The 72,089-nt window shown below is 33.0% G+C and overlaps 2 protein-coding genes across 5 annotated transcripts; one reads left to right on the top strand and one right to left on the bottom strand.

Annotated features, from left to right (window-relative positions):
• The first annotated feature begins 6,510 nt into the window (after nt 1-6,510).
• Nucleotides 6,511-23,873, top strand: LOC129230605 (60S ribosomal protein L22-like). Its single transcript, XM_054865018.1, has 4 exons — nt 6,511-6,625; nt 11,049-11,177; nt 17,555-17,676; nt 23,690-23,873. The coding sequence occupies exons 1-4, from the start codon at nt 6,617-6,619 to the stop codon at nt 23,835-23,837; spliced, it is 408 nt and encodes a 135-aa protein (XP_054720993.1). The 5' UTR covers nt 6,511-6,616; the 3' UTR covers nt 23,838-23,873.
• Nucleotides 23,874-32,470: 8,597 nt separating this feature from the next.
• Nucleotides 32,471-70,726, bottom strand: LOC129230603 (spermidine synthase-like). Of its 4 annotated transcripts, none has more exons than XM_054865015.1 (11): nt 70,498-70,724; nt 68,680-68,710; nt 57,690-57,735; nt 51,389-51,521; nt 50,011-50,131; nt 48,140-48,232; nt 46,118-46,271; nt 44,656-44,739; nt 40,247-40,392; nt 38,675-38,797; nt 32,472-33,546 (listed from the first exon to the last, which is right to left on the bottom strand). In XM_054865015.1, the coding sequence occupies exons 4-11, from the start codon at nt 51,517-51,519 to the stop codon at nt 33,514-33,516; spliced, it is 885 nt and encodes a 294-aa protein (XP_054720990.1). In that variant the 5' UTR covers nt 51,520-51,521; nt 57,690-57,735; nt 68,680-68,710; nt 70,498-70,724; the 3' UTR covers nt 32,472-33,513. The 4 variants fall into 4 exon arrangements, with proteins under 4 accessions (XP_054720989.1, XP_054720990.1, XP_054720991.1 ...); XM_054865016.1 differs by lacking the exon at nt 70,498-70,724 and adding an exon at nt 70,228-70,246; XM_054865014.1 differs by lacking the exon at nt 57,690-57,735 and having other exon boundaries at nt 32,471-33,546; nt 70,498-70,726.
• Between the last annotated feature and the right edge of the window lie 1,363 nt (nt 70,727-72,089).

The following is a 72,089-nucleotide window of genomic DNA, read 5'->3' as shown; positions in this document are numbered from 1 at the left end:
AAATTAGAAATAAATTAAGTAAGGAAAATTATTGACTTAAAAATATGAAGCAATAGTTTTCGCCGACAAAACGGGCGAGAAAAACAACTTGCATATTATATTACATCGAAACATATCCACTATTCTATCAAATTTCGTTTGTCTTTGTCATTGCAAAAAGAAAAAAAAAAGCGCATTCGAGAATTAAATTGAATAACAAAAAGAAAAAAATACACATTTTCAACAACAATTAATTAATGAAAATTAAATGCAAAGCGACGAGGAGGGGAAAAAGAGAGTCAGAAAATGCGTTCCCAAAAGACCTTGAACAAGCTATCCACTATAATGGACTTAATTCAAAAAATAATGAAGTGAGAAAAGATGGCAAATAACCCAAGTTGTTAGTTACTTTTTTTTTTTCTCATACGGACTTGAGATTAATTATGAAACTATTTTGTCCTTTCTTTATCTTATTTCAAAAACGTTTTACCAAAAACATTAATTATTCCCTTTATATAGCTATTGATTTATTGTTGTTACGTTTTCAGACAAATGTTGTCAATTTAGAAAGGTAAAGAACATTTCCCAATTCAATCAAATACCCCGCTTAATCGAATAAAATTTCTTAGAACCGACGATATTCGACAGCGGGGCCGACAGTACTGAATAATTGAGATATTAGAGAGTACAATTTATTTATTTTTTTTTTTTCAAATTTTAACTACAAAAATTCAAATCATGATTGAAAATTGGTTGGAAGACACATATAGAAATATAAAAATTATTAAAGTTCAAAAAAGGAGGGAGGGGCAAGCTTAGGTTCAAACAAAAAAGTGGGTAACGCTGTTCATCCTCGACTACACAGTCTATTTTTAATTTAAAGCAAATTTGTGGAATATACTGGATATAAGAGAGTAGCGATTGCTAGTACTTCCTTCAATTCTATATTATTAGTTTTAGAAAACGACGGTCACGGAGGGGGCGGTCGCCCCCCCCCCCCCGCCCCAGTAAATCCGCCACTAGTCAAGAAGGCGATTTTTCTGACATAGGTAACAAGAAAAATCCAAAAACACGTAAATTTTAGCTTTTTTCAAACTGCCAATCATTATTTGAATTTTAGTATTCAAAATTACAAGTGAAAGAATATATTGAACCCTCTATCCCTGAATCCCAACTATCCAATATTTAGGAGTAAATTTCATCCCGTTAAAGCTGTTTGTTGCCGATAAAAAAAACGCGTATTCAATATATTTAAGTGTTTTACGGAAGGATGTGCTAAGTTTTATTCCAATCGGTAATTCACACTTTTGAAGGATTACTTTTGAATATAAAGTAAAGTAATTTTCAATCGATATTTTAAAATTGTGTACTGACTAAATAAAACTAACCAAACATATCGAAAAACATTCGAACTCTCATGAGCTGCAATCTTCAAAGACATTTCAGTTGTTAAAAGACAACACATGTTTCGTTTTCCTTTCTCCTTTCTGAAGGTTAGTGTTTGCTTTTTTTTTCCGATCCCTCCCCATGCTTGAGGAGGAAGCAATATTCCCACCAAAAACAAAATTACACATGCAAAAACATGACGACCATCCCACTGTTTGAATTATTACAAAAGCAAAGCAAAGAACGAAAATTGAAAGTTATTTTAAAAGCCTTACTTGAATTAATTACAAATATTTTATTTGTTAACAAACGCAAGATGGCAACAGTTAAAAATTTTAAATCATCCCGATTTTCTGGTTATTTTCCAAAAGTTAGAATCAAGCGACAGTCTATTACAATTTATCTTTCTTATTATTGCATTTATAAAGCTATTTTTATTCACACAAAAAAGCCCCCCCCCCCCATGGAGCAATTGGCGCCAAAATTGAACCAACGCCTGTTTACATATGGATTGACATTTATTCCAAATTTCATCCAGAAAGTAGCATTACTTCTTGAGATACGGCACTCACAATCAGAAAAAAGAACGTTCGGTTGCACCACCCCCTTTTCAGCTATTGACACCAAAATAGAATCATCACTTATACCCTCTAAGGGCTACTTGTCGATAAATTTTTCTTTGATTCCATTCATTATTTTTTGAGATACAGCAGTCACAATTGACGACAAAAAAACGTTCTATAGCTCAACTCCCGTTTGAGTTATTAACACCAAAATTGAATCAGCACCTGTTCCTGTTAATGGCGACATATGGACCAAATTTTGTTTGATTCCGCCAGTTACTTCCTGAGGAATAGCAAGCACGCGTAACTCAAAAAACGTCCCATTGCCCCACCCCCCTTCGAGGAATTCGCGCCAAAAACCAATGGGCACAAGTTCACATAGGGGTACATATATATACCAAATTTCGTTCGATTTCATGCGGTAGTTTTTGCTGTAGAGCGGCCACAAAAAACTGGTCACACACTGACGTGACACACACACGGACACACATACACACACACAGACAGACAGACATTTTCCAAAAATAGTCGAAATGGATTAAGCACACCTCAAAACGTTCGAATCCGTCAAAATTCGAAATTCGAAAATTTGCACGAATCCAATACTTTCTTCTATATATTAGATATAGAAGAAAGTAAAAAACATCCTATTGCATTAAATTTGGCTTTCGACAATCAATCATCGCTTTCTATGGTCGAAGATTACGAGGACATACATAGTTTAATACACTATAATTCATAACTTAAGTAGCATTTTTGAGTTTCAGATATTTTTAACCAAATTCTATACCAGCTACAGCCTGATTACCGCAGGGGCATGCGGGGCACAGGTCCCTCCTCTTAGATTTCAGGGGGCCCAAAATCCCCTTAATTTATCATGCTAAATAAAAATAAATAATGATTTCACTCAGAATCTAGAGTTCAATTTTTCACTGATATTTTTGCAAATGCCAAGACAAAGAAAAAATATCTTATAAAAATTTCTCTTAAAAATTTGATCTCTTTGCAAATCCCAAAACCATTCCCAGCTTGATCTGTATTTACTATTAAAAGTTAAATAATAGATAACTTTGACTTATTTACGGTAAACTGTAACAGGCAAAGTTTAACCACATCTTGTCTAATTATCGTGTACTATATCTCTTCTACTTTTTAAATGTTGTGATATGAGGTATCACCAAATTTATCATGGTAGTGTTAATACGCAAGTATCGAAATATTTAGTAGCTTCAGAATAAGCGGAAATTGGGAGAGGGGGCACGAAATGACTTTCATGCCCAGTGTCTTCAAAAATCTTAGTCGGGATCTAGGGGGCCCTGAAATAGAAATGTGCCACATGTCTAATATCAGAATGATCGGGCTCTGATACCAGCGGTCCTCAACCTTTTTATACCAAAGGGCATATGCTAACATGCCGGTTGCACGCAGGGCCTGATTACTGAATAGACTGACTAACTATAGAGCCCTCACTTTTTAGGGGCCTCCAAATGCCTTCAACTGTTTCAGCCAACGACAAAAATTGTGAGGTTTAGACTTAAATACAAAAGGGCCTCGAAAGAGCGTTTGACCTAGGTTCCAGATAACTTAATCGGGCACTGCGCACCCAGGACTGCTCACCCCCTCTAAGAGTAAGGGCATACATTTCCTAAATATCACAAAGGACCCCCCTCCCCAAAGCAAGAGCCCCTTCCCAAATTAGAAAAATATCCATCAGAGCACACCCCCCCCCCTAAAAATTTTAATGGTGCAGTCTGCGCCGTGACCCCCCTTTTCTAGGTGGGCATCCCTGGGCCGCACGGCGGGGACCATATTATTCTTTTTTTTTAAATGTTATTAAGAAGTTGGACACAGCTAATAGTACATACGCAGTGTATAAAAAGATAAATTTTAAGGTAAATTTTCTCAAATGCCTTTCGAAAAAAATCTTATATGTAAAATAAGTTTATACTATAAATAATGAAAGAGAACTATACGAAGTCGTTGCAGGAAAATGAATTGCAGTTCAAAGTCAGTATAAGTTTCGGAACTTCATTTTATTGGTCATTATGGGCGCAGCTAGAAAGGGTAAGGGCAAGGTAGGGCAGCTGTCCCCCCCCCCCTCCCATCCAAAATAAAAATTGTTTAAGGCTACAATAGAGTCTTAAAATGAGAAAAATCGACCAAAATTTGGATTTTTCATTTTTTTCCTTACATTAATCTTTGAACTGTGACACTAGCGCAGCCAGAAATACCTTCTGGAGGTTTTTTTTTTTTTTTTTGATCAAAATACTTTCTGGAGGTTTTTTTTTTAAATGACTATCTGAAAAGGCATAGGCAAGTGCTTGTATTTTATGGCTCTCATAAAAAAACGCATGACCTTGAGAGAATTCATTTCTGTGTGGAAAGAAAATAGGAGTCGTGGAGAATGGGGACTCCTGGCAGAGACTGCGCCATTGATATAAAAAGGGGGGAGGGGATTTTAGGAGATTTTAAAATCGCATTTGGGGGGGAGTCCCGTTAACGGGGCGTGCTTTTTGCATTTGAAGGTGTGTGCCTTCATCCTAAGGGGGGGGGGGATATTTCTCGTTTGGGTTCAAACAGGGGTACAAGGGTAGTCTTTTTCACAAAAATTGATAGGGGGTAATTTTAGAGATTTTTTTTTAAATTTAATTTTGAGGAGTTTTGTCATTGGCGGGCGCTCCTTAGCGTTCGAAGGGGCGATACGTTGCCCATCCACGCAAAAACGATGACGCACCCTTACCATTGCACGGAGCTCCCTCCACCCCCTAAAAGGGGACTGCATGAAACGAGATCGAAAACCTCCTTCAATTGCTCCCCCCCCCCCTGAAATTTTCAATGTTCTCGGTGCTACACCTACCCGCTCTCCTCATTGACACCCAGACATAACTATCTGAAAAATCATAAGCAAGAGCTTGTATTTTATGGCTCTGATAAAAAGATGCATGACCTTGAGAGAATTTATTTCAGTGTGGAACAAAGCAGACAGCGAAACTCAAAGCGGGACGGGGGGAACCCGGGTTAAGACAGTTAATGAGATTAAATCATGTGCCATGAGATCAAATAAAATTCTTAAACTACTTCCTAAAAATTTCAGCACTATCCCTGCACCAGGATCCCCCTCCCCCCCGCCTGTTTCTTTTCACATTGAAATTAATTCTCTAAAGGTCAAACATATTTTTACCACAGTCTTACAATTATGCTTCTTTGGATTGCTATACACGTCAGGAGTGACCACAAGGGGGGGGGGGGTCATAACGTAGCCTGTACCATCAACAATTTCTGGGGGGGGGGGGTAAAAAAGGTTTTTGATCTAATTTTGTTGAATCTCACAATTGTAAGAAAATGCCATCTAAATGGGGGTGGGGGTGGGAAATCAAAAGTTTTAAAAGTGTTTTTTTTTTGTTTTAATTTATTTATTTTTGATTTAAATTATTTTTTAAAAACTGTTTATACTTTTTTTATTTAGTTAGTTTGTGTGTCTGTGTATGTCATTTGCGTAGCACAGAACTTTTCTAATAAAATAATAATAATTAAAAATAAGTAATCATAAAATATTTTTTTAAAACAAATTTATTTAAGAATAGAGCAAAAATACGAAAGGAAAAAGGGGCGAGAATATTTTTTTGGGGGGAGGGGGTGATTTTTGTTAGTAAGCTTGGAGGGGGGGCACCCCTGGATTTCATATGTTTAAAGAAAACTGCTTTCAGAAAGTTAGGTTTTAGCATCTAATGAAACAAAAAAAAAAAAAAACCTTTAAAAGTATAAAAATACATTTGGCAAAAACAAAATGTTATCTGGTAAATGCACCGAGAAGAGTAAAAGAAGTTTTTAACGAAAATTTACGAAAAACAAGGACATTCTTTGTGTTTGAAATTATTACTTTAATTCTCTGACCGGAACTTATCTCATTTTCGAGGCTTGTTTTCCTCGCGCTATTGTGACTCAAAGGATAATATTTTTCATTTCCAGGTGTTAAGGGAGATTAACCTGGGTTGCCTTGGATGCTTGAAAGTTAAAAATTTGAAAAAGTATGCATATTATAGCAAGGTATCTAATAAGTTTGACAGTCCAAAACACATTGTGTTTACCTGTCAGAGAGCTTTGTTGGCCTCGCTATGAGCGCCATCTAGGGGCGAAATTCTCTGCCCCGTCCCTCGCTTTCGAAGGAAAAATAACAAAAAAACACATGAATAACAAGCTCTTGAAGCAACAGCACAGATTCTCGTAGGCTACGCTTGCGTTCGACGAACCTCACCAGTCTTCCGGTGAGTAACCGGTAGCTAACCGCAACGATCTTGAGAGCTAGTTGCTTCGGATGTCGTTTTATGTAGAGTCCCTGTGAGCCTAACCGGTTGGTTGGTCTACCGATTGATCTACCGGTAGACGGCAACTCTAGCTGGTTGATTGGAACCACGTGTTACTTTTGACCAAGTATATGTATTTTTCATCTACGTGTTATTCGTTTGCGTCATGTCTGCGCAAGTAATCGGTGATCAACCGAAAGTTCGTGAACAACAGGTTAGTAACCACTGACGACATTGCTGTCACGTGATCAACCAACTGGTCGCTACCGGTCGTGCTCTTCGAACATAAGCATTATTTTGCTTTCATTTGCTCTATGTATTGGCAACGCTTCTTCCCCCTGTAAAACTGATTTGCGTGGAAACGTGGTAACGCAAAGGGTTTCAATGGCTGTCGTAAGTTTAATTATTATTTATTGATTTATTCTTTTAAAATATAACAATATTGAAATTTTGTCCCTGCATTCTGCTTTTGCAAATATTTGAGTCTATGTTTGTTAAATAGTTGTCATCATATGCATTCACATCCACGTGCTGGATCATTTGAAACGCCATTTTTAAGCGTTTTACTCATGAAAATCTATGTACACTTTTTTTTTTAAATTCATCTCAATCGGATTTATCTTTTAATTCTGAATCAGCCGCTATAAATTTCAAGAAATTTACCCCGAGCTGTCTGTAATATAAATGCAATGCTTTAAGCGGTTTCTATTGCATCGTATGATAATTAAATTCGAAAATCATGTTACATATTATTGTTCCTGTTCTTCCCAGGTTGAATGCTCTTGATTAACTTTTATTTCATTTAGTACGATAATTTTACTTACGAAAACATTAAATCCGTGTAAGTACATCGTAGTTGAGCGATTTATAGCTACTAGTGTCGGCAAAAGGCATATGCGACCTCACAGGGGCCCAACAGAACAGTCTAAAAATGCATAGTTCACAGAGCATTGTACGGAAAACTTCCTGTGGAACTAAAAATCACGCATTTAGTACTTTTGCCTAGAACTTAAATATCAACCTAACTTGTCATTTAGAAATAGGTACATCAAGGGTGCACTGAAAATAATAAAGAAAAAATATGAATGGAAGAATTCGTGATTTTTTTTTTTTTTAATCTATGGACTTTTAGCCTATTCAGTTTTTAATTTGAAATTTATACATGGCCATTATTGAATCTTGGAACAACAAAATAGAATATAGTTTAACTACTGTTTAATACTGTTTAACTACTATCAACGGACCACAAAAATATCATCCTGAAGTAGAATGCGTCCTTAGAGTGGTTCTAAAACTAGTGAAGTGTCCAGGACCATGAGTAGACATCTTCAAATAAAGTCTTCAAACAGAACCAACTCTTTGCCATGGCTAGATAATACAGAAGCATGCTGTGCGCAGATAAGTGCATTGTTAATCAATATCAGTATTAAACATAGGTTTCTTTCAAAATTTGCTGGTGAATGAATGCAAAATTTTCCTGAAAGACTAAAAAGCAAAATTATATTACTGTCCTTCTGTATAGTATGCGCTTGCAAGTAATTTTCAGTTGAGTGCACTATTTTTTTTTTTATATTGCAATAATGTATGCCAAGGCCTGGTTCTTAGTTTCCGATTAGACTGACATGGCCTCTCATCAGGCCTGCTTCAACAATAAATTTTTCCTCCCATGTCTGAATCCTATTTTTATGAACAAAATAAGAATTTATTCTAGAACATATCTAGGGATGCATTTATAAGCAAGTTAGCCAATTACCAACTAATCTATAAATTCATTGGCCGATTAACTGCTCGTTGATAAAATTTCTCCATCATACAATTTCAACTTTTTAGACAGGAGTGCTTCCCTAAGGGCAAGGGTGTACCCCCCCCCCCTCAATATTGCAGAGATCTCCTCCCTCGCAAAAAAAAAAAATACCCCTCAAAACAACCCTCCTGAAAATTTCAATGGTGCAGTCTGCACCATGACCCCCCTCCTCCCCTAGGTAAGCACCCCTGTTTTAGAACTAGTTAATAAGAGATAGTTAGAATCTCAAATTTTGTGAAAATAGTACCAAAAACTTTTTGCTTAGCAGGAAAGCTTGCGTGGAACAGAAAAATGTCCTTCTTCATACTTTTCTGTAACACTTAAACTTACTGTAAGCTGGACAGGATAGTTCAGTTTAATACTCTTCTATTAGCAGCTTCCATATTTGGTGAATATTGAGACAATAGTCCGATGAAAATCTAAAATGTTCAAATTTATTAAAAATAATTTCCAGAAATTGTTGCTAACTAAGTTTATTTTACTCATTACTCTGCTTTTCATCTTAAAGTAATGTGCAACACAGACGTAGATAAAATGTTAAACTGTATGTGGACTCAAATAACTGCTTAAAAAAAATCTGCTGAAAAACATGGTACTCCTGCCGTGTCTTACATTGCCGCCAACAGAAAAAAGGTAATGTTGAAAGTGAGTCAAGTTCTACTATGTAAGCAGAATGTTTTTTCAATTATATTTACTTTTTATAATATTATTCATGCAAGGCCACCTCAAAATTGAAGATCAGCATTTGTTCATTAAAAAAAATATATTATCCACATTTGTTTAAAAAATGTCTGTTTTCAGGGCCCAATATAGGCTGATTTTGCTACCGTTTTTCGGTACCTTCACAAAAATCTTGTTTTGAAATAGGTACTTTCACAAAAATCAAGTAATAAAATCAGGTAGCTTCACAAAAACATTGAAAATTTCACAAAAATTTGCCTTTTTTAAATATCAAATTTGTTTCTCTGTTTAAAACAAAATTTACTTATAACATAAAATTCTAAGCAAGTTTATATGAACAATCGCTTAAATAGCAACCTTTTTGTGGTATTTTAACTAATTTTTAGCTGTTTCTCACCAAAGTGTATTTATGCAATATTATCGTAATCTTTTTTCATGTTTTGGGGAACCGTTTTTCTCATAATTTCCAATATTGTACACAGTACATAGCCCATTAAGCTGAAATTACGTATTTTTGGTACTTCTTAGGAGGTTTTTAGCTTGCACCTCCCCAAAAAACAAAACCTGTTAAAAAATAATACTAGATGACATTTACACTTTTCAAACTAAAATTTCACTTGTTCTACTTCTCCTTTACAAAAATTAGGATGTCTCTAAAAGTTCACAAAAACAATGCTGATAAAAAAAACTTTCACAAAAATAGAATGATGCAATACTTTCACAAAGATAGGTAGCGAGAAAAATATCCTGGTTTTCTGCAATCTTAGAAAATTTTCTGCTTATGTTGGTCTCTATTATCTTGGTCTGGTGCTTTAGTATTAAAATCTAGCTACTACAATTATTGTCGCTACTTGTAGCAACAGGACCACTGCCATAAGTTATCTTAAAAATCTGTTAATCATTTAATGGGAAACTTTCTTACTTTTATAGGTACCGTTTTTCATACCTGCAGATAGTGTTAAGTTGTGTGTTCAGATACTTGTATTTTTATCTTTCTGTGTCATGCAAATGCTGTATCATTAACAGATCAAAATAAATGACTGTTTAGTGTGCTTGCATTTTTGCTATCGTTGTTTAAAAATAATTGGAGAACATAATTTTTTTTTAATGCAACAAATTTGATCTGGAGATCTGAATAAATGGTGTTCTAATGTAAACAGGGGTCTGGCCAGAGGAAATTTGGGTCCGTTGACAGACCCTTCACAAAAATACGATCACTCAAAACGGACCCTTTACAAAATTGCGACCAACCATAACGGACCCTTCACAAAAATTCTAATCAACAAAAACCGATCTTTCACAAATCATTTATTGTAAAAGCAAATCTAAAATCATAACAATGGCTAATTTTTCAAAAGATATGTCTGCATATTTCTGTGATGCTTACTGTTTTTGTTATCACAGCAGAATCAAAATAGCCAGCAAGGATGTTATAGATTTTTCTGAAAATGTTATTTGACCCACAGCTTGATATTGCTGCCTCAGCACCTTTCTCCTGCTGCTCTCAATTTAAACAATAACATATATCATCCAATTGAACTTGGTACTGCTAACCAATAGAATAGCTATAGGTTGGGGAAGAAATACACAAGTGATCACTTCAGATACCGTTTACCAACTATAAAATTAACATTAACGCTAAATAAACGTCTAGTAAACCTTTCACAGGGACTTGGAAAACATTTTACCAGTTTGGCAATTTTTGTGCCTTTATGGTATGACGTTTTAACGTTATCCATGAGCCTCCCCCCTCCCCCAATGCATTTATTAATGTTTATAAATTTAAAATTTTCGTTTTTACAAAATAATTTTCGTTTACAAAAAAAAGACCTTTCACAGAAAATTTTTTGATTTTTCACAAAAACTTTTCGTTTTTCAGAAAATTATTCTGTTTTCACAAAAATATTTGATTTTTCACAAAAAACAGACCCTGTAAAAAACCCTGGACAAACCCCTGGTAAAGCTAAACATAAGTTTTGTTTGTATATTTGAAATCCATAAAATTTGGTTTGTATGATCCAGCTAACTAATAATAGCATAAATTAGCATAAGGTATAATGCCAGCAATTTCATCACTGAATATTTGATTCCAAAAAAGCCCTTAAGTCTTTCAAAATCAATTGAGATTAAAGGGAAAGGGATAAAGGTCTGATCAACCATGTTAAATGTAAATGTCAAGATGGACATGCAAATCATTGTAAAAAAAAAAAAAATCATAAGTATCTTTTATTACTATTATTAAAAACTAACATTGCAATTTTAAGTTACTGTAAAAATTATATGTTAATTACACAACCAATTGTCTCACCAATTGTCTTCACTTTCTTCAAGATTGCTAAAAAGAAGACTCCTAAACCCGCCCTTAAGGGCAAGGGTAAAAAAAAGAAGATGCAACCCAAGAAATTTTGCATTGACACCAGTCATCCAGTAGAAGATGGCATTATGAATGCTGCAGATTTTGTGAGTATAATTGTTCTATTTTTAGATTGAAACTATCCTTCTAAAAAATGTTTGCATATTAACAGGCATTCATGTCAATAGCACTTTGGAATTGTCTAAAACAAAATTTTGCTTCATGGAAAATTTCATTAATTAATTTTTTTTTTTTTTTGGTATGCATTAATTTAAACATATTCAACTACAGTCAGCGCTCATTATAACGACCACTCATTATAAAGACCAATCCATTATAACGACCAGTGGTAATAGTCTCAACTTTGTTCCAATGAACTGTATGTTAATTTGCTTCCGGTATAACGACCGCTCTGCATCATCTAATCCAATACAGCGACCGAATTCAGCGAACACTACTCTTGGTATTTTTTCCAATGATACTAATATGTAACTTGAAATTACCTTCATTACGAAGAAGGTGAAGGTTACAAAATGGGTATCCTTACAGCTTTGCATCTTTCTAAATCAGCATGGAATTCAGAAAAGACCATCAAGAACTGACTCTACCATGTTGATTTTAAAAAGCAAAGGGAAACTGCTTAAATGATTTGTCAGGCAATTCAAGATGAAAATTTCAACGAAGAAGATGAAATGCTGTAAAAAATTTCTTAAAATAAAAGAAATTGGTAGAAGTGTTGAACTTTGACTGTTATGCTAAAATCAATTATGATTTAGAATGTGCCAAACACATTTCTGTCAGAAAATAAAGTAACTCTCGATATTGTGCACAAAAACAAATTAATGTATCATGATCAGATGAAGAAATTGAGACCAAAGTTCCCAGTATGAAAAATGTTTAAAATGCTCGAGAGACTTTTTAGTGTTTCTTTGAAAAGCAAGAAAAAATCTATAACTGAAATGGAAAATTATGTTTTGCAAAAATCACATGTGCTAAAAGGAAAGCAGCTCTTTCTGATTTTATCTTCAGAAAATAAATGATTTGTAAGTAGTGTAATACAATTTTTCCTATATTTTCTACTTATAAATATTTTGTCATAATATTTTGCACCCATAATTAAAAATAAAAATCCCATGATAAAAAATAATTTGGGCATTTTACTGGAATCTTTAAAAAAGTGCTAATTGTATTGGAACAACGGAAAATGCATGTGTATATTTTAAAAAAATTCTATCTCTTATAATGACCACTCATTATAAAGACCTTTTTCTCTGGCACGGAGATGGTCGTTATATCGAGCGTCGACTGTATTGGCAAAATTTGCAAATCCTGCGTTTTCCACTTTTTGAGTACTTGGATCTTTCACTTTATTTATTTAGTTTTTATTTCTTAAATTATTGTCTCTAATCTTAGATATTAAAACTCAGGAGTATATCTATCTTAGTATGTATGTCACTCTTACTTCTTCAGAGTGCCTGAAAATTGAAGTTTGAACCGGGTATCAATAGATTCATCATTTTTCAGACTTTTTGTCCTAAAAGATGATTATTTGATACATCCAGAAAACAAAGGCTGCTATTTTAAATTTTTGCCAAAATTTTAAAATTTTCTCAGATTAACCAGCAATAAAAGTTTAGGTCAGCAGTTCTCAACCTTTTTAGTTCAGCGGCCCACCAAGTTTGAAGAAAATACCATTGAGGCCCAATAACTACTATATATTACTTGCACAGTCTAAATTTACTTTTTCGGGGAGGGGGCATTTGCTCATAACTGTCCTTAAGTGTAAATAATATACCGTATTTGGACTGAAAGTGTGTTAAAAACGAGTTCTGGAGATGTCATTTTCCTCCTCTCCTTATGCTACACCACTGATACAAATAACTACTATACAAGAACAATTTTTAAAATAATTTTTAAGGAAGAAAGTAACTTTTTATTGCATTCATTTAGCTGGTACAGCTCTAAGGAAAATCAAAAACAAGTCATCAAAGTTTAAGCTCCATGGGATTTTTGATGCTGTTACGAAAGACTTGATATCTGCATTGAAACTGGATAGTCTTAAATAGCTCGCTACATTCAATGCATTTCTACATTATTTTTTGAAAACTGCAATAAAAAGTCTCATTCAAATAGTAGGTTGTCGAAAAGCAGCTCTAGTCTCTCAATTACACTGATTTGTAATGCCAGTTCAGCAAAGGAGGAGCACTTTAAACTTGAAGCTAATGCTAGTTCGTTTGGCTATTTTCTTTAAAGGAGTTTCTGATTCATTAGATTTCATCTTCAATGATAGGAGAAGTTCCTAAGAAACATGAAAATTCATCAGTTCCTTATTGTCGATAAGCCAGCTGGAGTTTTTGAGTGACGGTACATCTAATAAGTGAATTTTTGCAAAAAACGGAAATTAAGGCCCCAACAGTCCTGGTTCATATTCTTGACCAGTGTCTAAGGCCCAGTAACATATTGTTCGCGGCCCATGGGTTGGGAACCGCTGGTTTACGTCATTAGCCACAGCATAAAATAGTGAAGTTGGGACCAGTTTAGACAGGTCCAAGGTTTCAACAACTTCCGATTAGTTCTGATGCTCCTTTTCGCTGTCCCCCCCCCCCCCCCCAAGCGTATTTTTGTTGAATTGTTGGGCATTCTTACTCTCAAAGTGAGCCTAAAACTAGGACAATGATATTATTAATACTTTTACTGCAGAAAAGATGAAAAAAAAAGGTAGAAAAGCATGACATTGTAATCAAACACCATACAACGGTCAACTTTTTTAATCACAATAGGTTCATATTCTTAGGAAATGTGTTTTAAGGGGGGGGGGGGATTATATTGATTACAGATTTAAAAAAAAATTTGACTTTGTTAATATTAGGGTTCCAAAATATCCGATATTGTTATATTTTTTTTTATGTATCCGATATTTTCAACCGTCACAAATGAGTCTTCAAAAGAGTAAATGTGTCCTCAAATCACTCTTTCTTTTCTTATATTGTCATTACAATATGTGGACTTAAAATTTAGGTTTCTTTCATTTCAATTTAGCAATTTGAACAGAGTTAATTTAGCGTTAGCTGTGCATAACTTTTTGGTGTTTTGTAATAATAGATAAACAATATTACTATGATTAATATAATTTTTGCATTGAAAATACTATAATTGAAAAAATATCATATTTCTTGGAATTTTGTCCCTGCATGAGCTTCCTGGGGAAGTGGGGAATCTGTTTTGCATTAAATTTGTTTGCTTGTTTTAAATTCAAATACATTCAAAATTATTAATTGTCATTAATAACAGTTAAATAAAATTTTCATCTCTAAAATCTATTTTGCTTATTTTTAAGAAGAATTCAATATCAATTTGTCAAATAAACTTAGCCACCTCCCCCCCCCTCCCCAAATATGGCAATGCCACTAATTAGACCCCCTCTGAAATAAAATCCTTTCTTTGTTTAATTTGTATTTTATGGTAGCATTTAACAAGAATTGCTACCCATTATCAGACAGGGTACGCCTCCTGAAAATCCTGAAAAACTCTTGAAATTTAATTTTTTTTTTCTAAGGGCCCTTAAAACTCCTGAATTTTTGTTTTAACCTCCTGATTTTCCCCCTCTCCTGCAAATAATTTTTACTAGTATAAGTGCTTCATTAACCTCAAAATGGAGCTTTAACAATCGCTAATTTTAATTTCATGTCGTCTCCATTTAGGCGACCATATTGAATCGCTGGCAGTCAATCAAAATTCTCGTATTATACAGAGCACCCAGTGCTTTTCACAAAGAAATGGGGTGTGTAATAACCGACTGACCAGTTACTCTGTCCGAACATACCCATTACGTTTACTGGTCGTAACTGCCAATAGAGAACGAATGAAGAGCATATGCTAGCTTTTGTGTTAACAGCTATTAAGCATATTTTCTTTATTGCTAATTAATAGTGCTATTGCTATTTCGTAGTACATTTAGTATTGATAATATGCCGGGCGGTAAATGCGTGTTTAATGGAGGAAGTTTAATAGTGGTGTTAAAAGGAAGTGTCTGCAAATTGACATTTGTGAACTGAATAAGTCTTCAGATGAATACTTAGAAAAAGCAGAAAAGGACAGTGACCTTTCCTGTATCTGTAAAAGTAATGCTTTAAGGCGCAAAGCCAATGAAAAGTTTGAACTGAAAAAGGTTGAAATAGACCTTGATAAATTAAGTGCCAAAACAAAAACTCTGTAAGAAGAGTTAATACTGAATCTAGTGTTAATATTTTTGGTTTCAAATGTTTGAATTCAATTTTTAATTCTTATTTTACTGGGGTCTGGCCAGAGGATATTTGGGTCCCTTAACGGACCCTTCACAAAAATCGGATCAACCAAAACGGACCTTTCACAAAATCCAGATCAAACAAAACTGACCCTTCACAAAATTCTGATAAACAAGACCGGATCTTTCACAAATTGTAAAAATAACGCATATTTCTGTGTATAAACTGATAATTTTTGGAACCTTTTTTTAAGTCAAATTAGAGGGATCAGCTTATACAAAATCAGCTAATTTTGAAAAAAAAAAAAAAAAATCAGGCACTCTTGGGATGTTCCTGCAAGCAATAAATAATTGCTACTGCCAAATAAATATAATGGTTGTTTGTTTTATCACAGCTAATTAGCAGAGGTGTTCTTGTAAACTTTTCTGAAAAGGCATTGGTAAGCACTTTTCTCCCATTCATGATTTAATAAACAATAATAATATATATCTGCAAAATGAACTTAGAACTGCAAAGGGATAGTAAGGGTGGGGAAAAAATATGATCGCTTCAGATAGGGTTACCAACTTTAAAATTATCACCACTTATGTCTGGCGTTGAACCTTTATAATGACTTGATTAGAAAATATTCTCAAAATATTCTCATCATTTTACCAGCTTGTCAATATTTGCGTTTTTACCGTGAGGTTTTTATGGTGAGGTGTGATGTTTAATTGTTATTTTGGGAGAAAATTGTATGGGTTTTGATTTTTCAATGCTAACAAGGATGATTAACTTTAAATAAACTCTTTTAATTACCGTTTTTTTTTCTTTAGATGTCTACATTTTGAAAAATGCAATCTTTTAACATCCGATATGAGAATCATATTTTGTGCTTTTTTCAAGCTAACTTCGCTTTATTAGGAGATGCAAATAAATGAAAAGTCTTTTTTTTTTCTGTTAGAACTCTCATTTCAAGTTTTTAAAGCAAAATTCCATTTTCTGTTATGAGTCAAAAATTAAAATGCTGAATAGATGGTTTATTTTATTTTATTTATTTATTTTTATTTTTTTTGCGTCATAGATATTAATGAAATGTTTATCATAGAATCCTAAAATGCAATTTTAAAATAATTTTAGCAAAAATATTTCTTTTACAAGCCGTTTTTATACTTTTGATGCCTTCACTTTGAGAATTGCGATCTCTTTGCGTCCGCTATGGGAATCCGATTTTTCGAATTTTTGATGATTATTACGCTTTAATAAGAGGTAAACAATTAAAATATCTTTTTATTTTTGTTAAAATCACGAAATTTATAAGTTTTAAACGAAATTTTGTGCTTTTTAAGAGTGTCTTGGGTCAAAAAGTTAAATGCTGAAACCCCTATTCTGAATTTTATTTTATTAATTTTTTTGTTACAGTTATTTTAAATACTGTACAGAAATATTTCTAGTATGATTTAACATAATGTAGAATGGTAGATAATACGGACATAAATAGATACTTGAGAGAGCGATGCCCCCCCCCCCCCCTGCCAAATATTCAGACCACTCCAGAATGATTTTCTCGACATAGAAGAGGAAAACACTCAACTTAAAGTTTAATTGATGCAGTTTGTGCTATCTCTAAATTCTAAAATTTCGTTTTAACAAAAAAAAATTGCGAAATTATTTGATTTTTCACAAAATTAATTCGTTTTTCACAAAATTATTTGATTTTTCACAAAAAACTGACCCTGTGAAAAATCCTGGACAAACCCCTGTTTTATTTATTTTTGATTGAATAGCGTGAAAAAAATTGCTAATCAATCAAAAACATAATACATTTTTATTTATTTATTTTTTTAATTTTGACAGCAAAGTAGATTAAGTGTACTGAAACTAATTTTCTTGTAAAAACCGCTCTTGTTATTACTCCTGAAATTCATTTTTGTCTGGAAGAGTACAAACCTTGATCAGATGATGCAAAACAAATCATTTTTAAACAGAATGAAATTTCTTGTAATTTTATTTTCAAGAAAAATTGTGATAGCTTCCAGCATTACAAATAAGTTTAAAAAAATCCTACTAGTCCTTAGAGTTTTAACCTGAATACTTGAGTTTAAGGTTAAGGTGCATTTGATTAGGTTAATACGCAAAATTATTGTAATGACATGTATGGATGAATGAAAATAGTGATAAATTTTAATATTACGATTACAAATTTTTATATACTAAAATGTTGCAGTAACATGTACATATGTAATCTTATTTATTTACAGGAAAAGTTTTTGCATGAACGTATCAAAGTGAATGGTAAAACAGGAAATTTGGGAAATACCGTAACAATTGAAAGGAGCAAGACCAAAATTTCAGTGACAGCCGATTGTCGGTTTTCCAAAAGGTAATTCATGTTTTTTTTTTTTTTTCAATGTAAGACTCTTGGTGCATAAATGTAGTTTGTACACTTTTAAATTAGCTTGAAAGCTGCTTGGACAGGGTGGCGACAGATCAGGGAACTTTATTAATCAGGGAATTTTGAAAAAAAAAAACGAATTCAAGGAAAATTGATTTTATGAAGAAAAAAAATTTTTTTTTTTTTGCTTTACAAAATTAAGTACTCTAATTCCCTACGCATTTTCCACCAATTATCTGTTTAAAAAAATGTAAAATTATGAGGTGCGATTATATACTGCCGCATATTTGTGCATCTTTCTTCCTCAACGTCAAAGTATTGAATCTTACTTATTAACCACAGGACGAACTTCCTAAGATCGCTTATGTGTCTGTTAGGTTATTTATTTTACCCTACTTGAAATTTCCTTTTACACTTTCAATGCTACGTAAAATAAACAACCATACAGACAAAGAGGAAGCCTTCATTAATGTCTTAGCTCCTTTGCCTTTATTCCATTGTCTCGAAGTAATTAAGTACTGTAATCACAATTTCAAGAAGAAATCTTTGGTTTTTGAATTAATACTATAAAAGCCTTAAAGTTATTACTTCTTCGGGTTTTTAATTTAATTGTTAAAATTGAACTTTCAATTTAAAAAAAAAAATTTGTTTTTTGCTGTTATACTATTTGCTGTCACTACAGATTATGAAGGGTTTTCTTTTCTTCAGACTTAAGTTAATTCTTTAATTTTATAACCAAGTTGTATTCTTTTATATATCTTGAAATTAACTAATTGCTTTTTTTTTTCTTACAAAGTTGTTTGTTACAAAAGCAATCTAAGACTTTTTTTTTTCGTTACATTCTGAAATCATTTGAAATAGAGTTAACTTGTGTACTTAAGTAAATATCTTTAAATTGCTGTGTTCAATTCATTAAAACCTATGTTCTTGATTAGAGAAAAGAGCCCTATGAATGGATGTCAAATGGTTTCATCTGTTTTGCATAAATATGTCAATTATTTATATAAGAATTAACTACATTACTTCTATTCTTCCACTATTACCTGTTATTCTTGCAACAATTATTATACTGTTTGAAAACTTGATTCAAAATAATTTCAATTACTTTTTAGTTCTGTCATACATACACATATGTTTTTAAGAGTAATTTTAATAGTTTCTTAAAATTCTAATGCTAAGTGGTTTCTGGAAGTAAAGTTTTTTTTTTCTTAAATTTTCTTAACCTTTCCATTGTATAAAAATTTAATATACTGTTTCGTAGCTTCCCCCCCCCCCCTTAAAAAAAATTATCTTTTTTTTAACCATTTTATTTTAAAAGTAGCATTTTTTTAAAATATATCTTTAGTTCAACAACTTAAAATGTTTAAAATACTACATTTTATACAAACATACAATGGATTTCAAGTAGAGCAAAGAAAGAAAACCATTATCAGGGAAATTAGGTGAACTTAATCAGGGAAAAGTCAGGGAACTTTTTTTCACAGTTCCTGTCACCACCCTGTTGGAATAAAATGTTTTATTTTCAAGTGCTTGAAAAGGATTAAATAATGTCTTTAGTCCTTAAATAACTTTTTTAAGGTACATTTAAAAAAAAAAAATTTTTTTTTTGTTGCGTCAAAAATCTTAATTTTTTTTCTTCCCCGGAGGAATCTAATTACTTCATCACCCTCTAAAAATCTGTTTTAGTTGCCAAAAGCCCTAAATATTAATCAAAGGCCCTAATGAACTAATGATTTGAAACATTAGATTTAAGAAAAAATTCGGTATTTAAGTACAAGCTTATTTGTTAACAAATGCGTATGAATTGGTTCTAAGAACACCCCGCTTATAAGGTTTTTTTTTTTTTTTTTTTTTTTGCAAAGTCCTTAAGAGGGAATTTATAACAAGGTTCAACAATTTACCTATTAACAAAATTAACTTTATAATAACTATTAGTTTACATTATTTTTAGCCGTAATTTAAAAGTTGGTTTCAAGTTTTTTTTTTTTTGGGTTCTAATCTGTTTGTATTAAAATACAAGATTTTGTCCTGAATATGCATAAATCAGGCACAGAAAGAAAATGGTGACAGTGTCATAGTAAAGAAAAAATAAATTTCATTTTTATAGTCAGGGTTCCTGTGACCTTGAAAAGTCCTTGAATCTCATTTTAACTTTTTTGGGCCCCCAAAAGTACTTGAAAATCATACAAAGTCCTTGAAAACCAATTTCTACGAAAGAATTCCTCTTGTGCGGTGAAGCACATTCTTCACATTCCTGGTTTATAAAGGGCTGACCTTAAAAAAAGTATTGCCATTTCCTCCCCTGTTATTCCTAAGAAAAAATATCTTGGGATGAACAGGAATTATGCACTGACTCAAGAGGGTTGAAAAAAATATTTTGCTTAGGAAGCATACGCTTGAGGATAAGCACATCAAGGAATATCGTTTTTTGATCAGAACAGTACTTATCAGTTATGCGTTAAAAAAAGACGGCACATTTGGTCACTCACAAGATGGAAGTAGGCAAGATACTTAAATGCTTAAGTTTCCAAAAACAGAACAGAATTTAATGTTTATTTAAATTCGAAACTAATGAAAATAGCGTAAAATGTGCTGTAAAGCATTTTATGTTTTTGTATATAAATTTGTTTTTTTGATTATTTAAAATAGTTTTCTTGAGAAATGAAAAATTTTGTATTTAGAAGTTCATCTTATTTTTATTGCATTGGACGCTAATGTGCTAAAAGCTGTTACAGTTCAATTAAATTGATGTTTAATTACGCTTTTTATTTTATAAATATTTTTGTGCTACAAATTCAAAAACCGAAATTTTAATTTTGAATCGTAAGTGCCATATTTGGTCATTTCCAAAAACAGAATTGGATGTCTATTGCAATACAATGCAAACTATGAAACATTCCGCAAAATATGCCGTAATTTTTCTCCCTAAATAATTATATTCTTGAAAAATGCAAAATTTTTTCCTTCAAATTATCGAATTTTATCTTCGGAATATTATTTTATCCTTATTGCTTTGGACGCTAATGTGCTAAAAACTGACACTTTCATCTAAATTATAGTTTTTTTTCTGAGAGTTTTTAATTGTTTATAATTACTTTTATGCAACAAAATCAAAAATCTACTATCTTAAATTTTTTGCATAGTTGCCATGTTTGGTCATTCGCAAGATAGAAGCAGACAAGACTATAAATTTCCAAAAGCAGGATTGGGTGCTTATCTCAGTGAAAACTACTGAGAATTTCATAAAAAGAGTCGGAAATCATGTGTGGTTTTTTTTTTACTTATTTTCTGTAAAAGTGAAATTTTATCAGCAAAATTGTATTTGATTCTCACTACTTCAGAGGTTTTGCGATAAAATTAAACTTTTTCTTCTAAAATGCAGTTTGCTGCCGACTTCTATTTTCTTATCTGTTTACTTTGCAAAAGTAAAGAAATAAAAATCTATCTTAAGTTTTCCAAAATGCATTTTTATAGCTTTAAAAATGCAATCTGTAAAAATTTCTATTTGTTTCTTTTTTTTTTCCCCTGTGTGTAGTAAAAGTTAGTGCTAAAAGCCCTACAATTATTTCATAAAATCTTGTTAAAAATTTACTCATAAAAATGATTTTGTACTAATAATTTACAAAAAGGGGGGGGGGGTACTTACTTTCAAAAATGATTAATGAATTGTTTACATTATGAACGTATACTGTTGTGAATGATTTAGGGGGGTCATGTCCCTTTCCTTGTATACACCCCTGATTGTGTATCGATAATGGCTACAAATTATTTAACTACTTCATTGATAAAACTTTTAAAATGAGATAAGTGTCCCTTTAATGGACAGTTTTAATAAGCCAAAATATTGAACATTTCATTCGAATGTACATTCTTCCAGAATTTTCTTTTTCATACTAATGCAAAACGTTTATCTTTATTTCAAAAAATTTCAATTTTTAAGCTTACAAAAAGGAAACCTTATCAATTCTGAGCGGTTCATTGATAATAACTTCATTCTTGAAGCAAATCTTGATTTTTTTTTTTTTTTTTTTTGCATACCCTTCATTAGAGTTGAAGTCCTTGAGAAAATTTTTAATGTCCTTAAAAAGTACTTGAATTTTATTTGCAAGATGGAGGGGGGACCCTGAGTGTCTTTACACCACACTTTTTTTTTTTTTTTTTTCTAAAAACCAACGTGGGTTTAAGTTTATTTTCAGGGCCACTCCACACACTTGGAAAGTCATAGACCAACCATGATCGAATTTTGTCGTGAGAAATTTATTTCCAGGGAAGAATGTTAACCCGCAACAGGGGAGGTGAAAAAGTTGGACGTAACAAGAGCCGTCAAGTCTCAGAAACCGCTCTATTTCCTTTTTTTTTTATTGTGTTATTAGGATACATTCCTGTAAGTTCCCTTTGATTTTTTTATTAGCACAGAGAAAAAATATGCTTGAATTTTGAATAGAAATGTTTTTTCGCCAAAGAAAAGGTCCTTGAGTCTTAAGATGAGTCGAGGAAATCATACGCCGCAGTAAATAACTACTTGTAATAAAAATGAATCTATTATTTTTTTAATGATTTCATTTTAATTCTTTAATAAATACAGAACATTGATTATATCACAATACAGGAAAATTTTGACAGCCCTTTAGCTATTAGTATTTCGAGGAATAATTCAGCCTCTATTGTCTCTAAAACATCATTGCCTAACATTAGTAACTATATCAAACAAATCTCAACCTCATCTAGAATATTTTGTATATTCCTCATAACGCGGATAACATAAATGAACCTATGTCCGCGGTTCTAACATTAATGAAAGCCATGTCTGCTACTGCCGAAAATTGTAACACTGAAGGGGAGTTGCAGTCTCATAGACCGCTTCTACAGAATGCAATGAAACTTAAACCAGATGCATTTGCCTACTGATAAGCAAGGGGGGTATTCAAGGCCACCAAACAAAAAACTAATGGAGGAAAACATTCAATCGGACTGAAAGTGAAGTAGGGGTGATCGGATAAACTTTTGAGCGGTTTGTAAGACCGCATCTCCCGTTAAGGGTTAAAAAATCGTGAATGTTGTCAATTGGTCAATGGTTTTAAATTTCAGAGTATGGATTGGATGTACAATTTTATGTGTCACCCTCGACTTTTAGCACATATCTAACTCTGTTTACATCTGCTCCTTTAAAACTCGCTCATTTTTGTTTAGTTTGTAATTTTACTGCTTGTACATTAAAAATTTTGTGATCACCGTTATTTTTAACCATACCTGTCTTTCATATTGTGTAGATGTATGTTAGTCACTTTGCCGTGCCCATCTGTGAATTTTAATCCATTTGCATCCGAGTTGTACTAATATTGCCCAGTGGTGCCGCATTTTGGGTTTTCAATTGATATCTTGGGATTTTGTTCATGAAAAAGATATTTATTTAAATATTTTAGCAATAAAAATACATTCTTTCCTGATAAAAATGAAAATTTGTCTCTGTATGTCTGTTACGCATATAGCACCTAGACCGTTTGGCCAATTTTCATGAAATTTGGCACAGGATTAGTACATAGAATAGGGGTGAGCACCTCAGTGATTTTTCAAAAATTCAATTTTGTTCTTTTTCTATTTTAATTTTAAAAACATTTTCCCAAGCAAATTATCATAACGTGGGACCATAATAAATGCAAACAAATTGGCAAGAAATTCATCATCCATTATTTGTAAATTTACAGGCAAACCAAATGACCTTTTAATTTTTCTACTACGGGCAAAGCCGTGCAGGTACCGCTACTATTTTCATTAGTTAAGGCTGTACAATTTAGAACAGAAGTTTCTTTTATGTACGTGGTGTGATAAAATCAGAGTGGGTTTTAGTAGGCTAGGCCCAACCGCTGCCTGCTAACCTTTTGTAGTTCACTAGATTTTGTGCTGGTTGAAATTTAATGAAATAAAAGTTATTCTTTTAAACCTAGTTGCATGAAAAAAAAAATTAAATTTCCATGGAACTGAGCTTTGAACATTTTTACAGGTATTTGAAATATCTGACGAAAAAGTACCTAAAAAAGCACAATTTGAGAGATTGGTTGAGAGTTGTTGCAAATGGAAAAGACTCTTATGAGTTGAGATATTTCCAGATCAACAATGAAGAAGACGAAGATGAAGAAGAAAATGAATAAATGTGTGAATATTAAATAAATTTGTTTATATCAACACCCAGTTGAATTTGTTTTGTTTCATTGCATAAATTTAAGCTCAGAAGTTTTAAGTGATAAAAAAAATGTAGTATTAAGTTCAGTAGTAATTGATTATTTTTCTCACATAGCCTTTTCTATTACTTTAGTTAGCTAATAATGGAAATTTCTGTGTCCTGTCCTGACTAGAAAATTCATTTTGCAGGCTTTCTAGCAGTTTTTTTTTTTTTTTTTTTTTTTTGTGCATTGAAGAAGGAAATATTTGTTAGTTACACACAGCTAAGAGATTTTACTTGAACTGCTCATCTAACAATTTAAAATTTCAATGCAGTTTGCGTACTTACGTACAACTCATGTATGTTAGCAGCAGTGTTAGAAGCCATATTTGTTACGTGGTTCACAAGCTCCTCCAATACTCCCACATTTAAGAAATTTTTTGAACCGCAACTCCTTCATTTTGGTTTTAACTCCTTTAAAACTTTTTTTTTAGTTCAAGACTACATAATCTTCCTTGAGTTGACCGCTTTTGTCAGGAACGGAATTAGTCCTATCTTACATAATGAAGGAAAACCTCTGTAACTTGACCACCTGTCTGTCTTGACCACTAATATACACCAGCTTTGGTTTGGAGTATTGTCAAAAAAACCTTTGTAAGTTGACCACTTGGCAAAAGCATTAGATTGTACTAAAAAGTTTAATCAATTATGCCTCAAATAAGCAACCAGACATTTAAGAAGAAAACCTATGAATTTTGTTTCCATCGAAAAACATTGGGCTATTGTTAAGTTCCAGAAAATGCACCAAACTTGAATGAGTTATTTTGTTGAGAAGTAGATTACCATGGGGTTACAAATGTAAATTAAAAAATCAAATGAAGAATTTGTGTCACTTTTGACTTATGAATTTTTAGGAATTGTTAATATCAAGTAGAGACGTACCGAGTACTCGGTAATTACTCGGTACTCGGCATACTCGGCCAATTTGCCGAGTACTCGGTACTCGGCCAAATTCTGATCAGATACTCGGCCAATACCGAGTAGTTGCAAAAAATTGAATATTGTCCAAGACAGATACCAAAATTTATATTTAAAAAAAAAGCAAACATTATATTCTGCAATAATTTACAATTAAAATTTATAAGTCAAATTTAAATTTTGAGAATAATGAAGTTTGTAATGCTTCAATGGTATAAATCTTTCTTTTAATGTCCCCAAAGTTTATTAAACTTGTTTATTAAAAATTATGCAAAAAAAGGCAAGTATAGAAAATATGGAATTTTTATATTAAAAATGGATATTTGATAAACAAAAATTAGTTATAAAAAACATAAAAATACCTTTGCTAAAAAATTAAAGGAAATAAAACAATGTTAAAAGCACAGTGTAGGAACACTGCAGATACGTGTTTTGGAAGTTACAAGGAATTCCTTTTTCTATGCACAAAATGGGAGCTCGTGGATTTAAAGGCATCCGACTAAAGTTGGATTTTTTTGTTGAATGTCTTTACCTTCTCTAGCTCACATGTTATGCACTGAAAAATACATTCCTTGTAAGGGGGGGGGGGCGGAAACATGTGTCTGCAGTGTTCTTGCACATTTGTTTTATCTGCTTTAAAAAAATATTTATGTTTGGTGGACTAGAACTATAATTGATTGGTATACAGTGAAACCCCTCCTAATGGACACCCCTCTTATGCGGACAATTTTTAATTCCCCAGTTCCAATGCAAATAACATTATTAAACCCCTGTCCTGCGGACACCTCTCTATTGCAGACAAAAAAAAATTGTCCTGTTAGTGTCCGCATTAGAGGGATTTTACTGTAATTTGTTTTAATTCCAACTTGATTAATCATACCTTTTATTTATTTTTAATTTTAAAAATCATTTTTTGGTAAAATTTTTGACACAAACAAAATTGTTTATGTAATGCGTAATTAAATTTCAGCTGGAATTTAGTTTTAAAAACTATTATATGGACAAGGAGGCCTATACTACTATTCCAATAAGTTCAAAATTCATGACATGTGTGTCGGTGGTTCTTGTTAAAACATAATTGGTACTTGGTAACTCGGCCGAGTCGTGAAAGGCCGAGTACTCGGTAACTCGGTACTCGGCCGAGTAGTGAAAGGCCGAGTACTCGGTACTCGGCCAAAGTGCTACTCGGTACGTCTCTAATATCAAGTAAGTAGTTTTTCATAAACAATGAAACTTTTTTTTTTTTTTTTGTGATCAATTTACAGAAATTTTAAATTTGAATGATACTTTACACGTCATTCTGGTAAATAATCTCCAAAAATATTTTAACATTTTTTTTCTTACTGTTTTAAAGTAATGTTAAACAATGAAAGTGAGTTTAAAGTATTCCAATTAGTTAAAAAATGAATGCATGGGGTAAGAAAAAAAGTTTTCATGACTACCCTCTATAAATTGACCACCAAAGTACTGCACCACAACTGGTCAAATTACACAGGTTTCACTGTACCTTAAAATCCTTTGATCAACAACATTTCTTAAACAATTTGACTAAGTTTAATATTTTTTACCAATTATATTAATCAGTGTGCAAATTGAAATGCATTTTTTTTTTTTTTTTGCTTCCCGCACATGACATCACAAGTGATGAAATGCCACTCACTGTTGCCATTAACACAAATTATCAATAACATGCTGCACGGTTGACAGCAAAGTGTAATACTGGTCATGGAAAAAAAATTTTCTTTAAGTATAGAAATATTCAATTAGGCAGCAATGTACTTTTTGTTAAGGAAACGAGACCTGATTAAATTTTTAGAGATGCTGATGGAATTTATTCCATCCAAGAATCTTATATAACTAAAAACTGAGGAGAAACTTTACACGCATAAATGAAAATTATGTGCGCTCTTAAAATGTCTTAGAGAGAGTTCAATCTAAATCACCGATTAAGAGTGATTGCTGACCAGATGAAATGTTTACGCCACAGCCAAGGGCGTCCATATACCAGGTAAAAAAGGGAACTATCTGGGATTTTGAAGATTTTGATGAAAATGGGAATTTTGGAAAGAATTGGGGAGAAATTTCAAGCTGGTTTGAAACACCAATGGGCAACTGTTCCTGCATTTTTGACAAAGACTTGACGGATCACTAAATTTCAATGTCATTCAATCTAACACTCACTAGAACTAGAATGAAAATATGGGGGGGGGGGGGGGAGGAGAAAGAAAGGAAACGAGAAAAATAACAGCATCACTAGTTTGGGAAAAAAAGATGTTCTTGCAAAGAGGGTAAGTTCGTACATCAACCCACGATACTGAGGTCTTAAAGATTTACATCTTGGACAATCTAAGAGGGGGGGGGGGGGGTATTCAAGGGCTCCAGTATAAAATATCGGAAAACAATTGAAAGACATTTTTGAAGCTAAGAGTGGTTTGGGATTTCTCCTCAGCAAATTCTTAAAAGTCAAATGTGTCTAGTGGGAAGGGGAAGGGTTTTAAAAAAATCTTAACTGCAGTCTTAAAAACCTTAATTTAGGCAATCTTTGGTGAATTTATGAGAGATGGTTTTGGTGTTCTCATGGATGCAAGACCTTCCGTCTTGGACAAAATTTTCAAGACGGAGGTCGGGACGGAAAGAAATTCGATGACTTTCCTTCAATTTTTGCTTAAAGAAAAATTGGGTCTTTGAAAAATATGCCTTAATACTGGACCGTTCCATAACCACGAATTTCATTGACATTCTCTCGATTTTCCATCATGCACTTTTGTTTGCAACGTGCTTTTGGAGGAGTGGCTTTTAGACTCGCTCTGTTTGACTTTTTTTTTTAGGTTGCTCTGTTATTTCATTCACTGCATTGCAGACGGCGGAATTGCTCTCTATTATCCCTGGTTTATCGAATTAATAGTTTGTGTTTGAAAATCTAGCCTTTTCTCTTTCTATTTTCGATCATTCATTCGGTTTTTTTTTTTTTTTTGTAAAAAAATGTCTTAGGGTTGAAACTGAATCACCGATTGAAAGTGATTGCTGACGGGATGAAATGTTTACGCCTCCGCAAAGGGTGTCCACATACCAGGCGAAACGGGAACTTACAAGGACTTTTGAGATTTTAATGAAAATGGGAATTTTGGAAAGAATCGGGAGAAACTTTCAAGCTGGTTTAAAACACTGAGGGGTAATTGTTCCTGCATTTTTGACATGTGTCTGGCAAAAAATATTCTAAGACTTGAGAAATCATTAAATTCCAATGTCTTTCAATCTAACATTCGCTTGAATGGAAATATGGGGGGGGGGGAGAGAAAAGGAAACGAGAAAAATTACGGCGGCACGAATTTGCGAAAAAACGCTGCTCTTTCAAAGAGGGCAAATTACCCCACGATGGTCTTGAAACGTTTGTATCTTGGATAATCAAGGACTCCAGAATAAAATATCGAAAAACTGTATTAAAAGTCATTTTTAAAGCTAGGAGTGGTTTGGGATTTTTCCTCTGCCAACTCTTAAAAATTTAAACGTCAAAAATGTTTAAGATGTCTTAAATGATGTAAAAGTGGGGAGGTGGACGTTTGAAAGAAAAAAAAATCGGAAACTGGAGTCTTAAAAACACCAATTTAGGCAATCTTTGGTGAATTGATGAGAGATGGATTTGGTGTTCTAACCTGCGAATGTTTTGTAGCAGATGTATTAAAAACTATTTGAAGATATACCGAAAAATGTTGATAATTGAAATCTTAAAACTTTTTGGCTGTCTTTGGCAATGTCAAGAGGGGCGGGGCCTCTCTTTAGGTGAAATTCCGAAACTGGAGTCTTAAAAGTGTAACTTTAGACCGTCTTGGGGATCGGAGTCCCCCTTCCCCGAAAAAATTTTAAAGCTGAAGTATTCAGACCTCAGTTTTAGGTAATCTCTAATGGACTTGAGGGAATTCGAAGGTTATCTCTCAATAAATTTTAGAACTTAAATTCTTAAAACTTCGGCGAGGAAAAGAGGGAACCGCAAATTTAGTGAACTTACGGGAAGGAGTTCGGGGGAGGGGGGTCTCTACCCCGAAAATTTCTCCATGCTGAAGTATTGAAATGATACTTTGGCTATTTTTGAGTGAGTTGAGAGTTAGGGAATTCGGAGGTCTTTCTCGGAACATTTTCGAAATTGAAGTCTTAAAACTTTGGCGATGTGGGGAGGGGAGTCGCTCTTCCAATAAAAAAATAAATCTAAAACACAAACTTACACTGCCTTTAATAAGCACAAACAGAGGGTAAGGGGGTATTCTGCCACGCAGCCCAAAATATTTCCGTTTCTGAAATTTTAAGAGCTCTGTTTTGGGCTATCTTTGAATGACTTAAGAGGGAAGGGAGTAGCAGAGTAGGAAGCTTTTTTTTCAAAAAGTTTCCGAAATTAAAGTAGTAAAACTTTTAGGCGGTCATATGTATATAGGTAAGGGGTGTACTGTTCCTAAAAAAAATTTAGAAACTGAAGCCTTAAAACTCAAATTTAGGTATTTGTTGTGAATTCAGAAAAGGGGGTTTTCGGTGCTGAAATATTTAAGACGCCACTTTAGGCTATATTTGAGTGCCTTAATAGGGATGTTATTCGGGGGCCCTCCCTGGGGTGAGGATTCAGTTCCCCTATTGCTTTTTTTCAATTAATGAATATTGGAAAGTACTTCGTTTAAAAAATGTATCTACTTCACTGAAGTGTTTTTTTTTTTTTTCACCACTTGCTATCTTATGAAAGAATTCTTTTTCAAATGAAGAATGTGTGGGGGGAACGGGTGCTAGTTTATTATCATTAGTCGCCCATACCCTTCCCCCATCTCTTTCTTTTCTGGTTTGTTGGCGCTACCTTGGGTTGACTTTCCGATCATGACTGATTTGTGTTGCAAAAGTGAAAATGTTACGTCCCAAGCGATTTTATTGCTGCAATAAAAATGCTTACGATCGGCAAAAAACTAATGGCGGGGAGCCACGAACGCTTTTACCCCTAATATTATCCAACATCGTCTGGAATTGCGTTTTTGGAACTTCAATTTCGAAACATTGCCGAAAAGGAGAGTTCCTGAACTCCATCCCTTCGATAATGCATTCAAAAAGCATAAAAACGCTATGAAAGATGGAGTACAATTTCGTTTTTAAAGCTTCAATTTCTGGGAGCGTCCAGAGCGCCCCCCTCTTTCGCTAATATTTTTGAAGGTTGCCCAATATTGTGATTTTTGGGACTATCAGTTTTTAAAAATTGATGAAAGAAAGTCCTTGAACCCCTCCTTTCCCTGAACTTTACCAAAATGGCCTACCATTGCGTTTTTTGGACTTCTATTTAAAAAACATTTCTAGAGGAGAACCCCCCAGACCCCCCCGTTATTCGCGGTTTTTAGGTCTTTGGAATTACGATATCAAAACGCTGAAATATTACAATTTGAATCAAGTTTATGTTGTTAGAAAAGTCAAAAGCTTAGAATTCAAATCAAACAAATTCCAAAACTGGCATAGTTAAAATCTACAATATTTATACACATAAAATTTTCCTAAAGCACGCATGGTTGGGGAGGGGGATGAAAATATTTTCCGTCTTGAACGCATCACCAAACTTGCACCCATGGGTGTTCTAACATGAAAGTTTGTAAATGAGGTTATACTTAAATGACTTGAGAGGGAACCCTCTCCCAAAAAGTTTTTGTAATTGAAGTCTTAAAACTTTTAGGTTGTCAATGTCAAGAGGGGGAGGGGGGGGCTCTCTTTAGGTGAAATTCCGAAACGAGAGTCTTAGAAGCGCAACTTTAGACCATCTTGGGGTTCAGGGTCCACCTTGCCCGAAAAATATTCAAAGCTGAAAACTTTGTGGTTGCCTTTGGCGATGTGGGGAGGGAAGTTGCTCTTTCAACAGAAAAATAAGTCTTAACACAAACTTACACTGCCTTTAGTAAACACGTGAAGGGGGGGGGGTATTCCGCCACCTAGCCCGAAATATTTCCATTTCTGACCTTTTAAAGGCTCTGTTGTGAGCTATCTTTGGATGACTTAAGGAGGAAGGGTGTAGGAACCTTCTTTCAAAAAGTTTCCGAAATGAAAGTATTCAACTTTTAGGCGGTCAAAGTCATGTTTATGGGTAAGGGGGGGTACCATTCCTAGAAAAAAAATTTAGAAACTGAAGCCTAAAAAGTTCAAATTTAGGACATTTGTGGTGAACTCAGAGGAAGGGGTTCAAATAGGTTTTGATGCTGAAACATTTAAAATGCCACTTTAGGCTATATTTGAGTGCCTTAAGAGGGATATGATTCAGGAGCTCTGCCTGGGGTGAAGATTCACAGTTCCCCTATTGCTTTTTTCAAATTGATGAATATATCCATTATTCAACAAAGTCGAAAATTGCGGTTTTGGAACTTTAATTTCGAAATATTGCCGAGGAAAGGTTCCTGAACTCCATCCCTTCGATAATGCATTCAAAAAGCGTATAAACATGAAAGATGGAGTACAATTTTGTTTTTATAACTTCAACTTCAGTCAGAGCGCTCCCCCCCCCCCCATCTCCCTCTTTAATATTTTTGAAGTACGCCCAATATTGTGATATTTGGGACTATCATTTTGAAATAATTGATGTAAGAGCCCCTGAACTTTACCAAAATGGCCTTCCAGTGCATTTTTTGAATTTTAATTTAAAAAAGAATTCTGGGGACAGCCCCCAGACCTCCCGTTTTTGGCGGTTTTTAGAATTATGATATCAAAACACATAAATATTACAATTTAAGGCTTAAAATTCAAATCAAACACAGATTCCAAAACTGGCATTGTTAAAACCAGGGTTTAAGCTGGGTTCAAAAGTTCTTTAGCATAAAAGCTAAAATTGATGGAAAAATGTTAGCAAAATGCTAAAATGTTACACATTCTCATATATTTATATATGCCTCAGTGTGTTTCATCTCCGGTTGAAAATAAAATTCATATTTCATTTGTGACATCCTTGAAGAAATAAGTACAACAGCAATTTTTTTTTAAACATAAAATAAAAAAAGAAAACATGATTGGTGTTTAGAATGTTGCAGTCCCCTCCTCCTAATAAAGCAGTTTTTGGGGGGACATAATGCTGGATAAGACTAATAGTTATTGAACTTAATTGTAGTTTAAACATCTTAGCTAAGATTTAAAAAAGATTAAGTTGATTATCGCCATGCACGCTTCCTCTGTAGGATCATACATTTCTTCTTTATTTAAAAAACTAATTTATTTTTTATTTGAGCAAAAAAACGAAAATGCATTGCTTTATTTTCGCAATTCAGATAGTGTTTTCGCATTATGCGAAAAATGCGACCGTAGCGGAAACCCTGGTTAAAACCTACAACATTTATCCACATAAATTTTATTTAAGCACGCACGCGGGGTGGGGGGGGGGGGAGAGCTGAAAATATTTTCCGTCTTGCAAACTTGCACCCATGATTACGTTTAGAAATGGCATTGGAAGAAAAGAATCACTGTTTGTAGTTTTCACTGTAGGAATCTTTTCTACTCACCCCCTCTATAATCTCTCAGGAAATTTAGATTTTAAACTATACAAAGCCTTTTTTGGTGGATGCTGGATTCAACAACTTAAATGCCTTCTGTACACAAAATCACAATACTTAATTTCAGTAAACATTATGTATAAAGCAAGAATAATACTTTATTTGATACATTTTGATTTACAGAGAAAACAATGGTAAAAAGTTCATATTATGCTATTTGATTCTGTAGTAACTATATTTTATAAAACACTTTGAATTTGAGGTAAAATATAAAATATTTTTACCACCAAGAAAAAAAATATCCCTGAACTTAATTTTATACTTTGTAAAATTCATTACACAATACAAAAGGCAAGTACTCAAAACTGATTATCGCAATTAAAAATTTATTTTTTAAATGACTTAATTTAGTGTAGCTATAATTCAATGTATTAAACCAGTTATCACAATTCAAAGCACTTTTTAGTGTAAATAGTTACTGATGTTACTTGGCACTGAACAAAATAGCTAGAAACAAATGATTTTAATCATTATTTTTGAACGAAAAATAAATGTTTACCATTTGTGTGCAAAAAAAACTTCTCTAATGCATTAGTATATTTAAATTAATTACTTAACAAGATATTAAGATAGTTTTTTCAGTAAAAATCATGGCACAGATTCATTGAGCAAATTTACACATTGTATCAACCTTTTCTAGAACTACAAGCTGTTAAGGTTATTTCCATTCAAACTGCAAATTCAGTTTATGTTTGGTCCCTAGTTACACATGAGCATATTATCTAATGTATTATTTTACAAAAATATAACTCTCATTTCAAATTGCTACTTCCCCTCCCCTCAAAAGCATGACAAAAAAGTTATTCAAACAAAGTTAGAGACTTTTTTTTTTGCGAAGAATCAACAATTTAAAAACATTCTAAGTGAATACTTAATACGATAACATGAAAACCACTTTAAAATATTGAGTATAAAAAAAATATTGTGTTATAAAAATATCAGTTTTTATAAGTTATAGTTGTGGCTGATATTACAGTTAGAAATATTTACAACTAATAATTTTCTAATTTGAGTAAAATGAATTCGCATGTTTATAACATGTACATTTATAAAAAGCAATACAGTAGAGCTGTAAAAGGTAAAAAATACTAAATTTTGATTTTTTAATTATTTCCAGGTGATTTTCAAATAGTCTTCTGGGATTCAAAAATTAACTCGCCAGTCTAATCCCAGTTCCTGCAAATTAGAAATAAATTTATTATTCATAACTATTGCAAATTCAACACTATTTGCAGAGCAATTGCACAGTAACAAATCAATTTTATACATAAAACCCTACAAACACTTCTAATTCGAGAAGCACCGATAAGCAAATTAGCTGATTACCAATTTATCGTCCCGGTGGCTATAATGATTTTTTATTACATTTCCAACTATTTTTTAAATTAACAATTTGATTTTTCAGAATTAGTTGATAGTTTATTTCCGTGAGCAATTATTTATTTTTCTTTACTTTTATAATTTTTCTAAAAACATTTCAAAAGTGAATTCAAATCTGTAAACCAATTTTTTGAATTACTAATAAAACTATATTTATGTTGACTAGACATGAATATTCATTTTTTTTTTAGTAGACCACTGTCAATAGTCACTTTTAGTTTCATAGTAACTTTAAAATTAGAAACCATTTAATGCAATCTTTTTATCTTAACAAAAATCATAAGGCAATCAATCTTACAGTAAGATGCTAAAAAGTAGAGTTAGAAAAGCATTGACACATGAGATGTATGCCACATTGTATAACAGTACAACCTCATTATCTTGAATTTCTCGGGTAATCGAACTATATTTGAATATCGACAGGGCCGGATTTAAGGGAGGGCAGGCGGAGCTACTGCCTCGGGGCCCCCACAATAAAATTTTTATAAAATATCCTAACTTTCACAAGTCAGCAAATTTTACGTTATTTCTCCCCAATAAATTATAATAATATTTAAAAATAAATAGCAGTAACTTCAGGATGTATTTACTATTAAAGTGCTGATCGAAAATATCACATATATATCAAAATATTCAGATATATATCAAAGTATCGGATGTTTTCGAAAATATGATCTTTTCGAACCCTGATATTAGGGGCCGCCATTCCTTCGTTGCCGAGGCCTCCACATTTGAATATAGAGTTTGGGAAAAAAACACTAGTAACTCTCACAATTGCCCACACATTATATATTTATATAAATATATATATTATGACACCACTTTGCATAATAATTAGCTTGAAATGAGTGGCAATTTCGACTTTCTTCTTACATCCACAGAATTCAAAGTTCTAACTTGATCTTTAAGCATTAAATTTAAACTTTTCATTATACATTTTGTGGAGTTAAAATAGCGGAGTGATGAGGAACACATTTTCTTGGAATCACTTGAGTTCCAAAGAAAAGTAGGGAAAGTAACCATCCGGGAGAACACCTAAAAAAAATATATTTCAGCACCCCCCCCCCCCCCGCCTCCTCTACCCCCTATTCTCTCACTCCAATCCAACAATTCTTAAGCTTTCCAGGAAAAGGGAAGACAAACTACAAGCAGTTGTCTCTGACATTGGTTCTACTACAAAAAATGGAGGAAAAACAACAATTGAAATTTGCTTCTGTGCAAAACTTAGCAAATCAAGGGTAAAGAAGTAAATTTCGAGAAGTAGGAAAAATGCATACGAAATTTCATGTAAGGTGCAGGGGGAAAAATTTCCGAGATACCAAGGTTTGACTATATGATCAGGGTTTATATCTATGTGCGTTACAAGTACACAAATTTGTAAGAAAGGGTGGCAACTCCAGCCTAATTTCAGGTCATGGGTACCCAAACAAACTGAACCAGAACTAATTCCGATAAAATAGTGAATATTTATTTAGTAATTGTGATTTTATGCTTTAATGATAAAGAGGAATGAACAGAAAGGAATAAAAAAAAGACCCAATTTTTTTATCGTTCAGGCGCACACCCAAGAGCAGGGCCTGATTTAGAAATTTTAGCAGTGTAAGCACAACAATCCTGTGGGGGGGCCCCTTGACTTGCAGAAACAAAGAACGTGCTCAATTGCACATCTTTTTGTCATTGCAGAGGTTTCGATCCCCTAAGAATTTACCATGAGAATGAGTGGTCTCATTCTACGCTAGATGTCACTCCATATGCTTTTCTCACTCCATGGGAGAGAGTTAGTTTGCAGCTGAACTCATAAACCTTGTTAAAACACAGCCAGCATAACAATTTAATATTTAAATTAGAATAAAAAATATTTTGAAAAATTTTATGATGCAAAACAAATAAAAACATTCGTTATGAAAAAAATTAATAATTTTTGGGGGCCCCAAAGCAAATGCTTCTCGGGCTTACACTTAAATCAGGCCCTGCCCAGGAAGGTCTTTGGGAACTTTATAACCAGGGCTAGAAAAATCTTCAAAACTTTATATGCCCTGCCGGGCATGTTTGTCTAAAAGATACATGCCCAGTTTTCCTTATTGTATATCAATAAAAGTATTTGAATTTGTCTTACACCATTAACCGGACGTATTATTTTATATAAATCATGAAAAAAAAGTTTAAATTAATAGTACATAATAAACCACGGTTAAATTTAACAAAATTTAAATTATGTAACGGAAAGGATCGCTTCCACACAAACTGGAAACAGCAAACCATCTTAGCAATAGGGCTTGAAATAAATTTTGAGCTCCAAGTAAGGATACGGTAATTTTTCAATAAAATATGAAATAATGAAGTTTTAGGAAAAAATATTTGATGAAAAAATCGGCATGTAAGGGTAAAAGATTCATGCCCGATCAGAATTTTTACATGTCTTGGGCATGTCGGGCAGTGTAATTTTCGAGCCCTGAGTTTTACTGAAGCGAATCTCGGATCTAATTCGTTTGAATAAATTTTGAAGTATCAACATTCTGTGACTGTAAATTGTTTACAATGTCCAAGGCTAACAGAATGCTATATACCTTATCCTCTGAAACCTGAAACACATGTTAAGATTTTAGCAGTTCTTAAGTTGGCATTGGGATTTTTTTCTTTCACGTGTTTCCATCACTCAGCATTCAGTTCAAAGAGAACCTTCAACCAATCTGTCATTGCAAGTGCGGGGCAATCGTGTTTGTTTTTACGTAAATAAGAATAAAACAGTACGAAACATTAACTGATAGTGAAGACAAACTATTAGTTTAAAAAATTAGTATAAATACAAATATGCATAATTTTTAAATGCACCTTTCATATAGTGAAAGAATTTTTCATATAGTTGCAATGGTTCCGGAGACATATTGCATTTTGTATGTTTATATGTTCCTCACAGAACATATAAACATACAAAAATCCGCTCTCTCTTTATGATATTAGTACAGGTTAGGACTATGTTTTGAAAGCAATAAAATAGCAAATACACTTGTATATGAAATGTGTTATATTTCTGAAAGTTATGGGGAGAGGGGGCAAATGCTCCCACTTAAAAGTCTCCCCTTTCCCCCTACATTCTCCAAGAAACCTATGTACAGTCAACTCAATAACTCGGGAAGTCCGAAGGGACTTGCTAAGACCTTCAAGTTTCCACAGCCTTTTCAAGAGTTTGGGACCCAATAAAAACTTTGAGATAAAGGAATATTCCTGTTATCCAGACACGACTGTATTGTTCTTTGAAACTGATAAGGCAGAAATTTATTCATTTCAAAAAATACCATACAAAACATTCTTAATGTGAATTTCATCATCCCTTTCTTTAGCAAGATGGACTATTCAATCGAATGTTTAGGGCTCAATTTTAAAAAGTGAACGGGACAGAACCACCAAAATTTCCTTGTTCCTACACACCAAAGTTAATCTAAAAGCAAATTTTATTTCAGGTTTGTGGTATACAATTGTGAATTTCAAAAATCTATAAAATTTTCATAATACACTTAGGAACATTGAAAATAGCACCCCAAGAAGGAAGCATTGGATTGAATTGAAATTTAATGTACGGAATAATACAGATGGGTGATACACTTTATCCCAAAATCTAGACAATTTAACAAATACAGGCTGAGAAATGATATAAATACAGTGCTACTTCAATAGCGTGTTGGACCCCTTTTTGCTGCAATACGGTCCGACATTGAGCTAATTTAACGTCTGATGTTGTTCTGAGGCAGATGGGCCCCCAAATTTTGAAGAACCACTTCTAAATCTTGCACAGAGTAACACGGCGGCATCTGGCATTTCAGCTGATCCCGTACATGCTCCTATAGGGGACAAGTCGGCGGAGCGGGTTGGCGATGAAAGAATCTCAAAAGGACGTAAGTCTTGAGCAACTCTAGCTGTATGCGGGCATGCATTATCTTGCTGGAAAATTGCTCCTGGAGGGCCATTTAGGAACAGCCCTAGAGTCATTAACATAACGCTGGACCGTTAAGGTACCGCGAACCACAACTAGAGTGGACCGGCTACCATAGCCTATAGCCTTCCAAACCACTTTGCCCACTGTGCGGGTTGTGTGTCGTGCGATAGAATGGGTGGACTGGTACCTTTCTACAGGGCACCTCCACATCCGTGCAAGGATACCATCTGACCCCAAAACGAATCAGGAATCATCACTGAGCCCCACGTTTTGCCAATCAGTGACATCCCACATCGCTCTGGCTTCGCACCATTGCAGACAGAGTTGTCATGTTTTGGTGTTAAAGGGAATACACGAAAAGAGCGCTTGGACGGCAGATTTACTACCACAACACATTTAGAAATGGTTTGGGGAACAACTTCTACCCCTAGGTCTGCTTGTATGGTGAAACGAGTCAGTATGGGATCCACGAGCGCTTGTCGCACGATCCTTCCATCCTCTTCTCGTGGCCTTCCCGATCTCTCCAGACCCGTTTTTTTACACGTGGGAACCATCTCGTGTCCACTGCATCCAACAGTTTCTAATAGAACACTCCGAACGATTCACCTAGGCAGCAACACGGCTCGTCGATCAGTCTGCAATTTTCATGGCGATAATCAAACCTCTCTCAAACTTGTTTAACTGTGAGAAACGAGTTCTGACTCTTCTACCTGGCATCCTTCACTCATTAAGGTTCTCCAACAATCCGGATGTAATCGTAACATTTACAAATCTTAAATTATGCACTGGTTTATATAGCACCTTTTTCCTGATGTCACCGATACTGTAGGGTAAACGGTCATACGCATTGACACACCAAACTTGGATCATTTGCATATAAAATGTCACTCTTTTTATATGCAAAATTTCATAATTGTACCTTTCTTCTTTCTTGGGGGCGTTATTTTCAATGTTCCTGAGTGTATATTAAGATATTCAATGTAGACTTACCTCTGCTACAAATAAAGGAAGAGCAAATGCAGCACGATGAACATCAGGTGTGTAGTACCTTAAATTGAGTTCTTTTAACTTATTTAGGGTAAATTTAATGAGTGGATTCCTAAAGTTTGTTTCCTAGAAGAGTAAGAAGAATATATACAAAAATTAACATTAAAATATATCAAAGCCAACAAGCTGATTTATATGACATTGAATCAAAATAGAGGAAAACAACAAAACATGGACAGCAGGAAGTAAAACCACAAGTACATGTTCTCTTTTCTTTTGCATTTTCAGACGATATCCATCTAAATGTTATTTGAAATTGTTAAATGCTGCTGTTTTAAAAATTGCCAAAGTTGGAATAAGGGGCACAAGGCAAAAAAACCAACGGAAATTAATAAAATTCCAAAAGGGAACCAAAAATTGAGCATTATTTAACATTAGAAAGACTGAAGGGGCCAGTGTGACCCTATCCCTTTTTGCAGGGAATTCTTTGAAATATTCTTCCTGAATGAGTCCACATGCCTGATACAACTTCTTTTATGACATAATTAAAACTTAGTAATTATTTTCAGTTTTTCTGTCTTTACTCGCCAAAAGGCAGAATTAGTTTAGCTTCTCAAGAGCAATGGCTACTGTTTAGCTGGTTAGCAATCCATACTGTTTATAACATTTGGATATCAAACCGGCTGCATAAAAAGGAAGTTACAGGTTAAACTAGAGTGAATAGCAATTTTTTATGCAACAACAATTAGAAAAAATAAAAATAATGTTTTTCTATTGTAAAACAACTTAGGGGCCACTGTGGCCCCTCTCGTCGTTCCAGGTATAAGGAACAATATTTACAATACTATGAGGCGAATGATTAAATGACTAAACAATAGCGTCATATAATGAAAAGTCAGAAAGTTCCATTAAGCTCTGTTAGATGTTATTTGAGTTATTGAACAACTAAGTATGCAAGGCCCCTCCAACTTTCTAGTATTAAAAGACTCCTTGAGACATTTTTTTCAGGGGGGGGGGAGATAGTAAAATTGCTTAACTATTGACAAAAACACAAAATATCCAAAAATATTAAAATATTTTATGTGAAAAATAAAAAGAAATTTCATGCCTCAACCCGGTCTTTAAATAACCCTTTTTTTAATTAAATTATTAATGGCTTCATATTTGCCAGTCTAAAGAAAAACAAAAATGGGAGACATCTTAAGCCCCGCCCCTTTTTTTTTTTTAAATAATATAGGTTTGAGAAATGCTTCATTTGAAGTTCAACAATTGTAAAATTTAAAAAATATACAAAAATATTGAATCTGATAAAGTAAAACAAAACAATTTCACAGAAAATCTACAGTAAATTTTGTAATAAATGTCAATTTGTGACATTAATCATAATATAGCTACAAACAAGTACAACTAATTTCACAAATGAACTATCACACAGGCATACTTCAGCTACCTGGATTTATTCAACATGAAGCATCCTGTCAATGACTACTTAATCAAATAATCCGGGAGAATTTCACTTCAAATCCAAATTAACAAATGCAAATTATAACAGCTTAAAATCATATGTATACATACTGGGTTCTTACTATAAAGCACATAACCAATCTGTCCACCTGGATATGTTGGAACATATGATGAAGCATAATCCACCACCGGAAACAAACTTTTGCATATGTCTACAATTTCCCTCATCATTCCAAGATCAAACCAAAATGATTCGCCTGGAAGTAAAAATTTTTTTTAAACACTACTTAAATTTCAGAAGAGGATAAATCACTCAAACCTTTAAAGCAGTATACCTGCTGTTTTTAATACAAAAATAAAATAGTAGATTTTATTTCAAAAATAATAGAAAAACAATTAATTGTACAACGATACCATTTAAGTGTTTTAATTTGTCAATTATTTAATACACGTAAAATATACAGCATAAATATAAAACTTTTAAAAAACACCAGTTTCTTTTACAGTAAAAAATAAAGTAAACTAAATTAACAAATGTTTAAAATGCAGCAAAAAGCTTCACTCCAAAAAAGCAAATTATTAAAAAAAAATCGGCAGAAAAGTGAACATACAAATATTGAACAAATAGTCAAACTCTCAATATCAAAAAGATGCAATAAAATTTAATTTAATAAAATACTTCTTTATACTTTAGACATCAAAACTACAACTACAGTGAAACCTGTGTAAGTTGACCACTCGCGGTGCAGTACTTTGGCGGTCAACTTAGACAGGTGATCAACTTATAAAGGGCGGTAATAATTTATTTTATTTTATTTATTTTTTTTTTTGGTCATTTCTTGCACCATGTATTCATTTTTTGAGGAATTCACCCTCACTCTTTCTGTTCAACTCACTTTTATTGTTTAACATTATTGAAAGTGAAACAATTAAAAATACTATTCAAATAATTTTGTTAGTTTTTCCTTGTTCATAACTATATTAGACACTTTAGTTTTAGAAATTCCATATATGCCAGCTAATATTCTCTGACTTTTTCCATTTTCAGTTAATTTTAATATTTCATACTTTTTATTAATCTCAAGTTCAGCTAACTTTCTTTTTGAAGCCTTTTTATGTAAAACTTATAGCACAAAGAGCAACAAGCTCGACTCTCCCAGTTCATAAAGGCAAAATCAAAATATCCTATCTCTTATCCCTTGCACCAGAAACATGTAACTTTACTCATTAGCAAGCCCAGATCTGCGTACCCGCAGTGCGATAGGCCCGCGTCCTTAAAGGGGCTAACGGCCCTAGAAATTGAAGAAAAAATAGAAAAAAAAACTAGCACTAAGACTTATTTACTTTACTAATAGACACTGCTGGTCACTAGGGAGAGGGCCTACGTATTTTGTTGCAGGGGAATCAAAATGTACATGATCTCTTTTTAGCACAATTCTTGCGTTGTCACAACATATTGCAACCGAAAGGAAAGACTGAACTTTTTTACTGACACCTATTTTCATTGAACAGAGTACAAAAAGCAATCTCAAATAGAACAACAAATGAAAAACAAGTTTGGAGAATAAAGAGCAGCATTAAGCTTTATGCTGCTGTTTAGTTAGTAAAATGCTGTTCTGTCATCAAAGCATTAAAAACATTCTTAGAAAGCTATGAAAAAAAAAATAATAATAATAAATAAATAAATAATAAAATAAAATAAAATAAAATTTGCTGAAGAAAGTTAAAAAAAAATAAACCAAGTGGTCAACTTACAAAGGGTTTTTTACAGTACTCCAAACCAAATTTGGCGAACATTAGTGGTAAACTTAAACAGGTGGTCAACTTACACAGGTTGATTTATATGATAAGGTCTAATTCCGTTCCTGACAAAAGCGGTCAACATAGACAGGTGGTCAACTTTACAGGTTTTACTGTATAACTACTGCAGTATAAAACAAAATTTACCACCAAGTTCAGATAGTTAATATGTCCTTTTAAATTCATATTCAGCTCATTGTTGTAGGAGAATGTTTTTACTGAGAATGCTTTGCTGAAGTTGCAAGTTATGCTATGTCATAAATTTTTGCTTTATCACTTTTGAAATTTATAACAATTATTTTTGTCAGTTTCATTCTTTAACATTTCTGAATTATGGTTTATTTATTTATTTATTGAACAATCACATTGCTTATTGCAGGGTTTGCATTTAGGCGCTATAGCGGGTTTTTTATGCAAATTCGCGGAAAGGGGACGCAACTTCCGCGAAAATTCGGGTCCTGGGGACCCAGAAAACCCAAAAGATACCAAAAAAAAAAAAAACTGGAAAATGCTGAAGATCCATTTAGTAATAGCTTTTAATCTTCAATAACCAGGAGAATCAGCAGAAAGGAATTAAAATGACCCTATCTCTTTATCAGCTATTTAAACACACCCCTATTGTTGACCAGTCAATGGAGTTTTATTAGTGATAAGACTGGAACTGGACAGTAACCTCCTGGGCTGAGCTCAGGGAGCGAAATATTGCAGGTTCATAAATAGCCCATTGTACTGTAAACTGTATTCTAAGAACAAGCTCTCCCTCAACTTTTATCTTTCCTGAAAACAGCAATCAAGACTAAAAATAAGAGTGTGGTTTCAATGTAATCTTCAGGATTAATACAAGACAACTGTACAGTAAAAGCATGCACTCATGTAACCAGAATTATTTTTGAAAATCATGCATTTCCAATAACAGGATAGGAAAAAAAAATGGCGAACATTTTCCCGATCGCAACACAAAGTTTTGAACTTCACACATTTTTTCTTCTTAAATTGCTTATGAATACTTGATCTTTCTCTGATCTCATCTCTTTCTGATGGGTTTTTTTTATTTGGACTTTCAAAAGTCAGGTATTAATCGACCGCACCATTTTAAAAATGGCGCGATTTTAAAAATAGCACGGAAGCCAAAACAAATATTTTGAAAGAGTCAAAATTAAGTCAAATGTACTGATTTAAGATTGCAAATGAGCAGTTTTCACTCATGTGAAAGAATGGTTCGGTTTTTGCAATCGCGATTTTTGCGTTGGGTTCATTCGCTTGCGATTTTTTTCTTCTATTTCTGTGTAATTCCCAATGATAATTGATGATAGTTCATGCTGGATAGGGGGGAGGGGGCTTTTGAGTATTTTCATCAAGAAAAAATTCCAGGAAAATAAAGGTAAAGGGAGTGCTTTCTGCTTGATCAATCAGAGACACTTGTTTAGTTCTTTATAAATTTTGAGTGTGATTATCTTATTGTAACTGACCAAATAGTTTCTCACATAACTAAGTCTTGCAAGTGTATTATTTGAAAATAATTTTACAATGATAATCAGAAAAAATAAAACCAATTTAGTTTATTTCATAACCTTTTTAAATCACTATGTGGATATTCAGTAAATTACCGCCCATTAGCCAGGGCTAAAGCAGAAATATGTGAAATACACCTCCAGCTCAGTCATTTCCAGCCGAGGACTGCAGTTTCGTGCTTATTGGCACTCATCAGCCCGGCATAGGAAAGTGATTGAGCTGGAGATGGAAAACCTCTTAAGGAAGCCAAGAGTGTGAAACAAACTGGTAGCTAATATAAAATTAGCAGACCAGACGAGTGACCGAAGCAAAGTATTTCATGAAGTGGTGTATTTCACGTATTTCTGCTTTAGCCCTGGCTAATGGGCAGTAATTTACTGAATATACCTTGCCTCGCGTTCAATCTTCGAGATGAACCGAACCATTGCTTCGGTCACTCGTCTGGTCTGCTAATTTTATATTAGCTACCAATTTGTTTCGCACTCTTGGCTTCCTTAAGAGGTTTTCCATCTCCAGCTCAGTCACTTTCCTATGCTGGGCTGATGAGTGCCAATAAGCACGAAACTGCAGTCCTCGGCTGGAAATGACTGAGCTGGCGGTCTATATCACTATGTGGATAGTTTTTTCCCAAGTATTAACCTTTTTATATTATTCATTTATATGGTAAGATTTTCTGTTTAAAATTTAAGGGACTCATTTTTCCACCAAAAGGATCCAAATCTGTTTCATTAATGAGTCCCTGGGACTCAGGTTACGGATAGTTGAGCGCAAACACTGTTATTGTTCTCTTTTGACAGGTTTGAATTCCTATGATTTTATTTTCCCCCCGCCTCCCTCTGCAGCACCAACGTCGACCGGCCCCTCCTGATGCTGCTCCTATAGAAAAAACCATCTCCAGGTTGCGTCTATATCCTACACACACTCATGCCTACACACAGACACACACTCATGTCTGCACAAAGACACACTCGTGATCACGAAAAACATAATTTGAATTCAAGATGTCAAAATTCAAATTATTTATTTTTTTGCCGTTTCTCAATCTTTTGAAGGTTTGCAGCAGTTTAAATAATTTTGGACAGAAATTTTCAAAATTGAAGAGAATTATATCCACACGAGAAATTGGTAGAATGGTAGGCACCTAAAAAAGTGGAAAACTTCAACAAAACAGTACATTCGACAGGCATGAAAGTAGGAGTTTGTCTTACCTTGAGAACAAGCAATACCACCAGGCTTAAGAGCCTGTTTTATTGATTCATAGTATGGCTTCTGGAACAGACCAACAGCTGGGCCTAAGAATAATGAAAAAAGTACACATTTTTAAAAATACAAGATCATACCTTTTTCATAAAAAAATTTTACATTCCTATAATTTCTAATTACTGTCAAATCATAAATTTAAGAAATAAATTAAGAAAAGACTTTTAGATATGCCTTTATTAAATTTTCCGTGCAATATTTAAAGCCTATTAGATCAATCTACAATTACTTAGGAGAAGAAAATAAAGCATCATAGACAAATTAACAATTAGCAAAAGTTGAATTCTGAGAAGCTTACAAGTCAAAAAAAGAAAGAAATCAATATATTTTGACAGTTGTTTCTATATTGAAGAAGCCTCATGGAGCTCCGAAAGAACCTCGCATAAAATTAATTCAAAATTTATACCTGCAACGTATGGTATATTATGTCCTCAGCTTATAAGCATATAATGCAATAATGAGTCAGAGCAGAATTTTAAATACAATTTAAACAAAGAAATATTAAATGAACTGAAGGATAGTAAACATACACTAAATATACAAAATCGTAAAGAAAGGAAAAGTATATACACTAATGTTTCATATAATGTAATATTATAGTGAATTCAGCAAGAACTGATCGAGGAAGTAAACAAAGCAGCGTGACACTTGACGATACAGTTGTCCGATTGGTGATGGGATGGCGGAAACAGCGTCAAATAGATAAGTGAAAAATTCCTCAGAAAAATCTCCAATCCAATGAGTAATTCTTGACAGTGGCATATGTTGGTGCCAATCAGCAACCCTCTGTTTACTTCCTCTATCAATTCTCCTTGAATGAACTAGTTGGTTCTCTTTTTAGTGACGCTCAATTTAACAACTTTCTCTTTTTAAAGATTACTTTTCACAGTCCCTACACCCCAAACCCTTCACTGTAGTTTTAGAAAAATTCTGTTTAAAAACATTCTACTTAAGGATGATTTTTTGTATTGTTAAATAGAGAACTAACTGTATATACGCTTATTAGATGTTTTGTTCGCAAATTGAAGCTTCACAGTAAAAGCTCTGCCATTTTGAATCTTCTTTAAAAATACATAATTTCTAGAACAGCAATCCAACATTTAATTTTTCAAAGTTGCTCTTGCATTTTAAGAATCTGCTCTTTTGAGAAAAAAGTCGAGGTAATTTACAAATTTACCAAATAATTGATTTTTAGCACATATTGCACAAACAAAAATTTGGATACAAAAAAAAAGCTATGAACTAACTTGTGAACATCATGTTGTCTTTTGCTAATTTCTTCACGGAAAATTGAATAATGAATTGCATTGAAAATATTTGATAAATTAAAACTTCAACATGCTCTCTATAAGAATTCGATAATATTTGTGTATGTTTTAATTTTTAAGAATAGCTAAGGTTAATCTTTACCTTTTGGATCTGATGAATCAGTGATTATAACATCGAACTCTTCCCTGTGGTTTTTCACAAATTCAATGCCATCACCAACATGAAGAGAGAGCTTGGGACTTTCAAATCCTTTTGCCATAAAAGGTAGGAACTTTTTAGAAACTTCAATAACTTTCTATGAGAAAAGATTTTAAATGTTACTATTAGGTTGAAAATTAAGAGTGATACATTGCTATCATTTAATCCTTGATTGAAAAAATAAAACCTTCAACAAATACAAATTTATTAAAATTACTTTTAAGCATGACTTCAATATCAAATCTGAAGCATAAATTGCAGAATATTAAGCAAACCAATCTTGCATTTTGAAAAATATACAAGATAGTGTCACAAGTCACTTTATAAATGCTCAACTCTTTTGCATTTTCAGAGGAATACTAGATGAATAGTAAATGATAAACTCACGTGAAAATTCAGCAACTAGTACTTTTAAGGAACCCGCTGATCAGTGGCTTAACTAGAGTACAGGAGTCTCTCGTATAACACAGTACTTGTACAACACTGTTTCGATATTACATGGAACGGAACTTGAATTCAATACTTCATAGTTTTGATAGAACGCAGAAGTTATTTTTTAAAAAGCTGGAATTTCATTTTTGTTTAATACCTGTTAAAAAATGTATGATAATAACTCTAATAAGTTTTTACTTTGTTTTTATGAAACTTATTCGAAAAATTCTCCGTCTCCAACTCAAAAGCTTGTTTTCTCCATATAAAACTAATTTTTAACTTTAAAATACTTTATTTTTCTCATCAGGGTTCTAAAAGCAAAAAGATGAAAATTATTTTGTTTCCAATGCATTGCAAGAAAATAACAGAATTAAACTTATAAGCTAAATTTGGCTAACTATCAATAAAAAAATATAGTCATAACAAAATATGAAATAAAATATAGAATAATTTTATTTATTTTATTTTATATTTTGTTTCATTGTTGTTCTCAGACAAACTTTATTGCTATAGAAAAGCTCAGATTGTTTTTCTAATGTTGTACCCTAATTTTATTTTTCCATGTCTGTTTAACATATGCAGAGCTGCCAACTTCTACAAAAAAATCGTAGTTTCTACGAACTATAGCCGTAAACTACGACGATACGAAAACGTGTTCAAAACCTACAATTATCTCTTCTTTACAATCACAGGAACTTTTTCAATCATTTTAGATAAAATCCATATTATAATCATTTAGATAATAATTGCTTTTCTAACAAAATTCTAAATGTCTGTTTAAAAATGAGTAAAATAATCTTGCCACAGTTAATGTAAAAAAAAAAAACTTAATATCGATTATTTGCATTTTTTCAAAGCAAAGTGGTACTTTTCCAGGAGAGAGGAAAAACTTTTTTTCTGGCACGTATGCCGCATGCAAAGGATGGGACGCGCGCTTTTTTAATCCTGGAAAAATAAATGTTTTTATTTTTTACTAATTACCTTTTCATGGCTCGATGGGGAATAGGCTTCTGCATACAATGCATTAATAAACAGAAAATCGCATTTTTTGGACTTACGTCAATCTGGCTCTGAGGTACAGAACTTAAAACGTAAATTATACACTTCCTATTTTGGTTCGTAATTAAATGTGCCGTCCCCCCCCCCTCCTCCGCCCGCATGAAACTCTGCTACTAGTTTAGTTTTTCAAAAGTTGGCAGCTCTGAACATATGTAACATTCAAAAACTTTTAAGACTATCAGACCCTGGTTGAATTGACATGGATTCTACCATATACATTTCATTTATAAAACTAAAATTTCAAATGTTAGCTGATAGCAGGTAGGTAATGGAACTAAACTTCAAACTTTCAGGAAAAATCATATCGGAAGAGGTTACTGAATTTGAATCTTTGAAGATTTTACTGAAATTTGAAATGAAAATACCAAAGATTCCGCAAGCAATAAAATTTAACAAAAAATTTATACATACATTTTTAAATATGTAAGGTTCTTTGCTTTTTAATTTTAAGAGAAAGTTAAATAAAACAAATACCTCATCAATTTCACAAAGAGTAACAGATTCAACAGATGGATGCTTAACAGCTTCTCTAACTGCACCTCCATCTCCCCCGCCAATAATTAAAACCTAAAACAAAAATTAAGTTATGCACAAAAATTTCTAAGCTTTACATGGTATCAGAATTAAAACATTCAACAATTCAAATTTGGCACTAAAAACATTTGCACCTTTTCTTTTGACTAATCAAAGACTAAAACATCTAAAGCAGAAGAAAAACCAAAATATTTTTTAAAAATTTAATTCTAAAGACTATTTTCATACGCTTGTTTTGCACTAAAAAGTATAAACTAAAATAGGTATTATATGATTTAAAGCAGCATATCCGCTCTATTTCTTCTTCTTTTTTTTTAATATAAATTTTATTAGCAAGCTGCTTTAGTATCAACCCAGATATAAAAAAATTTTCGATCAACTGCAGTGTTTGACCAACCGAGCTTATAGAGATATCTAAAATGAATAAAAATATTTTTTATTCTTAAAATTTTTCCATTTGGAATTTGAGATGAAACTTTTCTAAATTTAAAACATATTTACCTACCCTTATTTATTTATTTTTTTAAATAATATTTACTTTTGTTTCAATATAAACGTATTGTGCATAAAGAATTAAAAACCTATATTTATCATTATTTGCTCTGAATAATACAAATTTGTATGCTAGAATTTAAAAGCAACTTTGAACAAGTACTGTGAAAAAAAAACAGCTTTTGAAAGGCTTTAAGCTGATGACTTGACTTGAACCAAAAAAAGTTCAAAAGCCTGCATTATTTGAAAAGTTTAAAATGCCCAAAATCCACAAACACACACTTGCTTGGGTTCAACCCTGAAATTAACTTGTTGAATTTATTAACATAGCTTTACAATGATTTCTATTATTTTTGACAACAATTACAAAGCAGTAGCAGGTTAACCTTATAATTACTACTCTTTTTCATTGTTTTTGGCAACTGGAAGTAAAACACAAGTATTATGATAGAATGTAAGTTAAGAAATAGTCTTTAAAAAATCTGGTTGTTATTAATCAAGTTACAAAATCTAGGAATAAAGTTAAATGCATTCTAAAGAATGGTTAGAGAGAAAATTAGCTAGATTTTCAGAAAATAATCTTGTGATGAAACTAAAGGGAGAAGAATCTAGGCTTGTGAACCTACAGATAATAGTCACAAAAAAGGTTGATTATGTGCCCTATGACCCACCCTCCGGATCTGTGCTCCCAACAAAATGAATGGAATGGGATACAATAATAAACTTTGAATTAGGAAAAGAAATCTTGGAAGTAAAGAAAAGGGCAACAAAAAATAAAATTTTAATGCAAAAACCATAAAAAGAGAAATGATCAAAATAAAAGTCATTGGAGTATGAATTGCTGCCGAGAGTCCTTAAATCATTTCAAACAGCGAGATTCCTTTTCATTTAGTCTGAAGATGCGCGTCTAGTAATGCTCGTCTAGTTCATACCTTTGTTTTTCGATCTTTCAAGATAAATCTGAACTTAAAAGAAGATTATTTTACTCTAATAAAACTATGCACACCTAACCTGCATTTTGTAAAACACAAGTATATAACACACAAGAAAATCTTAACGCTTTTAATGTAGAAAACAAAATATTGCATAGCTTTTTTTTCAGCTTAGTTATCCTGTTTTTACCTTCAGCTTGTCTTGTTACTATTAAACAAGGACATTGTGCATAGCAAAAAAAGTGCAAAGATAACATAGTTAAACAGATTGTATCAAGGAGACAAATGTGGATAAAACTTCAATTTGATAACAACTCTCAACATTAAAAATGTTTAAATACTATAAAGTAAAACAAAATGGGTTAGCCATAGATACATGAAACATACCTTTTTGGGATCTGGATGTGAATTCAAAGGTAAGAATGTGATCATTTCTTGATATGAAAATTCATCCCTTTCTGAACATTGAATAGCATTATCTAAAATAAGAGTTCTGCCAAATCTCTTGCTGAAAAGAATAAAGCCAATTAGTAATACAACATTTGCACATATTTCATCACATGGTGAAAAAAGTAAGTTCAATTTTTTAATGAAAATATCAAATACAGGAATTCCTCACTTTGTACTGTTAATTTGTTACTCTTTCAGGCCTACACAGGAGGCAATTAGTGGACTGGACTTTTTGAAAAAGTTGCCTGCCAACTAGTTGACTTTTTTTTTTTTTTTGTCTTCACACGAGGCGATTTGGTTGAATCAACTTTTTATTTAATAAGACAGATTTATTTGAGCAGCTGCTCCACATTGCAGTTAAAACTGAATAGAGTAGACAACTAGTTTACTGGTGCATAGAGCAAACACTTGGCAATGTCCCGATGAGTGTAATAAACTAAAAAGTTTATTACACTCATCTGGATGAGAATGGCAATAGCACAAGTGTTTGGTGTGCAGGCACAGCCGACTCTTCCATGTGAAGGATGAGATTATTCCTTCACTTTTCTACTTGGTTACACTTCCTAAATATCATCCGTTCGAAAGTTGATTCAACTAAGTTGAATCGGGTGAAGAGGCATAAAACATCATATTAAAAAAAAAAACACCCAGTTTAAATTTATCAACAAAAAAAAAGAAGAATTAAATATAATAAAAATATGAAAAGAAAAAAAAAATTGAAACGTTGTTTAGTGTTTACAAAATAACTTAACTGGAAAATCAGCTAACATGGTTCAGACATGAAACATCCATGAAAACTTATGAGTTTTATTTCTTATCAAAGAAAAAAGATTCAAGCGCTTTCCAAAAAAATTTCAAGAACTTATTTAATGTTTTCGAGGATATTCACTAAAATATTTAAAGCGCGACAATTTTTTTCCAGTCACTGACCACTTCAATAATCAATAATATAACATTAAATAATGAAATGTATTTTAATTTTAAAGAATGCTTATTTCAAATCAAAAAACACTCCACAAATTTTTCATTGTAATAAATTTTGCACCTACATCTGATGCGAGGAAATAAAAAGATTAAATGATAATCCCCCCCCTACCTCTCTCATACCAATCATTTTAACAGTATGGTTTTAGAATTTCTTTTAAATAATTAAGTTAAAAGAATCATAAGAAATTTGAGGTAAAGAACACATGAATCTATAATGCTTGAATTTATACTGGCAATCAAGATTTAAGTAGTATTTTAGATAATTACTGGTAAGACATAACACTACTTTTGTTGCAAAATCAAATCTTGAGAATCAAATCACGTCTACCTTTTTAAGACTAGAATATCTTGATACTTTGATTTTTCATGATACAAAACTTTTTCAACTTCCATTGACAATGCTTGATCTCCATTTAAAGTGCCTGTTTCTGTAAACCAACCTTTTTTAAAAGCATCCATACCTAAAAATTAAGTTTCATTATAATAAGAACATATACAGTGTAAGATTATTAGAATATCTAAGAAAACCTGTATCTTTTACACATATGCATGTAATCGAATGTCGATGAGCCCAAAACTTGGAAAGGCTGAACTTGGTTGAGATAAATTCTGATAAGCCAAAGTGCGGAAAACTTTAATAATCTTCATGAGCAGAAAACTTCAATGATCTGCAATTATGGTTTGTTCCTCTCCAAAGGGAGAACTTATGTCACTTACTTTGTAATTAGCTAAATTACATCAACTTAAATGACTCAAGTTTTTGTTTCTTGATATCCTGAACACTCCAAATAATACTCTTTTCTCAAAATCACTTGTACAAATATTCTCAAATTCAATAGAGGTTTTCCTAGAAATTTGTTTTCACTTCTCAAGGTTGAAGTTCTTTTAGGAGACGATGGGTGGTGTGCATCCTCTTTATGGTGGATATAAAGATATAATCCCTACCTCAAAGAAAGCAGACGAACCTCCAATCAGGGTCGTCCGAAAGACTGCTTGATAATCGCCTAGAGCGCCAAGACATTGACCGTGATGAACATTAACTGTATTAATGTTTTTCATATAATTTCACTTCTAAAACATTTAACACATAATAAGTAATAGTAATAAGATTTATCTCATGTCTTTTAAGTGATCACAGCCCAACTTACCTCCAGGCTGCTCACAGGCTAGCCTGAAAAGTCTTTAAAAAATTGAAATTTTGATTAAAGAAAATAAATGTTCTTGTAAAAAAAATTCTTGAATGTCACATGAATTAGAAATGTATGAATTAAAATTTCATTGAAAGAATATCCTATTGATGAAGAGAAGGTTGGTGATAGTAGATCTGCTGCAGCAGGTAATGCTTACAGGAGCTACAGACTCCACTTAATAATTTAAAGAAAACATTGAACATATCCTTACACAATAATACAGATGGAGCTGGAAAAAAAACAATTAAAATTACAACACAAATTTTGCAGATTTTGAGGAAAAAATATGAAAGCAACAGAACATTTAAAATAAAAATCATATGTATTTATTATTAAGAGTTTCAAAAGTACGATTCTAATTTAATTCCAAACTATATTTTACGAATATTAAACACTGGGATATGCAATAAACTTTCAATCCATTTTAAGACTGAAGCAGTACATCTTATAGCTACAAAACAAATACAATTAACTTAGAACACTTAAAAAACTGTCTTCTGAAGGTTTACAAAAATTTTAACGTTTATCTTGAAGAGCTAAACCACAAATATGATCACGATTTAATCAAGTTTTGTTGTGATTTCTTAGAACTTTCTTGAAAATTACACAACAAAAAAAAAAAAAAAAGATTTTGCAAAATACACCTTTTCTATAAATATACAACTCACAGTTAAAGTTAAGAATGGGGGAGGGGGGGAGTATTTCATATGAGGCAGTCAAAAACAAAGGGATGTAAGTGGCAAAGTTAAAAATTTGGAGACCTCTCCTCTGTCTTGGGACTCCGTCTTGCTACTTAAGTCAATTTTCCAAAAGCGCAGTATCAGGTTCATTGATGTGTGGAGTCTTTGTAAATGTGACTGGATTGCTAGGGATGGCCAGCATCTCAGCTCTACAGGGGTTAAAATGGCTAGTGGTTTAATTTTAGGGTCTTCGGAGTCAAAAAACTATGTTTGAATGGGGGGTATGGTTCAAGCACCAGACATAGAGAGGATGATAATTATTTAGATATTACTAGAAATGGAAATAGAGTCTCTAATAAGAGTACCTATTAATTTGAACGCTTGTGATGTAAAAAATTTCAAAGTGTTAAATAAAAGCAATTTGGGTATGCTTAAAGTTTTCTATACCAATGATCGCAGTATTAGGAACAAGATGGAAGAATTGAAAAGCATAGTTATAGATGAGAAGTTGGATGTTATTGGAATTACAGAGACATGGGCTATTGAATTTGATGCAAATATGTTGGGTATAATTTGTTTAGACAAGATAGAGTAGGCAAAAGAGGTGGTGGGGTTTTATTTTTAGAGACGCATTCAATTGCAATGAATTGGTTATAACTGATAAACCTACTAATATTGATATATGGTATGGCTGGAGTTGATGAGCAAAAACTTGCACTTTGGAAACATTTATAGACCACCTAATTCAAACCAGGGACAAGATGAACAGATGTATCGTATTATTAGTGACATATCCAGTAAGGGATCTGTAATCATAATGGGGGATTTCAATTTTCTAGGTATTGATTGGAATAATTTTTATCCCGGAAATGGCACAGAAAATTAAATTTTAACAGTAATTGTCGACTTTCTTAGATTAAGTTGTAACTCGGGGAACTCCTGAGGATGTGATTTTGGATCTAGTTGTCTATGACGTAAGAAGTTCTGTTCAGGGGTTGTGTGTAGGGAAACATATTGAAGATAGTGGTCATAACAGTATTAGGTTCTGGATCAAATTTGAAATATACAAAGATGAAAGTTTTAGGTTTGTGCCCAATTTCAGAAACACTGATTTTGTCGCACTTTGGCAGAGTTTAAAAAAGGTATTTTCGCCAGGATTGGAAAATAGTAATGTAGATCTGCAGTGGACGGAATTTAAGGAAAAGTTAGCAAAATTGGTTGGGGATTATGTTCCATTTAGGAGAAAAAGTGTTAGTACTCAAAATTGGTCCATGTGCTTCTCCAGGGAGAATAAAGAAGCTCTAAATTATAAGCAAGCAGCTTTTTGTCAGTTTAAGGAAACTGGTCAGAGTGCAGATAAGCTCCAGTATTGTAAGGCAAGACGAAAAATCCACCCAAAATCATTACTAATCCTCCACCTTGCTGTCTAGTTAAAACTTTGTCGCTTGCTTCTTAAATCATGCCAATAAAATTTATATTCATTAAGTCCATCCAAGTTCTACTTTTTCTCATTACTTAATATTGTTGACAGCCATTTGTCAACATTAAGGCATCATTTTCTATGTCCAGTTTAAACGTCGAGTTTGTGGCAGTTTTTGATTTAACAAACACGTTTGGCAATTTGTTGCAAGAAAATGAATTTTTGTGACCAATAGCAAGTCTTGAAGGATCATTTTATTCCAATATATGATTTGCTGGGAGGACCAATCTGTGTACTTCAGCAAGACAAAATGATTACTGAAACATCTAACTCAACAAATATGCGGTTGAACAGGAATAATATCAATGTCATGGACCAGCAATTGCTTAGCCCAGACTTACATCCAGAGGAAAACGTGTGGGAATATCTAACACAAAAATTATATTAAAATAGGAGCCAATATTTTTTGACCTAGGACCTCAAAGCATTGTTTGGGCATGGTATGAACTCACTTATGCTTTCTTTGGAAAATGAAGTAATTAGAGATAATGGAAACATAATTAAATATTAACATCTATAACTTTTTCTGAACCATAAAATAATTTATTAATTAAAAAGTTTGTATAATTATGGGACAACCTAATTTGGTTCATCTCAATAAATTTAACACATGATGATTTTTCTAATAAATTAACCCTAACTTGTGTTTCACCGTTTGTTATTAAATGAGGCAGTGAGAAGCAAAGGGATGTAAGTGCCAAAATTAAAAATTTGGAGATAACCAGTACAAACAGTAGGAAAACCTCTCCTCTGTCTGAGGCCAAGAGATGGTACTAGTAACCCTGGTAGGTCCTGCTGTACCGCATGATTTATAAAAAAAAATCAATGAAAGCTTACCTAGGACATTATCTTTAAACGCATTTTACTCAAAACTTGAAAATGTCCACTTACATCCCTTTGCTTCTCACTTCCTCATATGGTGGTTTAAAAATCCCTCCCATTTCCCTCTTATTTTTACTGTGAATCAGTGGCGGCTCGTCACTATGGGCCAGGTGGGCCGGGCTCACCCGACAAAATAATGCATAATTAGATTATTTAAAATTGTCTTTTGTGTTTCAGTTTTAAATAAAATCAGGGCATGAAACTGATTTTAAATTTCTAGCACTCTGCTAATCGCTAATATAAGAAAAATAAGTGTTCCTTTTCTATCAAATAGCGACAGCGATTTAAGAATTATTCTTCAGGCCATTTTAACAGCGGCCCACAACTTAATCAACTGCGAGCATTAAATCAAAGTAACAAAAACGGCAAGCGAAATCACCCCGAACGATGCAGGGCCATGGGCCGGCTACCTTCCTGCCCCCTCGAAAAATATCTTCATCCAATAGCAATAGTAGAAGCAATGGGAGAAACGTGTCTTGTCTCGCGTCGCTTATACGAAGTTTCAGTGAGGCGATGAGCAGAATTTTCGGAGCCCACCCCACGGGGAAATGGAAAGTTCTCTCATCTCTTTCTCTCTCTCTTTTGATTTAATCCATTTTTTCCTTTTCTTTAATCTTAAACAGCTGTTATTATGAGGCAATGGGGTTTACAATATTTTGGGTTCCCGCTCATTTCATTGCATGGGATGTCCATTTTAATTTGTTTATTTTTCTTCATGGAACTTAGAGCGCATTCTCGAAATTTCTGAATGGACATTTTATTTTCGAAAAGACATTTGCCATTTTTTAAGTTTCAGTTTGAATTTAGGTTCAGTTGGATTTCAGTGTCTTGCTAATATAATAAGACTTGAAATTTTTGAATTAAAAGCTGCACCTAAAATAATCTTCATTGGGTGAGATTTTTCAATTTTCTTATAAGCTACGATATTTGGTTAAAGTAATAAGTCTTAATCGTGTTGGCCTTATTATTATGCCTTTTCTACGCTAGCGTATTCTAACGCTTAGCAAACATAAATTATTACACAATGAAAATTAAAAGTAATTTAAATTTCTTATAAAAAGAATATATTGGTAATTAAGTAAACTGTTTATAGAAAAATTAGTTACCAGTTTCGTAATTTGATATATATAAGGTAGTGAGAAGCAAAGGAATGTAAGTGGCAAAATTAAAAATTTGGAGATAACCTGTACAAATGGTAGGTGAACCTCTCCTCTGTCTTATGGCAAGATATAGCACTAGTAGCCCTGGTAGGTGCTGCTCTACAGCATGATTTAGAAAAAAAAATCTATGAAAGCGGATCTATGAAGTAGGAAGTTATCTTTAAACGCGTTTTACTCAAAACTTGAAAATTTCCACTTACATCCTTTTGCTTCTCACTACGTCATATAATAATGAAACATGTTAAAGTGAAAGTTAATGCTGCTGCATGATCCCAGTCACAATCTAATTTTTGCTATTCTGTATGGGAAAAAGGGAGGAAGGGGGTTCTTATTGGTCTTCATGCCTTATTATTTGGCAAGACCACCTTAGTTCTCTTCATTTTATCTGTTTTCCTTTTTTTGTGAAAACTTTATACAATCGTCAGAGGCAACTCGACCTTTTGGGATGGGAGGAGAGTGGTTGATTTCTCAATTCACAAAATGAAACACCGAACTTTACCGAATGATATAAATAAAGCATGCACACATACTAAAACATAATTAGAAGATACATAAGGCCTGAAAAGCTATATGAATTCCAAATTTGCCAAATAAAGAAACTTTTGGGAGGCCACAAAATGACCTCCATCAGGGCGCTCCTGATAACAGCGGGCCCACCCACCAAATTAAGCCATGAGCCACCACTGCTGTGAATTTTATGTTATGCATATATATTTTTGGTACAGGATATAACATCAACAATGTAAACATTAACTGTTAATATAAAATGAATAACTCATTGATAAAATACTTTCAAATCATAAGAATTTTATCTGCCCTTGCCCAATACTTATCATTTTCTTTTAACATTTTTTTCATTAACTTATTCTGATTTTTAACTGTCGACTTTTAAAATAAAGTTCATAAAAACAGTTGCTTGCATTTAAAGCTTAAATATTTGATAGTAACAAGGTCAGGAAGGTTTTGTTGTTCTCAAAAATGAGCCATAAAGGTGTGTACATAAAATACGTAAAAATAAAATTACAATCAAAATACAACAAAAAATTAATTATCATCAAAAATTTCATGCACAAAAATGAGTCAAAAATTTAATATACTAAAGAGAGAATTAATATATTTAAAAAATATGTGATGATTATTACGCAAACACATTTTAATCATGCAACAAGCAAAAGCACTAGCATGCAAATTGTTTAACACATTTAAAGCATGCTGAGGCTTGGCTGCAGGAACTCACCTAATGCACTTGTTTAAAAACAAAGGCTGAAGATCAAAAACTGAATCTGAAATAAACCCATACAATGTTTTAAAACAGCAAAAACCATATCTTTACTCTTTCTCAAAATAATGTTGTAAATAACTCTCAAAAGGATTTCTTTTAATGTTTAGTTACTATTATTTCCCTATATCTTTTGTAAGTGAATTCAAATCACTCTGAAGAATTTAAATTTAAAGTTATAAAATCACATGAAATGTTTTTACTTTAACGCAAGGAAAATTATTCTGGTAAAGGGATAAGAATTAACACTTTGATTATGAAATTCTTAATATTTTATACAAAAAATACTTAAATAAATAAAATTAATAGCTCAGATGAGAATAAAATTAAATTAATATTAAGTTAAACAATCACTCACTTGAAATTAATCGAGGGATAATTTAAAGAGCAAGTTGAAAAATGACATACAAATTTATAATACATTTCAACCTATCGTTTAATGTTACTGATTGTTTAATGTTTTATTTCAGAATGTATATCACCCTGAGACTAAACTCAATGCTAATCGAAAGTCTTTTTTTTTTTTTTGCAGTATAGCTGTTTTAGAATCAAAAACTTATCCTTTCAACTGCATATGATCAATTATTTGCAACATTGTAAAAGCCAAAAATGCAAAAACATTTTTACTAAAAACTACATTTACCTAGATCAGAGGTGCCCATCTAAAGCTCATGGGCCATATATGAAGCTGATCCATTGGCCCGTTGCTATGTTCAATGCTACAAATCAATAACTGTTCTGGAATTTTCAAAAACAGCTAATCATCTTCATGTGATAAAAAACAACTGGAAATTTAGTTTTAGTGAAATAAGCATGTAGTCAGGATAACAAAAATTCTGGACTTGTAATTTTCTTTTTTTTTTTCCGGGTTTTCCTATTTTATCCAGAAAAATTTTTAATATTAAAATTTTCTCGCTGCTTCAGCCGACAACATTTATTTTAATATGAGGTGCGGTTCTCTGATAAAAATAAAAAGGTTGGACACCACTGACCTAGATTGTCCTGCACTAAGTAATAATTAGTAATATTATTTGCATCAAAGCTTTACAGAATTGTTTGTCAAAAACATTCAATACAAAAAAATATCAACACTCGATAAAGAACATTAAGCTGTCTTAAACACTCAAAATTCAAAAAATGTTTTGTGAGAAGAGCATATTATATGACACATTTAGTATCCAAATCAGCTCAAACTATCAAGTTATATTCACAAAGAAGTAACAAATTATATTTAGCTTCTGAAAGTTCAAGGATCAAGCTGATTTTGACACCAATACTTAAAATTTAAACATTTGATGAGCTATATCAATAAATTTGAAAGTTCATACGCATATACATAGCTATAAAATAAGAAACCTCAGACATGAAAATCAGAGTTGAAAACTGAAAGCATTTTTTTTTTAATACATTATGTTGTACATATGAAACAAATTGAATCAAGGTTGAAAAGCTTCTAGATGCTATGAAAAGCTATTGTTTTAAAAATATGTTGAACTCTTAAATCAACTGTGGTTTACTTGATAACACTGATAAAATTAACATTTTGTCAATTTAGTTTGGTTCACTATTTAATTTTGCTAAAAATTAATGATGTTTCAGATATCCGTATCTGTAGATATCCGAAGGAAAATAAAGATCTGTATCCGTATCCGTTACTTTTTTGACGGATCTTAAACGGATCATTTCTATTCTAAAAATTTTTAAATATTTGAATAAAAGACTCTTAAATTCCGTTTAATTAGGATTTATTCCCTATTTAAATTATAAGGTACCATTTCAGAAGTCAATTTGTACCCCCCCCCCCCCTGTTGCAAAAAGGAAGGGGAAATAAGTTTTAAAAGTGTATCAGTGTGTCTTTTTGTGGCATCTTAACTTTTAAACAGATGAACCGATTTTGATAGTTCATTTTTCATTCTTAGCTTGGCCTCGTTTTTGTAGAACTTTAACTACCGGAGGCATTAATTAAAGATCGATTTAACGTTTTTCACAATTATGGTAGTAAAAATTTACCCGTATGTTAAAAATGTTGGCTCTAATTGAAAGAACAAAGTTTTCTGCATTTGATATTTATTTGAAACTTCCAATTTATATACAGTAAGAGCTATAATCTTGTTAAGTAAATTTTAAATGCAATTCTAAGCCTTTATAGGCGTGATTAGTAGCGATTTCATAGTCGGAAGATAAGGAGAAAAAGCTCAATGATTTAAAATTTTTACCTGCTGTCAGTTCATATTTGTTAACAAATGTGTTTTCTGACCCGGAAATTCATCTTAATATGAGGTCGGCTCTCTGGGACATGTTTTGTTTTTTAAATTTTTAATTTAATATTAGTTTTTGTTATTGATTTGGGGTCTCTGTTATTCTTCATGTTTGTTTTTCTTGGCATCCTTTAAAAAAAAACGATTCTAAATTCTCTATTTACTGTTTGTAAAGGTGTTCCTGGCTCTGTATTTCATCGGTCAGAGAAGTTCGGTGGAATGGGTCAGCGCTGCATTTATGCTGAAATAAAATGGGAAAAATTATTTCTAGCCTGTCTAGTAGCAGCTTTACACTCTTGCTCCTGTATCCTACATCTACCGAGTAAGCTAGAAATAATTTTTTACATTCCATCTAAGCATTAATGCAGCGCTGACCCATTCCTTCGAACTCTCCCTCAATTTTAATGGAGATTTCTTTAAAGAGCAAATCATAGTCTTGTTTATATTTTTGCCGCAGTTGACATTTTTTGAAGAAACTGCCATTCTTCTGACGGGAATACCTTCCGTAACAAATTTTACACTTGGATAGTTGAATTGGGTAAAAAAAAAGTTTTGAGATCCGTATCCGTGGATCTTGACACTAATGATCCGTATCCGCGGATCTACTTTTTTAATTATCCAGCACATCACTACTTAAAATGACTAACTACTGAAATAATATTCAGAATATATCAACACACATCAAAATAAGTTTTAACTATAATTGAGTATTAAAGCTCTAACTATGCTATTTAATTGTCTTTCACAAATAGGTATATTTCATTATCAAAAGAAATATATCATTTATTTTTACTAGCTTCATGGTTCGCATAATAGTTGTAGTTCCGAAGCAAAATCTGGTACTTTTTGTGCTATAAGCGAAGCCTTTGCCGATGTTATAAACTGTGAGCCAACCAACCGGACCTAAACTGTAACTGTAAGGTTATGAATGTTCTAGGATTTGTTATGTCGTGTGTTTATAAATTGTCTAATAAATGTTAAGAGCTATGTATAGTGGTTCTTCCATGCCTCTAACATGCACCTGAATAATACATGGTGGCAGCGGTAAATAATAATGGAAAATCCGATTCGAAAGATATAGCATTGCTTCTGGTTTATCAACCAAATACCGAAACAAACAGGTAAATTCTTTAATTTACATTATGGGAGAGCAGTCAGAAGACATATTTAGTACTTCCTTTGGTTTGTCTGATAAAGAGCAAGTTGAATTCAATACTGTTTTGGAAACGTTCAATGATCATTTTGTTGTTAAGAAAAACACTATTTTTAAACGAGCACAATTCAATAAGAGAATACGGCTCGAAGGAGAATCAGTCAATACATTCATAACTGCTTTATATGCATTAGCAGAACCCCGAATATGGTACGTTACGTGATGAACTTATTTGTGACTGTATTATTGTGGGAATAGACTACAAAAGATTGAGTGAAAAATTACAATTAGATGCTGATATTAAACTTATAAAATAATTGAAAGAGTTAGGCTTAGTGAAGTTGTTAAAGAACAACAAGAGAAGCTAAGAGGTAACCAAAATGAGTCCGTTTGCAAAATAAGAATCGGCTGTTTCAAACACAAAAATGTGTGAAAAGTAAACAAAGTGTAGAACATATTGCAAACAAGAAATTTAACGAAAATAGTAGATTTTCTAAGAGATGCAAGTGGTGTGGAAGACAGAAACATGATAAAAAGGTGTGTCCTGCTAGGGATCCCAAATGTTCTAAAATAGGACATTACAAAAATGTTTGCCACACAAAAACCAGAAAGGGTTTTCTGAAGTGGATTTTTAGGGATAATACAGCCTGAAAATGAGAATGAATCTAATATAGACTGGACTGTTATGATTCAAGTTAACAGGCCGAGACATTAAATTTAAAATTGACAGTGGAGCTGATCATACAGTTTTGCCTACAAATTTGCTTCAGGGTGTTTACAAATACTAAATTGAGGCCACCCAATAAAATTCTATGTGGTCCTGATAAAAATACATTGAAGACAGTCGGAAAATTCAAGGCAAATGTTAGGCTCAAAGAAAAGTGTTGTGCAGAAGAAATTTATGTTATTGATAATCTGCAAATTCGTCTTCTTGGTAAACCTGCATTATTATCTCTTGGTCTTGGTCTGTGAGCGTGAATTTGAAATCCATATCCCAGATTTCTGCAATGAATCCTAAAGCTGCATTTCCAGAACTTTTTAAAGGGCTTGGGGTAATGAAAGAATGCCATGTTATTCAACTGAAACCAGGTTTAACCCCTCTAGCCATTACTTCTCCTGGATGTGTCCCAATTCCTCTTTTAAAGAAAACGGAAGCTGAATTGAAGAGAATAGCAGAGCAAGAAGTCATTATTCCAGTTACAAAACCAGCTGAGTTGTGTTCCCCAGTGGTGATGTGTGCCAAAGTGTTTTTGTGCCGAAAAGCGATGGCAATGTAAGAGTTTGCGTGGATCTAAGTGAGCTTAACAAAAATGTCATATGTGAGCTACATCCTCTTCATAAAACTGAATATACTTTGAATCTTCTAACTAGTGCCAAAGTATTTTCGGAATTGGATGCTAATTCAGGATTTTGGCAAATTCCATTGGACAAAAAATCATATCTTACTACATTCATCACTCCATTTGGTAGATTTAAATTCCAAAGATTACCTTTTGAAATTTCATCAGCTCCAAAGCATTTCCAGAGAAGAATGTCTGAAATTTCATTAGACATTTCAGGAACAGTTTGCCACATGGATGATATTTTGGGTATGGGGATCTACTCAAAAAGAACATGACCAGAGACTCACAGAGGTTTGCAGATGACTCAAAGACTCCGGCATGACATTAAATCCAAACTAATACATGTTCTTGCAGACTTCCTTTAAATTTTTAGGCCACATAATAGATGAAAAATGAATCCATTCTGATGTGGACAAGATTGCTGCAAAAGAAAATCTTAAAGAGCCAACAAATAAAACAGAACTGAAGCAATTACTGGGCATGGATAATTATTTAGCTAAATTTGTTCCTCATTACTCGGATATACTTTCTACTCTGTATTCTCTGCTAAGCAACTAAGTAAGTTTTGTATGGGGATCGCCACAAGAAGAAGCTTTTCAAAAACTGAAGCCCATATTGTCATCTGATCCAGTTCTACAGGTCTTTGATCCAGCAAAAGAAACAACAATTACCAGATGCTTCTTCATTTGGCTTAGGAGCTACAATTTGGCAGAAACAAGCAGACGGAAGAAAATCAGTAATTGCCTATGCATCTAGAACATCGACTCCAACGGAAAGTCATTATGCTCAAATTGAAATAGAAGCTTTAGCTATTGTTTGGGGATGCGAGAAATTCCAAGACTATCTAACAGGTATACATTTTAGGCTAGAAACTGACCAAACTACTCATTCCGATATTTTCCAAGAAAAAATTAGGTGACTTATCTTCCCGATTACAGAGAATCAAATTAAGGATGATGAAATTTTCCTACAATATTGACCCATTTCAGGAAAAGAACTATATCCTGCAGACGCAGTCAAGAAATCCTCTAACAGGTCCATACAAAAGAGAAGACTTAGAAGATGAAACCAATGCCTACATTCAGATGGTTATGAGTTCCAGCATCATCTTACAAATTACAAGAACTGAGTGATGCACAACTTAAACAACTTGTCATAAAAAAATTTTGAAAAAAAATAGAACCGACTTCAAAATTGCTCTAAAAAGTGAAAAATAATTTTATTCTTTAAACACCATCGATAATACTTTTAAACATAATTTTTGAAGTTGGCGCAAAAATGATCGATAAAATCATTCACAGCCATAACTCAACTACAAGTATAAATTTAACCACGTCTAGTTTCTTCACTACCACATGCATTATGCATTGATGACAGCATATTTGAGTAACGATATAAATGTTCTGTTCCTAAGTTTGGATGATTTTTTGATAAAAATATGAACAAAGCATGGTTAATATGGATTTTACTTTTTGTTTTTGCGCCAACTTCAAAAATTATGTTTAAAAGTATTATCGATGGTGTTTAAAGAATAAAATTATTTTTCACTTTTTAGAGCAATTTTGAAGTCTGTTCTATTTTTTTTCAAAATTTTTTTATTTTATTCTTTTTAGTGTAAATGTAGATATTTCAGTAAAAGTAAGAAGTTACCTAGTAAGAAGTGCGGCTCTATATCACTGTATTGCTTTAGAAAAGCCTTTATTCAAAATTATCATTACAATTACTATTAATGTTACAGTTATATGGCACCAAACTTTTATAACAATGAGTTTCATATTATCGCGTAGATGAAGATAGCGAAGACAATGTGAAAGCCAAATGGAGCGAATACTCGTTAGTCTCAACTCGAGATCTTTATTCAGAACCACGAATAAACGTTACATCTCCTTATATACAACTTGAAAAAGTGCTGGAACTTTCCAGACTTGAAAAGATACAGAAATTAATAGAACATTCGAGAAAATACGGGAACCAGTAGAAACGAAATTTTAGTAAAATTCACTTTGTCCTAGTCGGGATTTGAACCCGGGTCGCTCGTGTAGGAGACGAGAATTCTACCACTGAGCCACCGTTATCCACGGATGAAAAGTGCGAACTTCGCTACAATATCATTTTAATCATTTAATAGGGAAATTTACTGTTTTGTGCCCATAACTTTTTTTCTAAAGAACAAATATGGTCAAACAAAGTAATGGGACCTAAGTTGAGCCATCCTCTATCCATTAAAAAAAGAATCATCAAAATCGGTTTACTAGGTGGGACGCTATGAGTGGACAAACAAAAAAAAACATACATACAGTATGAACTGATAACTGCCTCCTTTTTGAAGTCGGTTAAAAAGCTTACACATTAAACACTAAAGGGATGGATACGAAAGAAGTGGAGATACTCTGTGCACCTTACTGGCATAATCATTATGAAATTTCAATTCAAGATGGACTGCTGATGAGAGGCTGCAGAATTATCATTCCAAAGTCACATCAAATGAAGTGCTGAATAGAATTCATGAAAGCCACTTAGTCATATCTAAATGTAGAGCCTGAGCTAGATGCTCTATGTACTGGCCAGGAATACACAAAGAAATTGAAGAGAAAATAAAGAATTGCACTGCTTGTATTCAAGAATCAAGTAATTGACATCAACCCCTAATTCCAACTCCATTTCCAGAGAGACCATGGGAAGTTGTAGGTCTAGATCTGTTTAAATACAAGAATGCATGGTATCTGCTAATTTCAGATTACTACTCAAGGCACCCTGAGATTGCCACTCACAGGATGGATTCGTTTTTCATCTATTATGTGGCCTAAAAATTTAAAGGAAGTCTGCAAGAACATGTATTAGTTTGGATTTAATGTCATGCCGGAGTCTTTGAGTTCTGAGATTGCTAGGCTTGACAGAATGACCTCTGCTGAAATTATAAATCACTGCAAGTCAATATTTTCACGCCATGGAATCCCAGATATTGTCTGTTCTGACGATGGCCCACAGTTTGATCCAGTAAAGACCTTGGAATTTAAGAACTTTGACAGAAGTTATAGATTTACTCAGATTTAAAGTAGTCCTAGGTTTCTGCAAAGTAATGGGCTAATAGAAGCAGCAGTGAAAACTGTCAAAGCTCGCTTAAAGAAATCAAAGGATCCGTACCTTGCATTAATGACCTATCGATCAACTCTGCTCGAGAATGGTTTTAGTCCTTCAGAATTACTTATGGGTAGGAGAATCAATACTACCCTTCCTCTTGCTAAAATCCAGTTACAGCCAAAGTTAGTGAACAAGAAAGTTTTCTTGAAGCAAAAGAAGAGAGACGTATAGAAAGCTAGAAGAAGAATTATGATCAACATCACGGTGTTCGAGATTTGGATGAATTACTAAAAGGTCAAAGTGTGTGGATTTCTGACAGAAGACTAACAGGAAAGGTATTACAGAAAACACTACACCCAAGATCATACCTCATTCAGTCTGGTAGAAAAACCTATAGAAGGAACAGAAAACACTTGATTCCTGCAACAGATTTTCAGCCTGAACCTGAGGACAACTTTGATGGTACGGAAAATCAACACCCCTCTAATGATGTGGATACAGGATTTGCACCTGTGGTGCACCCCAGTCTCCAAAATTTCACCCTATGGGAATTAGCTCCTCTACAAATGTATATTCTAGTGTGTATGTCACTAGAAGAGGTAGGACTGTTCGATCCCCTGAAAAACTGGATCTTTAAATGTAAAGAGAGGAGATGTGCTATAAGCAAAGCCTTTGCCAACGTGAAAAACTGAGTCAACCAACCGGACCTCAACTCTAACTGTAAGGTTATGAATTTTCTAGGATTTGTTGTTACGTCATGTGTTTGTAAATCTTCTAATAAATGTTAAGAGCTATCTATAGTAGTACAGTCGGACCTCCATATATCAAAGTAGCAAATTCCCAGAAAAAAATTCGATATATAGAAATTTCAATACATGGAAACGATCTTATTTTATCATGAAAGTATCCTAAAACATTAAAATAAAAGCTAATTTTCGTGTATGAAGCCCAATTTATAATTTATACAAGCATCGGGTTAAATGAAAGTTAATGATTAAAAAATTAACATAAATTACATTTTTATGCCAACATTCATCTTCATATTCTTCGGCAATTCAACTTTATCGCAACATTAAGGGATTTTCGTTTTAACAATGTGCTTGAGAGAAAAGTAAAAAACCAATCTACTTAACTTGAATGATTTTTACTGAAGCTAAGAAGAGTAGGAATGATCATCAACAGACAAAAGGGATAACTTGAAACTGATTTTATAGTGTTACTGGTTACAACTAAGATTTGAAATAAACTTGAGAGAGTTTAAGAACTTCAGAACGGAACAACGACTTAACTATACACCCTTCAACCCCAGATTCCTTTTGAGTTCCGTAACAACCTTTAATGAACATAATTTTCTCCTCTAACCTTTATTTTTTGTGAGACAGTCTAAAGTGGAAAAAAAATCTACGAATGTCTCGAAAAAAATTTGGTACAGATGTGATATTCAAGCAGCGGTTCAACATTTAACTTTTAAACATATAACATTCTATAAGAGCACAGAATTTCGTTCAAAACTTTTATAATTTAGGATTGTAATAAAAATTAATTTTATTTATAAACTTTTCAACAAGGCATAGTAAATATCAAATCTGCAAAAAATTTAATTCCCATTGCAAAATGCAAAGAAATCACAATATTCAGAGTAAAGGCGTTAAAATATAAAAACTGCATACAAAAAAATTTATTTTTGTAAAATCAATTTAGAATTGCATTTTAAAGGTCTACAATAATACTACTAACAATATTAATCCCCATTGTTGAAGCAAAAATTAAATTGAATCAGTGGTTCAGAATTTAACTCTTTAGACTCATAAAAAAACTAAGAAATTGAGTCTCATATTGGATGCAAAGAGATTTTTCAAAGTGAAAGCATAAAAAGTATAAAAAGAACACATAAAAGAATTTAGGGAAGTAAAATAACTTTAGGTTTGCATTTAAACAGCAACCTGACAGTTTGCATTTTGTTATTAATAATCGACATATTCACTAAAAATTCTAAGAACAGAAAAAAAACTGAGGTGGGAGAAAAGCATAGAGTAATTCCACAGTGAGGTAATTTGCAAAAGTTGTACAATATTCATTCATTAAAACAGAAACTTCTAGTGGTGAACAATTTTGAAACTGATCTAAGTTTTTTTTTTCTTTTAATACTTATTACTTACTCGTGGATGTAGAGTAGGAGCAAAAAAAGAATTTAATAAAAAATGTTAATAAAATTATTTTTAAAAAATTTCAACTCTTATCGGATGCAGGACTGATCACTGAATAGGCCAACTAGGCCATGGCCTAAGGTCCCTGATATTAAGGGGCCCCAAAATGGCTCAAATTACTTTAGTCGATGGCTAAAATTATTTTGGCTAAAGTTATAAAGTTTGAATAAAGTGAGCCCCAAAAAAGTATTTGGCCTAGAGCCCCTCAATATCTTAATCCGGCCCTGATCGGATGTAAGAGCTGAAACGGAAAAATGAGACCTGCAAAACAAAAAATCTAAGATTCAAGTCAATGATTATCAAGCCACAATATCAGCGCATTATAGTAAATAAATTTTGAGATGAAAATTACATAACCAACTTTAAGAAAAAAATTAAAAATTCTTTAATTTCTCAAAATTCTTGAAAATCTAGTTTTTGACCAACATTACACTTTGGGAAACTATTCATCAAAGGATGTAATAATCCTTAAAAATTCTACACAGAAAGAATAAAATAGAAACATTATGTGTACATACTTAAGCTCAGCGACGATCAAAATATTCAGGAGGAGGGGGGGGGGGCAAGGCCAAAACTCTTCCAGGCCCCTTGCAGTCAAAAAGCTTGTAACGTTAATCATTCGCTAAAAGTTTTAGGCATTGGGGGCACCTAAACAGTGGGTGTCTAATGTCAAGGTATATTCAGTAATCAAGCCTTGCTTAACACAAATCAAGAAACCTGAATCTGTTGAGTAATAACTGAGCATGAAATAGTTTGTTCAGTTAAATGAACAAAAATCATTTGAAATCATGTGTGAAAAGTAATAAATATTTTAAAAGTATCATTCCAAAATTTAACCAAAACACATTTTGGAAACAATTAAAGTAACTTTTTAAAAGATTTTCTCTCATCATATGAGATACTCACCAAATTGGTCGAATACACTGTCACTTTTTGGCTGGAAAACAAAAGAGAAGGATTGCAATTCTTATTTTGAACAATAAAACTACATGAGGTATTAAAATATATCGCACCCTAGCAAGAAAAATGACGCAACTCAAAATTTAGAAAGAAACTGTATAGCTATTGATTTAAAAATTTAATGCTCTTTCGAGCCACAAAACTCACACTAAGTTAGCTTACATAACTTGTGCCTGGTGGTGGAAAACAACATAATCAACGGCGACACCATTAGAATTTCATAATCTAGAAGTAAAATTTTCAAACTTAAGTATATGCATTATTTATCTATACAACTCAAACTAACCAGTAAAACATCACATCATAAATTATTTGTACATCATATTGCAATATTTGAGACCAAATCGCTTAAAACTACTAAAAAATGTAAAACCTTTATTTTCTCCAATACTGTTATTTTGAGTTGTGTTGCTTTCCTTGCTCTGGGTGCGATGTCATTTAATTTTTTAATTAAAAAATAAAAGCCTGAAAAGCATTATTTCATTAAAAAGATGCCCTAATGTTTCTGGAGGTTATAAAACACTTTTTTTTTCCCCTTTAGTTCAATGTAAAATAAATAAATCCTCCAATCATCTTCAATTGATATTTGCTTGTTAAAATCATATGAGGTCAACAGCATGATTAGATCTTGAAGAAAATTATCACCCTATAGGAGGACAGAGGTGCCAACTCCATTCCCCCTAAATATTGCAAGACCCTCCTCCTCCTCCAAGAGCACCTCTTCCAAAAAAAATAGAAAAAACCCTAAAAACAACCCCCCCCCCCCCCATTAAAGTTTCAACTGTGAGTCTGTGTCATGACCCTCCCCCCCCCCCCCCCCAGGGGGCAGCTCTGAAGAAGACAAGTCAAACTTACATTGATTGGCTGAACTAAAAACACAGGTAATACAAAGAAAGGTCCTCAAAAAACTCAATTTATGGCTAAAATAATTCATTTTAAACCAGTACAATTCTTTTACAACATTTTGATTTTTGGAACAACGTTAAGTCGGAAAGTCATCACTAAGAACATTTCATAGTATTGCAAGCCCTTGCAAGATTTGAAAGGGGAGAATTTTTCAAGAGATTATAAAATGAATTGCATTTTGGAATTCATATCTAAAAAGCAATATTAAGTTTTTCGAAGGCATAATTCTGACGAAATCACAACTGGATTTAAAACAGATATTACACTACTGAACAAAGTTTAAACAATTAAATTTGTCACATTTTCACAAAATAATACGTAAAATGAGCGTGAATGTTCCATTCTGTTAGTAAAAATCCTTACAAGCATATAACTACGTAAATTGCACTTTAACTTTACTAATTTCAGAGTATTTAATAGTTCGTTATATATAGCTTGAATATTTTATTAAAATTCAAATTAAACTCTTACAATCTAATTGGGTGGGGGAATACAATTTATTCGAAAGCTCTATTTAGGATTTAGGATATTAATAAAAATTACAAGCACATTTGATATGGTTTTTTAAAAAATTCAAGAGGAACTTACAAAGCGTCGTTCGCCGGCAACCAGAAAATCGTGTGTGAAGACCCAACTTTTCTTATTCTTATCATCACATAAATGTATCAAGTTCAAGGTTCAACAAGATAAAAGTTTTTCACCCAGCAATTTTAAAGTCAAGGGGCATTCGGATTTTGTTTGTTTGTTTTTTTTTTTTTTTTAAAGGAATTCGATTTGTCAAATGAGACATGCTTTTTTTTGAGCGTTACTTATTAATAATAAATTCAACGTTTAAAAATTCCATAATTTACTACTTACCGAAGTACCCATTACTCAGAATAGAAAATTTCAGCAACCAAACGCATCTACATTAAAGTTTGTATAAATGTCAAGGGAGGGTTGAAAAAATACATGCGTCAAAATATCTCTTTTTCTTTCAACATGTCATTCGCAGAAAAATGAAACGGTTAAAGATAATAAAGTGTCTCGTGATTTTTTTAATGAAAACAAAACTATTAGCACGTGTTAATAAATCAAAGCGTGATTTTTAAACTATCATTTACGGAATGTGATGAAAATATTTGCAACTCATTATAAATTGTCGAAAATTTCTTCAAACATATGTTCACATACTTTTACATTCGCAACTCCAATAAATTATAGGAGGCGCTGCAGCCACTGGCTAATGGCGGATGAAAAAGGTAAAACAAACGCACGCCGTAACTTATAACTTCCGTTGACGCTTAGTGAATGACAGTAATTTTTCATCGTGTTTGTGGGAAGCTTTCTTTTCTATTCTTCTGAAATTATATAACACTACAAACTGTCTAAAGCCTGTAATTTACGTTTTACCTTTTTCTTTAGTATTATTAATCACCGCAAGGTAGCGTATTCGAGCTCTGGAGTTGCAAATTGAAAAGGGCACAGAGCAGAAGGAAACACGTTCAGGGATAACGAGAGCCATCCATAGCGGGCCCCCTTTTCAGTTTGGTCACCATGACCTCACCTATGATCACACCTTTTAAATTTTTACACCTTCTAACTGAAAACTTGGATACCGGAAAAATAGTATACCGTATGAGAGTGCAAAGAAACTGGTAGCTTAAATTAAGGGGCCTCAGTGGCCGAGATAAAATGACTGCTTGACATCGGCACACTTGAGGGGACTCCCACCCTCGCTCCGGTTGTACACATTCCCTTCTTTGTGATGTAAATTATTTCATGTGTTATTAATATATGTCTAATAAAAATTATATCATGCGTAAGGGAGGCAAAGCACTCAGATTGTAGTCAGTGGCGGAGCTAGGCGTCGGCGACGTCGGCAACTGCCGACGGCCTCGCGCAGATAGGGCCTCGCAAAATTCTCAGAAGTAAATTCTCGTAAGTTTTAAGATATTTCCATGTTTTTGATTGAAGCTCTTATTAAATACAACAGACGCAAAAGTAAGCAAAATAGTGTGTGCAGGGGAGACTGCACAGAGCCCAGCCTTAGCAAATGTTTGACCCAATTCTGTCGGGGCCTGAGTTAAAAATATTCAATGGCAACAGCTTATTGATCAGCTAACTTTATTCCCCCTCACCCCCTTCTTTTGCTCTTCTTTTCAGTTCTTTTCTTTTTTCTCTTGTTTCCTAAGTTCATCTATAAGTAAGAAAATATTCAAAGTGCTGTTCCTCCCAACTCCCCTCCCCCTCCACACACACACACCGAAAGCATTAGGGAGCAACTGAAATTTTGTTTCCAGATCTTAAATTTCGCGATATTTCCAGCTTAAAGCTCCCCAATACTCAACAATATCAAAATTGCTTAAAAGTGCGTTTTTTTAGCTTGAATTTCAAAAATTACCGAGCATAATATTACAAAAAATGGCCCTACAATCGCATTTTTAGGGCTTGAATTTCAGAAAATATTC

Source organism: Uloborus diversus, chromosome 9 (assembly GCF_026930045.1).
Source record: "Uloborus diversus isolate 005 chromosome 9, Udiv.v.3.1, whole genome shotgun sequence".
NCBI lineage: Eukaryota > Metazoa > Arthropoda > Arachnida > Araneae > Uloboridae > Uloborus > Uloborus diversus.
Note: the sequence above shows the minus strand (reverse complement) of the source record. Positions and strands in the feature narration are given on the sequence as shown.

Excerpts from the sequence above, each read along its gene's own strand:
- LOC129230605 (XM_054865018.1), top strand. Across the intron at positions 11,178-17,554 it reads TTATGAATGCTGCAGATTTT|GAAAAGTTTTTGCATGAACG; the intron begins GTGAGTATAATT and ends ATTTATTTACAG. Across the intron at positions 17,677-23,689 it reads GATTGTCGGTTTTCCAAAAG|GTATTTGAAATATCTGACGA; the intron begins GTAATTCATGTT and ends ACATTTTTACAG.
- LOC129230603 (XM_054865014.1), bottom strand. Across the intron at positions 50,132-51,388 it reads GATATTCTAGTCTTAAAAAG|CAAGAGATTTGGCAGAACTC; the intron begins GTAGACGTGATT and ends TATTCTTTTCAG. Across the intron at positions 44,740-46,117 it reads TGATTCATCAGATCCAAAAG|GCCCAGCTGTTGGTCTGTTC; the intron begins GTAAAGATTAAC and ends CATTATTCTTAG.